The following is a 72,089-nucleotide window of genomic DNA, read 5'->3' as shown; positions in this document are numbered from 1 at the left end:
ATTGACCAACCAATCATAGACCTCCCCACCAGATGAACTCAGCGCCCTCGTCGATTCTTTTAGCTTAAGGTAATTATGAATTTGTTTTTCAAATTGCCAAAATGTTGTATTCTTCTTCCGAGAAGCTTCTGAATCAGGTAATGCATGTCCCTTAACTAAGTAATAGGTCCTCATATTCTTCATTCTCTGCCCTTCAACTCAATCATCAAGTATATATTCAGTTTGTTTGTCAAATTACGATATGATTATTGGTGGTGTTAAATAAATCAGGATAGTACTTCTTTTGAAAACCAACATGACATGTTGTGTGGACCTTTAATTGTTCTGGTAAAATGAGTATATAAGCCACCTTCCCAACTTTTTTTATTACTTCAAATGGACCATTGTACCTTGGAATCAGTCCCCTATGCACGAATTTTATTGAGATTTTCTTCCAAATTCGGGGTGTTAGATTCAACAGTACTTTATCTCCCAAATCAAACTCCCTATCTCTGCAATACATATCAACATACTTCTTCATCCTCCTTACTTCCTTAGAAAAACTATCGCGCGCTTGCTCTGTCATTTCAGTTTTCAACCTTGCATAGCGGTATGCTGTTGGGTAGGAGTCTTGCTTCTTAGTCTTTGGAACTTTATGCGGGGTTGAATGTTGTTGTCTGTATCTAGATCGAAATGACTTATCTATGTGGATGAACGTATATACATATTATAACAAAATTGGATTGTATCCATCAACGCCATCCAATTATTCTGGCTTGCGGACAAATAGTGACGCAAATAGTACTCTTCTAACAATAAATTTATCCTCTCTGTTTGACCATTGCTTTGATGATGATTACTAGTAGAAAACTTTATCCCAGATCCAATCAATCTAAACAAGGTTGTCCAAAACTTTCCGGTAAACCATGAGTCTCGATCATTTACTATGTCTATGAATATACCCCAATACTTTATTACATTTTTGAAGAACGAATCCGCTGCTATATCTGTATTGCAAGAATGTGCACAGGGAACGAACGTTGCATACTTGGAAAAACGATCGACTTATGAATTATAGCCTTGCACCTTAGGAAGTCTATTAATGAAATCCATTGACATACTCGTGCAAGGTCTGCCCGAATTGAAAAGGGTTGTAATATACCATCTATCTTCCTCCTTTCCGTCTTGTATTACTGAAAAACCAAATAAGTTTTTACATACAACTCCACATTTTTTTCCATTTTAGGCCAGAATTATGAATGAGCTATTAGCATTAGTTTGTCCCATGCCTAGATGACTAGACGATAATGCATCATATGACTCTCGCAAAAGCTCCCTTCTTAATCCTCCAGTATTTGGTACATAAATTCCACCTCCTTTGGCATAAATAACTCCATCATCTATATAATATATCGACGAACAATCCCATCACTGTTTTGTTTGGTCAAACGCACACATGCTTGATCCCTATTTGTCTTTTCTTTGATTCGAGGCAAAAATTCTGCCTCAATCATGGTCAGTGTCAGTAACATACTTTGTTATCCATTTTATGCTCACCGCATCAGGTACAAAGTTAAGTCTACCCGTCTTATGCTCATTCTTCATATCAAACTCTTCCCAAAACTCATGACATCTAGATTTTTTTGGCAACTATTTCTTTTGACTGGTGAAATAGGTAATGTCAACATTTCTAGTCCTTACGATAAAGTAAGTATTGATCGTTGTCGTATGCGTCAAAAATAAATTTACTTTCTCACTACTCAGAATATAAAATATAGCAAGGGTAAGAAAGGATCGTTCCCACAGAGAGGACTAGGTTGTCAATATGTTTCAGTTTCTTATGTAAAACAAGGGGGAACTTTTCTGATTTATGTAAACTAAAATAAAATAAAAGCAAACAAAGAAATAAACATGCAAATCAAGGATATAAAGATATTGGTCAAGGATTCGTTTTCATTCACAAAACATGTTCTTGTCTTAATAACTAGAATTGATATTTAATCTCTCATTATCAAAAACCCTAAGATACCTGGTCGAAAGAATATCCCGCAGTTTCCTGATTTCATCACACGTACATGTAAAACGATGCAAATATGAATTCTACCAAAAGAATAACCTAACGCCTTGCGGTAATCAAGTTCAATTCTCATAAAGCATTAAGATTCATGAAATTAGGCTAATCATTGCAATTGAAATACATTGCGCAAACAATTCGAACAAAGGTCACGATTCACATATGATTACAAGGATATATTACTATAACCTACAATCATATTTATGATACTTGTGTTCAAGGATTATCGCTCGACAATTAATCCTAAACTAGCTACAGATATGGATATGAGTTCTACCAATTTGCAACTTGACAAAACAAATACTCAAATCATGTTGCAATACATCAATCATGCAACTATATTTTCAGAGAATCATGAACGATAAATATGAGACAAAACTAATATATTGAATCAAAGAACCATGTTATGTGAAATCCAACTAATCCATAACCAAAAAAAAATTAAGTACTCATGTTCATGGAGTTCATAACAAGAATAAAGAGAAGAGTTTCCATGTCTAAACCCTAGAACAAAAGTAGAAGAAAAGATATTCTCCCTAGAGAATTAAAGAGAGTCCTTTTATAGACTTTTTCTTTCTCCACCCATTCCAGAATCCAGGCCATACCACGCACAAATCATGGCAATCTCACCAAAGACCAAACTTGTCCACCAAAATTTAGGCCCATAGCCCGTTTAGTATTTGGCTTGTCAGTTAGAGACAACTGACAACCTATTTTAGTCAGTCAGTAGCTCCAAGCCAGGGCATTACTAACTCCTCCATCTCCATCTCTGTAATTCGTCTCACAAACATCCACTCCATAATACCCAGCACCTGCAACTTACTCGATTCTTCAATTCCTTTCTCAGGTCATCATTTCTCCATAATTTCTTCTCAGCCAATGCTTCACCTGCAGGTTCTTGCTCCATTTCACACACCATCAACTCGGACTACAACTGTAACATCAGCTTTATTCAGTACCCGCACCAACAAATCGACCAACTTCTCCATTCACCTGCAATATCACTCCCTGCGCTCGAGCTAATACCACTTGCACCGGTAACTGCACATGCCTCTACTCCCTTGTTGTTTCTTCCGTTGATCACCTGAACCGAAATCAAACCATCCATTACTCCGCCTGACTTCCATAACAGCATCGTCAGTTCACATCCATTCTTGCATCTCAGCTCAGTTAACAGTCAGTTCCATATATTCCGTATTTCCAACACCCACACAAGCCTAGAATAATACAGATTCAAGCCTTCATTGTGGTGCCATTGCATCCATCCTGAACAACATCAACAATTCTTTTCTGAATTTTAGCCCAATCACATTATATCACCAGCATACAACTTCATTTTCTGCAGCTTCAATATCAATTCTATTTAGTTCATCATCACCAGCTTGCACCAGAAACTCAACAACATCACAACCACCTCAACCAGCAGTTCCAGCTCAATTATACAACCCATTCAATCATTCATGCCGGCAACTCATCTATAATTCATCTTCTCATTTCGCAGCTTCCGAACCAACCCATAAATCCTTGTCCTGATCTAAAACTTCAAACCCATCATAACACCAACTGCAACTGCCGCTGCATCTTCTTAACCTTCTCTTGTAATATCCAGCTTCACAAGCTAGTATGCAATTCCCAGTTCATCCAGTATAATCACCACCAGCTGCTTTCTCAACCACCACAGGTTCAACAGACCAACTTCTCTGTCTTCTTTTTAATCTCAACACTCAAATCAGCAGCACAAATAACCCATTAACAGTTCTTCCTTCTCGATCTCCACCACTTCATCAAAATACCCATGACAATCAATTCAATCAAAACCCGTAATGGATCTGTGCCCTAATTCTTCATTTGCAAAACAGTGTCAAAATCTTCTAAACTTCTCTACTGAACTTCTCTTGAACTCTGTCCAGCACTCAGCAACAAAATCACTCTATTTCTTCACAATCTGATTTACCTCCATCAGCAACTTTATCTTCTTCTCGGTCAATTTCAGGTTAACCCCTCTCGACCTCCACTTTTGTTGAGCAGCAGAACGAAATTTATGAAAGAAAAACGAATGAGAAAATGATTTCTCAATTTCAGGGTTTGGTGTAATAACTGGGACGGCTATCAACACCCGTGGGTGTTTTTAGCAATTCTTTTTAGACTCCAACTGGTTGTCCCTTATCTTTGACTGGGATCCGAATAGTACTTGCGATGAAATGACGCTTTTGCCTCTTTTTGCTCCAAATGCACGATTTGTTCTTCTTTTGATCCAAATGACTCCATAGTACCTAATAACTCAAAAGTAAATATTAGATACATAATTTACAAGAAAACTCGCAAAGAAAGCATAAACAATAGATAAATATTAAGGTGTTTATCAAACCTATCAAATTCCCCCACACTTAGACTTTGCTAGTCCTCGAGAAAATCAAACAAAACAAATTCTAAAACATACATACAACTCTGTGTCGTCGAGGCTACGGTCACACTTAGCATGTATAACAAGCTTTTAAACCCCTAGGTGTCCCTAGTGGACGAGTTATACTCGTGAAGGTTTACAAGAGGTGTACCTACAAAACCTATACTTCCAAACTCCAGCCACCTGTGAAAATTTAAGAATGACACTAAATATTTTTATTAATTGACATGCTATCAATGATTACAATAGGAAGTACCCACTTTCAAATCCAATTCATAAATTAGTGTTATAGCTTCATTCAGAAAGTTGAACACAACCACAATACTCGGAATCTAATCAACCACAATCACATGAAAAGATTAAGAAGATGGATATAGAAAGTAGATGGTGGCGGACTGTTGACTAAGGTGAACGATGTTTCCCATATCTGTCTGAAGGTCACTGCCAAAACAAACCTAAAAATCCTATTGGATTGAGCTACTGGTCTGAATACTAATATCAACACGACTGGCATATACAAGGGAACCAGCGGTCGACAAACTTAATTCTAGATCAATTCACTGACATATACAAGGGAACCAGTGATCGATTTTATTCAACACAATAATAATAATTTTTATTTTTTTATTTTTTTTCTTCAAATCGACAACATGATTGGATCTTTTGGATCCAAGCGCATGATTCTTGTCAGCAGATTACATGGTAATTCCCATGGATCCTGCATTCCACGCTTGTTTAGGCGACGGAGACAGAAAGAACACACACATATTGATATCCAAGTGTCAATTTATATATATATATGTACACTGTTTGGTCAAATTGGTCTGGTTTATATATATATATATATATATATATATATATATATATATATATAGTAACCCAATCACTCTATTTCATCATAACAGTGATAACAATTCGATGTTGGTGCCCCACCAAATCACTTAGAGAAACAATAGATAAATATGGAAAAATAAAAATAGAACGTGATATGGTGAAGACTCCGAGATATGGTGACAATTATCATGTTATTTGTTTTTATATTTTATTTATTTATTATATGAATAGACTCTACTAATGGGTTCCTCAACTCCTACAACCACGATGTTTCCATCAGTGTAATGCACAAGTTTCTAGACTTGGAGTTTATCATCTTTTTTTTCTCCTTTCTTTTCTTTTTAGTTTTTCTACTTTTTTTTTCTTATAAACACAAGGGGAAACTAACAAGGCTAAAAAAACTCTATGTGAGAACACTCCCCCACACTTAAACTTTACATTGTCCTCAATGTAAAATTTAGTCAATCAAAGTAAAGTTCAAGATGGGAAATTCATAACATGATATATATACAATAAGAAAATAAAATGCATAATAAAAACTGATACTCCAACTCATAGCTATTTCTGAACAATAGAGGATAAACACTAAACAAGCTATTTAGTTGGCATCTAATCTCAACTCAGCCAATATATACCTCATCGTCAAGAAAAAATTCCATCTACTTAGAAAGGCTAGTGTTTATTCTAAATTGTTCAAAAATCTCTAAAAGTTAGAGTTTTGATATGCAAATATCCAAAATAAGAAAATAAAGATAAAAGACTTGAGAAATAAAAAGATAGATATAGATACACAAAACCAATGGGTTGCTTCCCATTTAGCGCTTGGTTTAAAGTCGTCAGCCCGACTTGCAAGACGAATTCTCCATACACCAATAATCGGAAAAGTTGGGATCCACCCATAGCACCTGGTTCGCAGACACTAGCTTCACACAAATATTAGTAATATAAAACATAAATGAAGCTATTAACCGATAAAAGTTTCCCCACACTTATTCTTGTCCACACTTGGAAGTGGGTAAAGAATATAGAATTCAGGAACTTCCACGGTTTCTTGTTCCAAAACCTGCATAGTAAGAGAATCAAGTATCTCTAATGTAGGATATCGCGAAATAAAGTCATTCAACAATACTCTCGAAGCACATACATTCAAACCAATAAGAGGTAAAGGATAAGAATCAATATGCAAAGGGTTAGACAAACCTCGCACAATCTCTTATAACACGAAATCCTCTTCATCCTTGAAAAATTCAAGTGAACTATTCACCTCTTGTATATCATGGTCCTCTATCAACCCTTGCAACCATTCTTCATCCGTTTTTACCTTAACTAAAGTCTCGGCATTAACATCATCATTACAATCCTTTGCAAGCTCAATTGGGTCTTCCAAAATATTGGTTATGACGGTCTCATTCTCAACATACTTCTCTTTGTTGTAAGGCACATACTCCACCGCGGAACCAAATTTTGCTATAAGGAACTTTTTTAGAACACTCAAAAATGTATCATCCTCAAGCTCCACCCTTTGAATAGGCTCTTCATCATTATTAAGATCAATGCTTGAGTAAGCTACACTAATATCATCATATTCCTCTTCGTATTCATCTTGATCCCAAAAAGACTTCATTGTACACCTTTGGGTTATGTTACCATGAGTTACTTCAAGCGATGTATCTTCATAATCATCTTCACTTTCATAATTAACATAAAGTTGGCCGTCAATGAATTTAGTGTTGCTAGTCTCAAACTTATCCTTTTGAATAGGTGAATGATCATTATTAAGATCAAGAGTTGAGTTAGCCACACAATTATCAACAAAACTTCCCAAAGATTGGTCTTTCGCAGAATTTTGCATATCCTCTTTGTATTCTTCAATGCCTTGTCTTAAGTTGGAAACACCTTTTTGAAGCTCTTGGAGTGATCCATCCAAATTCTGAATATAGTGCTCCATTTGTTTGTAAAGTTCGTCCGACAAGGTAAAAGTTGAATCTGAAATACTAGAGGAATTGCAAGCATAACTAGCCTCACATCCTTGTGATTCTTCACACACATACCCGACATAAGGTTGTTGAGGAATACCATAAGGTTCCATGGAATATTGGTCATAACCAATGAATTGGTTTTGATTATATCCCTGGAAATGGTAGTTGTCATATTGTCGAGGTTGTTGAAAACCGTATCCATTCATGTAGTATGCTCCTTCCATGAGAAACAAGTACCTGAAATAAGATTCACAAACCAAGGTTAAAAATCAGAAAATAAGAAATGTAAAAACAAAAGAAAAATAAGAAACCAGAAACAAATAACAACCCGCTGCCTCCCCGGCAGCGGCGCCAAAATTTGATCGCTGTCGTATGCGTCAAAAATAAATTTACTTTCTCACTACTCAGAATATAAAATATAGGAAGGGTAAGAAATGATCGTTCCCACAGAGAGGACTAGGTTGTCAATATGTTTCGGTTTCTTATGTAAAACAAGGGGGACTTTTCTGATTTATGTAAACTAAAATAAAATAAAAGCAAACAAATAAATAAACACGCAAATCAAGGATATAAAGATATTGGTCAAGGATTCGTTTTCATTCACAAAACATGTTCTTGTCTTAATAACTAGAATTGATATTTAATCTCTCATTATCAAAAACCCTAAGATACCTAGTCGAAAGAATATCCCGCAGTTTCCTGATTTCATCACACGTACATGTAAAACGATGCAAATATGAATTCTACCAAAAGAATAACCTAACGTCTTGCGGTAATCAAGTTCAATTCTCATAAAGCATTAAGATTCATGAAATTAGGCTAATCATTGCAATTGAAATACATTGCGCAAACAATTCGAACAAAGGTCACGATTCACATATGATTACAAGGATATATCACTATAACCTACAATCATATTTATGATACTTGTGTTCAAGAATTATCGCTCGACGATTAATCCTAAACTAGCTACAGATATGGATATGAGTTCTACCAATTTGCAACTTGACAAAACAAATACTCAAATCATGTTGCAATACATCAATCATGCAACTATATTTTCAGAGAATCATGAACGATAAATATGAGACAAAACTAATATATTGAATCAAAGAACCATGTTATGTGAAATCCAACTAATCCGTAACCAAAAAAAAATTAAGTACTCATGTTCATGGAGTTCATAACAAGAATAAAGAGAAGAGTTTCCATGTCTAAACCCTAGAACAAAAGTAGAAGAAAAGATATTCTCCCTAGAGAATTAAAGAGAGTCCTTTTATAGACTTTTTCTTTCTCCACCCATTCCAGAATCCAGGCCATACCACGCACAAATCATGGCAATCTCACCAAAGACCAAACGTGTCCACCAAAATTTAGGCCCATAGCCCGTTTAGTAGTTGGCTTGTCAGTTAGAGACAACTGACAACCTATTTTAGTCAGTCAGTAGCTCCAAGCCAGGGCATTACTAACTCCTCCAGCTCCATCTCTGCAATTCATCTCACAATCATCCACTCCATAACACCCAGCACCTGCAGCTCACTCGATTCTTCAATTCCTTGCTCAGGTCATCATTTCTTCTTAATTTCTTCTCAGCCAATGCTTCACCTGCAGGTTCTTGCTCCATTTCACACACCATCAACACTGACTACAACTGTAACATCAGCTTCATTCAGTACCCGCACCAGCAAATCGACCAACTTCTCCATTAACCTGCAATATCACTCCCTACACTCGAGCTAATACCACTTGCACCAGTCACTGCACATGCCTCTACTCCCTTGTTGTTTCTTCCGTTGATCACCTGAACCCAAATCAAACCATCCATTACTCCGCCTGACTTCCATAACAGCATCATCAGTTCATATCCATTCTTGCATCTCAGCTCAGTTAACAATCAGTTCCATATATTCCGTATTTCCAACACCCACACAAGCCTAGACTAATACAGATTCAAGCCTTCATTGTGGTGCCATTGCATCCATCCTGAACAACATCAACAATTCTTTTCTGAATTTTAGCTCAATCCCATTCTATCACCAGCATACAACTTCATTTTCTGCAGCTTCAATATCAATTCTATTTAGTTCATCATCACCAGCTTGCACCAGAAACTCAACAGCATCACAACCACCTCAACCTGTAGTTCCAGCTCAATTATACAACCCATTCAATCATTCATGCCCGCAACTCATCTGTAATTCATCTTCTCATTTTGCAGCTTCCGAACCAACCCATAAATCCTTGTCCTGATCTAAAACTTCAAACCCATCATAACACCAATTGCAACTGCCGCTGCATCTTCTTAAACTTCTCTTGTAATATACAGCTGCACAAGCTTATTCTGCAATTCCCAGTTCATCCAGTATAATCACCACCATCTGCTTTCTCAACCACCACAGGTTCAACAGACCAACTTCTCTGTCTTCTTTGTAATCTCAAGACTCAAATCGGCAGCACAAATAACCCATTAACAGTTCTTCCTTCTCGATCTCCACCACTTCATCAAAATACCCATGACAATCAATTCCATCAAAACCCGTAATGGATCTGTGCCCTAATTCTTCATTTGCAAAACAGTGTCAAAATCTTCTAAACTTCTCTATTGAACTTCTCTTGAACTCTGTCCAGCACTCAGCAACAAAATCACTCTATTTCTTCTCAATCTGATTTACCTCCATCAGCAACTTTATCTTCTTCTCGGTCAATTTCAGGTTTACCCCTCTCGACCTCCACTTTTGTTGAGCAGCAGAACGAAATTTGGGAAAGAAAAACGAATGAGAAAATGATTTCTCAATTTCAGGGTTTGGTGTAATAACTGGGACGGCTATCAACACCCATGGGTGCTTTTAGCAATTCTTTTTAGACTCCAACTGGTTGTCCTTTATCTTCGACTGAGATCCGAATAGTACTTGCGATGAAATGACGCTTTTGCCTTTTTTTGCTCTAAATGCACGATTTGTTTTTTTTTTGATCCAAATGACTCCATAGTACCTAATAACTCGAAAGTAAATATAAGATACATAATTTACAAGAAAACTAGCAAAGAAAGCATAATACAATAGATAAATATCAAGGTGTTTATCACACCTATCAAGTACCTAACAAATAACGACGACATGATTTAAGTCAATGCACCATTTTACATCTCTTTCTCATGCACAACATACTGACTTTCAGTACCACTAATCTTATGGCTTTCATAGGAAACATGATGACTTTCTTGCATTAGTACTCCTTCATCGGTATGCACTTCAAATGGTACTTCGTAGTCAGGAAAGCGGAGAACTGGTGTTGTCGAGACCGCTTCCTTTAGAAATTCGAATGACCACTGACACTCGTCAATTCATGCCCAAGTTTTATCTTTCTTCAATAAATCTGCCAAGGATACCAATTTCTTTGAATAACTAATTGTGAATCGCTAGTAGTAGTTAGATAATCTTAGGATATACCCGATGAATTTCTTATGTCATTGTATACCATACGATGTACATATATATACTCCTAAAAGAACAACCAAATGTAACATGCTATTAAGTTTAATTCTTCAAGAGCATCAAGGTTTGTGATTAGGTCTAATCAATATAATATATGTACTACGGGTAATCTATTTAACCTAGGTAAAGCTTTTACATGCACACGAAGATTTCAGATACAATCAGTAATCATAGTATGTTATTTATGATTAAGGATATAAACGATTCATGTCTCAAACCCTAAACAGGCTATTACCTGAGGTCTTTGATTCTTGATTCTACAGTTATTGGTACTATGAGTGCATACAGTACCATTCGGCTTTGGTTTTGGATAAAGCAGGGATCGGACAGGCCTATAGCCGATTTCCAGTTTTCAAACAGAATCTAAACTGATCTCGTCTTGATTTGGTTTAAAACCAAAATCAGCTCGGTTCAAGTCCGGATTATTTTGGTTTTGTAATTGTGGCAATTTTGTAAATAAGAATTCAGTTTATGTGTCGATTCAACCGACTGAACAAATTTTTTCCTGCAAATCGTTTTTTGCAATTTGATACACATGTATAAATTTCAATTGTGCTTAAGTACTTAAGTTCTTAATTGCTGAAAGTCTTAAACAAGTTAACGACAATACACATCCAACAAAAGTTAAAAATATTGAACAATGTTCAAGTGTTCAAGGTCAAAGAAACAAACAACATTTTTATTCCATAAGTTTGATGTTTGTAACAAGAAATGAACTTGAAGAATCAAGGATCAAAGACCTTAGGTATATCAACATGTTAATTAGAGGATCCAACTTCAGTTCGTGGGGGTGTATTGTAGCTTGACTTGAATTGGATGCATTATACAAGTAGCAAAACACCAAACCGTTTTCATTCAATTCTGAAATGTATGGACTTTTCAGGATTCACATTCAAAAACAAAAATCCACAACCACAATAGAGATACATATTAAGTTATTAACATGGCTTCATTCTCATAACTGAACTTTATAAAATTGTAGAGTACTACAAACAAATTCATCTTAGAACACATATTCTTAACCAAAACTAGTTCAAATGAGAACAATAATTCCGGCCCCAACCAATAACAAATTAAGAATATAATGAATATTTGATGCATTATCGATAAACCATTTAATGGTCACTTTTTTCCTCTATCACAAAGTCAGTAAACACAATATAACACATATTACTTGGTTTAAAACTATCATTGGAATGAGGACACAACACTAGCGGAAACTTTTTTTTGGTAGAAGTATTAGAAATTATATATGAATATGAGATTAAATACAAGGCATCATTAGGAGAGCTTTGATGATTAAGATCGTATGTAAATAAACTGGTACCAGACATGGAATAAAAAGACAATTAAAATTGCATAGTGCTAATCTTTTTTTCTATATGAAAGCATGTTATAAAGCAAGCACAAAGTCCCCAATTCTTATAAACCTAGGTTTTATATATTTTCATTAAAATCCCCAAATTTGACTTTATGCATAACAATTATAATCAAAATTAAAACAAAATTGAAACATCTATACTACAAAACAACATAGGTTTTGAGCCCTAGACAGTAGGATAACATAGGTTTTCTGAAAGACAAACAGATGATCCGACATCCAAGTTTCATCCCAACCATAGATATTCAAATGGTTGTAAGAGTTGTATTCATTATAAATATTTATATTGATTGAATTCCTTCATAATTAGGATCATAAAAGACAAATTAAACGTGAAAAAATTAACGAAGACCGGTAACTATATCTTTCATTTATAAACATGTGTAGTTGATCTTATTATTTTCAACAAATCAACCATCTTTTATCAATCTGGAAATAAAGAACAACATTAGAACTTTTGTCAACATAAAAATAAAATAATTTATTTTTTATTTGGGAACTAGTTAAATGATTTTGAACAATAATGTGCATGTATGTTAATTCAGATATAGTTGAATGTTGAACAATGGTGTAAACTAATTGTAATTTTGAAATATAAGTTATTCAGTCTCATGCAGTACCGCTATGGCATGGTTATTTATAATACGTAACATAATAAGAAGTAAAGAACAATTAGTATACCTTGTTGCTGATAAATCAGTTGAAGAACCAAGTGTTGGTGATGGTGATTCCCCGAGACACAAATTTTATAAATTATACAACTAAAAAAAAAGAAGGAAGGACCCGTTGACAGGCTTGTCTTTTGGCAAGATTTAACATGTTGTTTTGTGTGTTAGATGTCGATACAAAGACGGCTGAGGTTTTTCCAATTTGATCTGGATAACTGGGTTTACCCGTGATCCATAACAAGAGTCTGAATTTTAATTCATCATTTTCAAACTCCATTTCCCGTGTTTATCTCACACCTCTTCTATGTTGGCCAGCACGAACAAGTTCATCTATCCACAAAAGTAACTTTGGATGAACCAAAAAGTGATGCATGACAATTATTCTGTATCTAAGCCAGTTTGCGTTGCCGCCGCCACCACCACCGAACCTTTCTCTTATCAGTTAATTATTATTCTGTTTTGTTTAATCAGTTCTTAAGTAAACCAATGTTTATACTTTTGAACTCAACTTAGATTATAACTGTAACCATTGATTCCAGTGTATCAATCCTGAAACAACCAATAATCCCTTAAATTGGAGGAGCATTTATACTACAACAAGAGGAATTGATCAGAATAATAACTTTTTAAAAGTGCATGATGATGTGGGTTTGTTTAAAGAATTATAGCCTTCTTAATTCTTCTTAATCCATCTGAGAATTGAAGAATCGTAAAACTCACTATGATAAAAAAACTATACATAATTCCATATCGACCTTCATCTAACCTAGATATGATCAAAACATTTTAATTGATATTCAATTTTTTTTGCAGCAATATCGTTCAAACAATTCCTTTAACGGATTGAAAACCTTAATTAAAACTCTTCACTAACATATTATATCGAGTTAAATCATCATTGATTTGTCCATACATCGAACTAATGGGAGAGAGGAAAAACAAACAAAAAAAACGATTAGAACTCAACTTTGATTATGGACCTAGGTTCAACCCGAGTTATCAGGATCGGAAAAAAATAATCTCAGTCGTGCATTTTTTGGCATCCAACAATCACAAGAGCATGTTAGATCTTGTAAAAAACAAGCCTGCCCAATTCGAAACAAAAGATATATCGTACAATTCATACTTGTTTAAAAAAATAATAGCATGTTCTATTAGTTTTGAAGTTCTTGTTAAAAAGGATAAATAAGAAGATGCACTAAAAAATAATAATAATAAAAAAAAACAACTAAATATGGTGGTGATTACAGTGGAGTGACTCGTGTGGATGGTGTTGTTAATATGATAGTGAGTGGTGGTGGTGGCTATGATGAAGAAGAATATGTGGACAAGAAGAAAATAAGAAGTGAAGTGTTAGTCGACTGAGTGAGACTGTGAGAGAGCAAACCTAAAACCTTACTATGGCTTAGATTAGTCGATTTTTCAGTACGGTTCGGTTCGATCGGGAATTATATTAAAAACGATACTTGTACTATTGATCTAACAATTCTAAATTTTCAAATCGTTATTTGATTCATTCATTTTGGTTTCAGTACGGTTTCTCGGTTCCTATTTGGTTCTTGTGCAACCCTAATCGGTACGAGAATAATTAAATATCAACTCTAGTTGATTGATGGGCATATTTGGTGATAGAAGACGACCCCTAACCGATATGTCCAACTTACTGCTATTTTTGTGCTTTAGTTTAATATCACGGGAAATTACGGTTTGGTCCTATTTTAAATGGTTCCAAGTCAGTTTGGTCCACATATATTTAATGAATTTCTATTTGGTCCTTTTATTTTATAACACAAAAATACCTTTGTTTCTCTTGTTTTATCTCAAAGTCATGCTGTGACGAGGTCACCCTCGTGACAACTTCTATAAAGGTGCACCTTTTAGCTCTTAGATATTTTATCTTGGATGTCACGAGGGTGATCTCGACACAACAAGACTCTTTTATCTCACTTCTTCAAGTCGCTATATCCTTATTTATTTTCTCTTTTTATTCTTCCCCCTCTTATATTCTCTCTTCTTAAACTAAACAAAAAAACATACAAATATTATTTCTCAAACTATTACTATTTTTTGTATATTTAGAAAGCACAGGATGAGATCTATGCAACGAGTACCCATTATACTATGTTTTGGAGCTTTAATATTCGTGGGCATTGGTAACGGTAGTTCATATCCAAGAATGAACACCAATTATATGGTTGTTCATTCTAACAGTTCATTTTTTGAATGAACTCGTATGGTAGTTCATTTTGCAAAGTCAACTCATATGGTAGTTCACTAGTTCAATTCTAACAGTTCATTTTGTAGAATGAAATCGTATTGTAGTTTATTTTTAGTAGTTCATTTTGTAGAATGAACTCGTATGGTAATTAAGTCAGGCAGTCATTTGTATAATGAACTTGTATGGTAGTTCATTTTGTATAATGAACTTGTATGCTAGTTCATTTGTATGATGCACTTGTATGCTAGTTCATTCTAGCGGTTCATTTTGTAAAATAAACTCATGTAATAATTCATTTTAGCAGTTAATTTTATAGAATTAACCCGTATGGTAGTTCATTTTTAAAAAATAAACTACCATACTAGTTCATTCTAACAGTTCAGTTTGTAGAATGAACTCGTATAATAGTGTTGATGGTGGATTTTCGACAACGGTCAAAATCGTAAAATCATGATACTGCATTTTCTGACCCGGCTTCAGGAATGTATGTGACGATTCATATTTTACGATCTGTGAACCGTTTCACGATCTCTGAGTGAGCGAACATTCCTCTCATAGCTATGATGAATATGTTTCTCGAAAAGCCTCCCACCTGAGCGTTCGATGCTTCACACATTTCATCATCACCTCTACATAGAATCAAAATGATTGGGCGGTTCTCTAGAAATAATGTTTGTTAGAGAGCTTAACACCTTCAGGACCTCACGCTGCTCGTTGTTCCCTGACTACGTAAAGATACCGTGTATAGAATCTCTTAATGATTGGGCGGTTCCTAGATATATGTTTGTTAGAAAGCTTAACGCCTTCAGGACGTCACGCCGTTCGTTGTTCCCTGACTATACACCCCTCAGAATGAATATGATGCTTCAACTATCTCATATCTCGATTCTGCAAATAGATTAATTCTAGCATGTCATTCTCCAACTGAATTCCTATAAAATAATCTATTATATCTCATTACTCCGTTCCATGGATGATCCACGGCTAGATTCCATGAATTAGTAATAGATAACCATTCTATCTCATTACCCCGTTCCCTGGATTCCCCGACTGGATTCCGTGGATTAGTAATAGATACTCAACTCATTTTATTACTCCGTTTCATGAATCATTCTCAACTGAATTTCATGAATTAGTAATAAATATTCAACAATCGGGCGTCTCGGCCACCACCGAGTAAGCCCCGACAAAATGGTGCAACTGTGCTTGAAAATAGTGCATGGACGAGCACCCGAACGAGCTTTCGAAAATATGGACAAACGAGGAACTTATGAAGAAAATAATATTTAAATAAAATAAACAAGAGGCGTAGGACCGGGCCACCGGCCGGCCGGTCATGCCGTCGTGATCGGTCCCCCTCTCCCATTATTTTATTTTGTTTTGTTTTCCTCATCTCATGGAAACTCCTTCATTTGAGCAAACTACCTCGTTTGAGTGAAACTCTTAGTTTTTCCATACTTTTATCGAACAAAAAATAGGGAAAGGTGTCATGGGAACGGGCTACCTAGCCGGCCGCCCATGCCCTAGCCGTGGCCGGTCCCACACCTTACAATCCATTATTTTCTCATATTATTATTTCCATCATCTCATGGAACTCCATCGTTTGAGCGAAAACCCTAGTTTTTCAATATTTTCTCAAATATTGCTCAAACCATGAAAAAAACAAAAAGCCAAATGGTCACTTGACCGACTAGGCTACTCACGTCAAATATTAAAATATTATTATTTTAATATTCTCAAAATATTGGTCGTGCGAGCAGAGTTCTGCTTGCTCATTCGAGCAAAATCGAGAGTTTCAGTCAAGAGCAAACTCTTCTGAAAATCCAAAATATTGCTCAAACACGCACCAGAAAATACCAAACTCTCAGGACTGAGACACGGACAATGTGGTGACACGGTCATGCTACCTTGACCGACCAAGACCAGCCCTAGGTCTTGCAATGATCCGGTCCCACATATCTTTATAATTTTGACCTAATTTGCTATCAATTGTTCGTATTGGGTCCAAACTCTCTTCAACCAACTTGAGACTCGCTCAATCGACCGTCAACTGGTCCCATGACTACCAAGGGACAGTCCCATGGCCCCTTGGTCGGTCCCTCATCTCTCCATAACTAGGTTTTACTACCTAACGCTCACACGAGCACTGTTTTAATAAATGATCAAACCGGCATTTGATCATCCTTTCACCAACTGGTCAACAAAGGACTTTGGTGCATGATCACTCGAGCACTTGGGTGCTACATGGTCGACCATCATCCCGTGTAGCGGGTCCCTCCTTCACTAGTGACTTATTTTCAGTAAATCATCAATTGACCAGCAATTGATCAAAATTAGGGTTTCGAACAAATGCTCTGCAAATCATAATTCTGAGCGAGTTCAAACACTAATAATTTTATGTTGATCCAGCAATCAACATCCAGATTAATTATATAATATCTAGTCCAGCTACCAATATTTAAGTTAATATTTTATTCGGTCATGCTACCAATAATTCATCGAATGAGCAATACTTGCTCAATTGCTCGAATATTGATTCAACTATCAATATTCAGTAATTTATCGAATAAGCAATACTTTTTCAATTGCTCGAATATTGATTCAACTATTAATATTCAGTAATTTATCGAATAAGCAATATTTTCTCAATTGCTCGAATATTGATCCAACTATCAATATTCAACAATTCATCATACGAGCAATATGTGCTCAGACTATCAATATTCATCATGATGACTCAATTATCAACATCATTTATTTGAGAGCTATACGTTCCAGCAGACATGTTCAATTCATGAATCCTAGAGAATTCAACAATCATGCTCGACTGAACAATACTTAGACTCATCGCCTAATCAAGTCAACGACTAACTAATCAAATACACGTATGCCTAGAAGACTCCACGTTCGTGAGACATCAATCACGTCACATGGGGGATATTAATTAGGGTTTTGGTCTGACGGCCTACGACACGTGTGTTCATCCACGATGAGAAATGTGAGTAAGTCGTGCAAGCATTTGAGGGAGTTAGCAAAGTAGTGGGTGGACAATCAACCAAGTCTCCGTACGACGTGGAACTGGTTAAACCACGATTTCCCACTTTCCCACTCTTTCACTCGAGCAACTGTCACACTTACTGGAGATCAATGTGTCTACTATTCTGGTAATATAAATAAGTCTCCATGATTGAAAAAGGAAGACAACATTCGTTAAAAAACAGAAGAATTCTAATCCGAGAAATCACTCTTAAGAATTCAATCAATCAACCAGAACTTATTTGAATTCAACAGTTCACAGAAAACTTGCAGAAACCACAACTCATTCACAATCTCTGATCATCATTGATCTCGCACACGTCTCCGCTTCCCTCCTACAGATCAACCATCTTCCCTCTTTATGACCTAATTGACTCTGGAACGCCCATTGTCTTGGTTTAGGCCGGAGTCCTACAGATTGACCTATCGAACTCAAAGCACTCCTGTGCAGTGCATTTGTTTGAGGATAGGAAGTTTGCTCAATTGAGGAGCCTCCCTCCACACAGTCATCACTCCATTCTCTAAAAAAGCAGCAAATCATTTTTCCCCATCTACAAATAGTTTATTTTTTATTTGATTTTTAATCAAGAATAACGTGTAAATTAATATTTGGAAACATAGTGAAAGTGGTATTCGTTAGATAGATCACGTCGAGAGCTTTCTGAATATATCAAATTTGTTATTTTTTGACTTGTAGTTCAAAAGACATTTAATCTTTAAGCTTTTTTTCTTTATTTTTATAAAAAGAGAGAAAAAGGTATTTCTAACACTGTTTAACGAATGATGACATCATCCTGAGTGGCTAACATTCGTCGATCCTAGGGATATAAAATAATTTTTGTACCAAACTAAAAACACGTCTAAAAAATAAATAAATTGTCATAGTATTGCTTGGCAGAATTAGCAATTTTTGCTATATCAAGCCCGTTGTCCATGTTAGTTGCACAAAACTATATCTTGATTTCTTATCTACTAAAGTCAAGTCTCGGACTAGAATTGGATATGGTAGTTGAGTATCATACATCACTGAATGACCCTCGAAGATTAAAGACTGTAGATCAAACGAAGACATTTGAAAAACTTCATCGACAGGGAGGCGTGTGAAGACTGAACCATCCTATTTACTCATGGAATTTACCATTCTATCTTATGAGACTATGTTGATTGATTTTAGTAGATTTGGTATTGCAAATAATAAATCTCGAGTCAAGCTTGTCTTGATAAATCTTTCGAAATATGATTCGAGCAATGGATGTTCATAGATCCTTAACAATCTTGGTTAAGAACATTTTATTGTTCATAGGTGTTTGAGGGTGAAAACAGTTTTTGCTGATTTTGGTAATTTTGGGTGTGTGGGTGAGAAACGAATTTAAACCCTAAACAATGTACTGCAAGAGAGTACTTTAGATTCGAGAGATCAATTTGTACAAATCCGGCCTAAACCAAGAAATGGTCGTTCCAGACTTGCTTCGGTCACAAAGTGAAGGAGAAGGGTTGGTTTTGGGGAGGGAAGCGAAGAAAGTGTTGAGACCAAAATAGTTGATTCTGGAAGGGTAGTTGTTTTCTACGACTTGTATTAGAAAGTGGGAAGCTAACAGATGGAAATCTAGCAAATGTTTTCTGAGTGTTGTATGCTCATGACCTGAACTTGTTGTTCGGTGGAAATAGGTAATGCCTATTTATACAAATCGAAGTGAAACGTACTCTGGTCTCATTAAGAAATGGAAAAAAGGTGAGTAAATGGGAGGAGGTGGTAACTGGTAACGCCTAGAATTGATGTCCCATGAAATAAAGCGTTTCACATTACTCCCTGTATTTACTAACCGCCTCTTCCTTAAGATACTTTCTTATAACGGGCATAGTGTACGCCGCACGTTGTAAACCGCCAAACCAATACCCAATGAGCATCCCCCAGTTTGTGACATGCGTTGATGTCTCGAGTGTTTTCATGGAAAATATGTAGCATGTTGTTGTCGTCTGGCAAATCGAGCTTGGGAGACTTGCTGGCTCGGTGACCTTCGACGGTCGAGATTTTGCATCTTGAGAGGAAAGGTAGCCGTTGATTATTGCAACCCTTCATTTGATAGCCAGTGGCATGAAATCATGCTCGGTATGGCTTTTATATGGCCTGGTTTAGGCGTGGCCAAAAGTTAAGGTTTTGGCTTTGTTTAGGCGTGACCAAACTAGGGCCAAAAGTTGCCATGCGTTAGCTGGTAACCTTGGGCGGCTAAGATCTACATCTTAGATGAAAAGGTGGTCGTTGATCGTTGCAGGCCTTCATTTTGGCATGGTATGGCGCGGCAAGGTGGTTGGCATGCCATTGGCACATGTGGCATGGCATGCCTTGGCGCGGTTTGGCGTGGCCAAAACTAGGGTTTTGGGCCGAAGGTTACCATGCGTTGTCTGGCGACCTTGGACGGCTAGGATTTGCATCTAGGATTTGCATCTAGGATTGAAGGGTGGCCGTTGAACGTCACACTCCTTCGTTTTTGTAGCCGCATAGGGAAGGCCGGCATGGTATAGTAAGGTAGAATGGTGCGGACGGCTTGGCATAGTGGGGCCAAGGCAGAATGGTGCGGGCGGCTTGGCATAGTGGGGCCAAGGCAGAATGGTGCGGGCGGCTTGGCATAGTGGGGCCAAGGAAGAATGGTGCGGGCGGCTTGGCATAGTGGGGCCAAGGCAGAATGGTGCGGACGGCTTGGCATAGTGGGGCCAAGGCAGAATGGTGCGGATGGCTTGGTATAGTGGGGCCAAGGGTTTGGACGGCTTGGCATGGTAGAGCCAAGGCAAGGTGTGGTTGGCTTGGCATGATGGGGCCAAGGGTTTGGCATGCCATTGGCGCATGGTGCGGCGAGCATGGATAGGGCCAAGGCAAGGTGCAGTTGGCTTGGCATGTTGGGGCCAATGGTTTGGACGGCTTGGCATGGTAGGGCCAAGGCAAGGTGCGATTGGCTTGGCATGGTGGGGCCAAGGGTCTGCCATGCCATTGGCGCATGGTGCGGCCAGCATGGCTAGGGCCAAGGGTTTGGCATGCTATTGGCGCATGGTGCGGCCAGCATGGCTAGGGCCAAGGGTTTGGCATGCCATTGGCGCATGGTGAGGCCAGCATGGATGGCATGCCTCGGCGCGGTAAACGTGGCTGGCATGGTTTGCCATTGGTACAGTGGTGCAGCTGGCAAGCCTTGGCGCGAAGATGTGGCTGGCATGGTTTGCCATTGGCACAATGGTGCGGCTGGCATGGTTGGCATGCCTTGGCGCGGTGATGTGGCTGACATGGTTTGCCATTGGCACAGTGGTGCGGCTGGTGGTAGACATTTAAAGATGTGAAAATAAGACAATAAATGGATGCCTACAGTGATACCTGCAAGTGCACAGGGTCAGTTGTAGCTTGTGTGCAAGAACAGGGTCATTCCACAAGGACTTGGGAGTGTGCAATGAAGTTACACTATGCTGATAATTGATGCAAAACTAAATGCAAGGTCACAAGGCTGCAGTGACAGTGAAACAGAGATGGTAAAACATCTAACCAAGGCTATGAGCCAAGGGCAGGGAAGGCAGTGCACTGATTTCAGTGCACAACAAGATGTGAAGTGCAAAAGCTAAATAAAACAGCAAGGAAAAATCAACTGAGCAATAAGAATAACAGAATTAGAGTTGCAAGTGACTGTAAAAACAAATTGTGGGCTAAGCTACGGCTTTGAATCCACCCTTGTGACCGAGCCAAATAATGTAGTTCTAGGTTGAATCCCTAATGGAACTAAGTGACAGTTAAGGCCAACTTAAGATCCTAAGCATACAAAAAGGGAATAGCAAGATAATCAGCTTGCTCAACTGATGTGCTCCTAGTATTGACTGTCTTTTGACAGTACAATCAATCACAAGCACTAGTGAGCACTGATTTCTCCCATTGCTCAATCAATTCAGTGAACTAAGGCTTCTAACCTAACATTCCACTACCTAACAGTCCACTAAAGCTTCATCTGAGCCTCAGCTAGTGAGACTTAGCTCATGACTAACATGCTAACACAAACATACATCATACAAGATAATTGAAACATGAATTCAAATATTGAACATAAACAGAGCATTGAACTACAACCCTTGAGACACTGGCTATTCCAGTGCTCTTGGGTGACACACTGGCTAGTCCAGGCATACCCCCTTTCACACACATCACAACTCTATTTATAGTTACACCCAATTCTCAAAAATGCCTAATTTACAAAATTAGGGTTTATCCAAAAAAAATCCCAAAACAGTGAATTTAGGGTTTCGATTTCACCTAATTTGATGGGTCAAATCTTACCCACAACGTCGACCCAATCTTCCTCTGACTTCACTGCTTCATTCCCACACCTCAATTTCTTCTTTAGCTTCACCTAATTCATTAATCTCTAACCTAGGGTTTCAGAGATAGGAAAGGTGCGAGATTGATGAAGTAGGCGGCTAGAAAGATGGGGGAAATGATGGGTTTCGCTTTTAGGGTGGAGTAGAGTGGTTTGGTGGTGTCAGGGAATGATGGTGATGATGGAGAAGGTGGTGACAGTGGAGTAGTTGCAGAGGGAGTGGGAGGAAGAAGATGGGTTCGATGGAAAGAAGGAGGGGAGTGTTTGGCGATGGGTATAGGTGTAGGTTGTTACAGTGTGAAGCGGGTGTAGCCAATTCGATGTCCAGCGAAGCTGAGCCGTGGGATGCGGAAATGATAGATAAATCTAACGACTACAAGTGAAGAGGTTGGTATCGACCGTCGGATGCGTGATACAACGAAACTGACGGCTCAAGATGGAGTTAGGTGCTGTAGTGTTAGACAGGATCTTCAGACTTTGATGTACTGGCGATGCTGCGACCATAGGATGCTGAGATGATCCAATCTGACGGCTAGAAAAGGAAACAGGTATGGATATATGAAATGGATTTGGGTGAGGGTTTTGGGCCTTGGGTATGCCAAGCCCATATCTTCTTTAAGAACAATTCTTCCTCTTCAAGCCCACTTCTAGCCTTTTGGTCTTGTGCACAACATTCTTCGCGGCTTCCTTGTGTAATTCCTCCCGGCTTTTCACTACTTTTCTGCTCTTTTCGCTCCGCTATTCATCCAAACTTTATTTATTACCTAAAAATGCAAAATTAGTTAATAAAAATATTTATTCTTGAAAACAAAGAAAATAAAGAATATGGGATAAAATGTAGAATTAATGCACAAAAGATGAGTTAAATGCCAACAAAAAGATATAGAAATATGCACTTTTTAGCACTCATCAGCTGGTATGGTTGGCATGCCTTGGCGCGAAGATGTGGCTGGCATGGTTTGACATTGGCACAGTGGTGCGGCTGGCATGGTTGGCATGCCTTGGTGCGGTAGCATGAGAATTAAGGTTTGGCATGGATGATGTTAGTCAATGTTAAGGGTTTTGCCGTGGAACATTACCCATGTAAAGAAAAAAGGTACCCGGTAATTCTTACGTAGACATGCTGATTGATTCAATAAATGTGTTAATGGTCATAGTGACGTCATGTCGGATGTACAGTTTTACGATTTTAACCCTAAGCTAAAAACCACCATCAACATTAAGTCCCCTGCTTAGCTCGGAACAGGAGCATTGTTGCGAGGTAAGCATAAGATGGTGACGGGCAAGGACAAAAATCGAAACGACAAGTCGTGCAAAGATGGTCAGGAAGGTCTGACTAACCTTTTTCGAGAGGTAAGGAGAGTCCGTGATCCTCGTGTTTTGCGGGCTTGCGTAGATTCTATTTGTGGTGTAGACCGTGAAGTGGTGAGATGAAGATCGCCGGCTTAGTCTAGATATGCATCACCTTGGATGGGTTAGGGAACATCATGACACTGGCTTGGTTAGTTGCTAGTGTTGGAGCGGCAAGTCATGGCGTGGCACGGTGGTGCAAGGCATGACGTGGTTTGGTGAGGCAAAGCATGCGCGGATGGTGGTGTAAGGCATGACACGGTTTGGTGAGGCAAAGCATGCGCGGACGGTGGTGCAAGGCATGACACGGTTTGGTGAGGCAAAGCATGCGCGGTTTGGCGTGTAGGGCCAAGGCAATGGCGTGGGCGCTCTTGGCATGGTGATTTGTCTTCATGGGCCTTAATTTTCCTTACTTGACTCAAATAGGAAGTCCTTTCCTTATTCAAACTCCCAAGTATCACGCCTATAAAAGGAGGGTCGGCCTCTCCTTTTATTTCACACCTATATTTTTTTTATTCTGGCCGTGTGGTAACAGTAAAGCGGACAAGCGAATTCCAGGTACATCTCCCAACACTTCCTCTTTAACTTGCTTTTTTTTGTGTTAGTGCAAACCCTAGCTGTAGGCGTACCTTTTCATGAACTTGTAGAAATATTGTCCTTCTGTGTTGGTATGAATCCTATCCGTAGGTATGCTTTGCACGAACTTGTAGTAATATTTAGATACCTTAGTGATGTTGGCTGCCTCAATTACCGTGCAAAGTAGGCATGCATGAGCTGGTAATTGTCATTCCCTTCCCGTGAAAACCTAACTTCTAGGGTTTACTCCTTTTTTCCTAGTGTGGTCGTGTGTATAGTTCCCGTGGTGGGGGGCGCCTCCTCGGACGAGCGCGAATTTCCCGCTGCAGGGTACGGCCTTAGCATGAGGTGGTGATGCAGGGTCTGTCAGTCCCCATTTCTTTGCCTATGCGCATTATGACTTTGAAACAAATTGTCTTGCGTCCAGGATTGATCTCCTGTGTCTGATAAAATAATTTCCATGCACTTTCCGTAATAGTTTCTCTTCGTATTGTTCCATTGTAGTTATTTCGAAGGTGGAAGTAGCGTGAGAGAATTTTCTTTAAGATGTCATTTGAGAAAAGTTTTTCCATACCGAAAGATGTTGGCAATTCCTAGCCAAACATAGATGATGAGTTCTTTACAACATCTGCCCCGATTAGGAGAAATCATCCCAAGTATGTGTCGATTCTTCTGACTGGTCCGGAAAGTGAAGGAGAGGTCCGGTCGGTTCGGACAGGAGGTGTAATAAGGTTTTGTCTTCAGAGGAAAGAGTATCATGCTTCTCATATTGACTTTAAAATCTCTGTGAGTCCGTTGCGTCCCTTTGAGAAATGAGTGCGATTCATGATGAGCCAGGAATGTGTAAAAGCCAGTTTGACCGAGGCGCAGATCATTGATGCTTTCGCGGCTTCCGCAGTGCTTCAAATTAGGAAAGATATTCCAAGCTTGGTTGCTTTTATTTCCAGATGGTGTCCAGATACTCACACGACCATATGCTGGTGGGGTGAAATGACTATCTCCTTAGAGAGCGTGTCCGTGTTGCCGAACCTTCCCGTAATAGGAAACCTCGATGTCAAACTGTCTGCAGATGAAGAAGAAATGCGCGCCGCTCTGGTTGCGAAATCAAAAGGATTCGTTCGGAAAGAAAACGAGATGAGGTGCTTCTATGGCTGGTGGGTGTCTCAGTGGTTTCCTGATGAGTTGGAGCCGAATCAGAAGAATAATACGCTTCATGTCGCGACGTTCTTGGCTCTTTGGTTATCTAGAGATGTTTTCGATGACGGTTCGGGTAAGAAGGATATAAGACAGGAACTTATCAAGTTTGCCATAAAATTGGCAAAAGGTGTCGTTCTCCCTATTGGCGGCTTGTTTCTTGGTTCTATGTACACACACTTGGATCAGCTGGTCGCGGATATGTGCGCTTCAAATGGTTACGTGAAAGTGGATTCGTATATTCATGTCGCCTTTCTCCAAGCGTGGTTATGGGAGCACTTCGAAAGGTATGCTCCAAAACCGTTGGTCGTACTTCCCGAGTCTTAGGGTGGCTCTAGAATACTACGCTGGTCGAATAGGCGCCCAAAGATTGGTTCGAACCTGGTTGGATTTCTTGACAACTCGCACACGGTTAATTTTCGTCCATCGGCTCCGGTGCATGCGTCCATAACTGAGATCAGTACCTTTGCTCCTGCTCCGATCATGTCTTTGTCTTCTGATAAAGAGGATATGAGTATTGGAGAGATCGTGTTCATGCGAAGCTGCATGCCCGGTCATGTGCCGTATTTCTTTCGAGGATCTTGCAAAGCAGTCTCTTACAATATCGATAGGGAGGCTCGGCATATGGGTTTTGACCAAGGGGTCCCACTTGTTCGTCAGTCGGTTGTTCCAGAAGTCTCGTTGCCAACTGTTCTCGATGCTATTGTTCTTGTGTCGGGTAAAAATCTCCCTTTCCTGCTTGCGAAACGAAATCCATCAACAACCTCCAAATATAACATATTTTGGCAGGATGAGTTTCTCGTTTTCCATGGATTCGTGAATGATGTGTTAGAAAACCGTCGCGGTAAGCCTTCTCCTGCGGTTTTAGCGGAGCATCCACTGCTGAGGGATCCTTCTTCGCCCAAGCGAAAATCCGTTAGCCCGAATGCGGATAGTCCCGAAGTCAAGGAGCGAAGATCTAAAAGCCGTGCAGATGGTTCCCAGTCAGTTTCGACAGCCCTACCGACTTTCAATTCTTCCAATATGCGGGTACGTATGATTTTCCTCATGACTTTAGTTAGATCGTGTATATCCTTGTTTCTTTTCCGAGTATCTGTCTTTGTATCTTGCCTAGGGTCTCAGCAGCGAGAACGCCTTTACCAAACTTACAAGTAGTCAGAAAACATCGCTTCTCGAGACGGAGGGTGGCGGTGCTGAGCCTATCCATGGCGATGGGGAACCCGAGAAGGATGAAAGTTCAGAGTCTAGTGATGGCGGGAGTAGTTCTTCCGACAGCAGTGCTGAATCTTCCTCTAGTCGGTCTGAAAGAGAATCAGTGAGTCTCCCGCATGTTTTTTCTTCTTTCCTCCCTCCCTTTCTCTTTGGAAAATATCTAATCCGTGATATCATAGGGGGAAGCTGTTTCTGAAGATGGCCCTGAGATGAAGACTGGCGGAGATACATCTTCGTCTCCAACTGTGGCAGCCGCACCGGGTGACCTTGAAATGGATGTTGATCGAGATGAAAACGTCGTTGTGACTCAGACAATGGAGAGTACTCAAGTGGCCGCAAGTGCAATTATCGTTAGGAATCCCTTACATGTCGCTGATGCAGTCGCGGGCGCCACTTTCAATCCTCCATACATGGTTCCTCATCCGTATCATGTGTTGATCGGGGGATTTAGCGTGCCATCCAAACAAGCGACGCTATACAATAAGATATGAGAAATCTACGGACATATCGCCACGACCAAGAAAATTACTAGTCGATTTGCGTTGGTTAAGCGTGTGGAGGAAGCTTTGTCTTCTATTGACGACATGTGCAACGTGATAGGTCATACTGTTTCTGAGGATGTTGTCTCGAGCTGGAGGTTCCATCATGACGTGTGTGTAAACTTCGAGTTCAATGTTCCTTGGTTCGTTGATGGTCTCTCTGAGGTTGAAAAGTTGCTGGCCGAAACAGTCGAAAGTCCTTCTGCGGATATGGTGAAGAAGCAGGAAGCGGAAGTCGAAAAGTTTTCCAGGAAGTTGAAGTTGAAGAGGGCGGCTCTCCAAAGCACGAAGGAGGCTTTCGCCAAGAAGAGCAAGCCATTGTTGAAAAACTTTCCTTGAACACATTTCTGTCTTCTGAACTTCTTATTTTAGGTTTTTTTTTGAAAGGCAAATGAAACGCCTAGTTTATGGTTTTGATTTCCAGAATTTTTGGGTTGGTAGACAAATGTTACCCTGAGGGTTTTGAATTATTATTTAGAATGAATCGTTTTAGAATAATGATGTTTTGGTTATGAACATAAGTGTCATGAGTAACCCAGGAGAGTCATGGAATTGTGAATGTTGTGCGATAGAAGAAAGCATGAAGCACGAGAAAATATGGCTATTGGTTTTTATTTCCCCCTTTGAAGACTTGAGGTAGTAGACCATGTATTTTGTCTAGCAAGACTTACTCGGTTTTTCGGATCTTCTGGTGAAAAAGGAATCTCCCGGATGTAAGACCGAGTTTTGTGGGAAACATCACCGTGACTGTAGAAAGTCCCCAGTCATTCCTTGTCGTGTCGCTTATCCCTGGTCGGATCGTTTGCTTCTAACCCCTCGGGAGTCCCCAGTCGTCCCTTGCCGTGTTACGACTGGTAATCGAGCCGCCTGGTAGCTGAGTCGTCGATTCCTGAGCGGATCGTTTGATTCTACTGTCCTGACGTCTAGGTCGAGGTATGAGATCGAGGATTGAAAACTGACGTCGTGACCGAAAGATCAATTTCCCACTGTGGTCTCCAATCGTTTGAGGGTGAAAACAGTTTCTGCTGATTTTGGTAATTTCGGGTGTGTGGATGAGAAACGAATTTAAACCCTAAACAATGTACTGCAAGGGAGTAATTTAGATTCGAGAGTTCAATCTGTACAAATCCGGCCTAAACCAAGAAATGGCCGTTCCAGACTTGCTTCGGTCACAAAGTGAAGGAGAAGGGTTGGTTTGGGGAGGGAAGCGAAGAAAGTGTTGAGACCAGAATAGTTGATTCTGGAAGAGTAGTTGTTTTCTACGACTTGTATCAGAAAGTGGGAAGCTAACAGATTGAAATCTAGCAAATGTTTTCTGAATGTTGTATGCTCCTGATCTGAACTTGTTGTTCGGTGGAAATAGGTAATGCCTATTTATACAAGTCAAAGTGAAACGTATTCTGGTCTCATTAAGAATTGGAAAAAGGGTGAGTAAATGGGAGGAGGTGGTAACCAGTAACGCCTGGAATTGATGTCCCATAAAAGAAAGCGTTTCACCATTACTCCCTGTATTTAATAATCGCCTCATCCTTATGATACTTTCTTATAACGGGAGTAGTTACACCGCACGCTGTAAACCGCTAAACCAATACCCAATGAGCATCCCCCAGTTTGTGACATGCGTTGATGTCTCGAGTGTTTTCATGGAAAACATGTAGCATGTTGTTGTCGTATGGCAAGTCGAGCTTGGGAGACTTGCCGGCTCGGTGACCTTCGACGGTCGAGATTTTGCATCTTAAGAGGAAAGGTAGCCGTTGATTATTGCAACCCTTCGTTTGGTAGCCAGTGGCACGAAAGCATGCTCGGTATGGCTTTTATATGGTCTGGTTTAGGCGCGGCAAAAATTTAGTTTTTTGGCTTTGTTTAGGCGCGACCAAACTAGGGCCAAAAGTTGCCATGCGTTAGATGGTAACCTTGGACGGCTAAGATCTGCGTCTTAGATAAAAATGTGGTTGTTGATCGTTGTCGGCCTTCGTTTTAAAATCTGCATAGGGAAGGCCGGTATGGCGTGGCGCGGCAAGGTGGTTGGCATGCCATTGGCACATGCGGCATGACATGCCTTGGCACGGTTTGGCGTGGCCAAAACTAGGGTTTTGGGCCAAAGGTTACCATGCGTTGTCTGGCGACCTTGGACGGCTAGGATTTGCATCTAGGATTGAAGGGTGGTCGTTTATCGTCGCACGCCTTCGTTTTGGTAGTCGCATAGGGAAGGCCGGTATGGCGTGGCGCGGCAAGGTGGTTGGCATGCAATTGGCACATGTGGCATGGCATGCCATGGCGCGGTTTGGCGTGGCCAAAACTAGGGTTTTGGGACAAAGGTTACCATGCGTTGTCTGACGACCTTGGACGGGTAGGACTTAAATCTAGGATTGAAGGGTGGTCGTTGATCATCGCACGCCTTCGTTTTGGTAGCCGCATAGGGAAGGCCGACATGGTATGGCGCGACAAGGTGGTTGGCATGCCATTGGCACATGTGGCATGGCATGCCTTGGCGCGGTTTCGCGTGGCCAAAACTAGGGTTTTGGGCCAAAGGTTACCATGCGTTTTCTGGCGACCTTGGACTGCTAGGATTTTCATCTAGGATTGAAGGGTGGCCGTTGATCGTCGCACGCCTTCATTTTGGTAGCCGCATAGGGAAGGTCGACATGGTATAGTAAGGCAGAATGGTGCGAACGGCTTGGCATAGTGGGGCCAAGCCAGAATGGTGCGGGCGGCTTGGCATAGTGGGGCCAAGGCAGAATGGTGCGGACGGTTTGGCATATTGGGGCCAAGGCAGAATGGTGCGGATGGCTTGGCATAGTGGGGCCAAGGCAGAATGGTGCGGGCGGCTTGGCATAGTGGGGCCAAGGCAGAATGGTGCGGATGGCTTGGCATAGTGGGGCCAAGGCAGAATGGTGCGGATGGCTTGGCATAGTGGGTCCAAGGGTTTGGACGGCTTGGCATGGTAGGGCCAAGGCAAGGTGCGGTTGGCTTGGCATGGTGGGGCCAAGGGTTTGGCATGCCATTGGCGCATGGTGCGGCCAACATGGTTAGGGCCAAGGCAAGGTGCGGTTGGCTTGGCATGGTGGGGCCAAGGGTTTGGACGGATTGGCATGGTAGGGCCAAGGCAAGGTGCTGTTGGCTTGGCATGGTGCTGTTGGCTTGGCATGGGCCAAGGGTCTGGCATGCCATTGGCGCATGGTGCGGCCAGCATGGCTAGGGCCAAGGGTCTGGCATGCCATTGGCGCATGGTGCGGCCAGCATGGCTAGGGCCAAGGGTCTGGCATGTCATTGGCGCATGGTGCGGCCAGCATGGCTAGGGCCAAGGGTCTGGCATGCCATTGGCGCATGGTGCGGCCAGCATGGCTGGCATGCCTCGGCGCGGTAAACGTGGCTGACATGGTTTGCCATTGGCACAGTGGTGCGGTTGGCATGCCTTGGCGCGAAGATGTGGCTGGCATGGTTTGCCATTGGAATAGTGGTGCGGCTAGTATGGTTGGCATGCCTTGGCGCGAAGATGTGGCTGGCATGGTTTGTCATTGACACAGTGGTGCGGCTGGCATGGTTGGCATGCCTTGGCGCGAAGATGTGGCTGGCATGGTTTGCCATTGGCACAGTGGTGCGGCTGGCATGCCTTGGCGCGAAGATGTGGCCGGCATGGTTTTCCATTGGCAAAGTGGTGCAACTGGCATGGTTGGCATGCCTTGGCGCGAAGATGTGGCTGGCATGGTTTGTCGTTGGCACAGTGGTGCGGCTGGCATGGTTGGCATGCCTTGGCGCGAAGATGTGTCTGGCATGGTTTTCCATTGGCACAGTGGTGCGGCTGGCATGGTTGGCATGTTGGCGCGAAGATGTGGCTGGCATGGTTTGCCATTGGCACAGTGGTGCGGTTGGCATGGTTGGCATACCTTGGCGCGGTAGCATGAGAATTAGGGTTTGGCGTGGATGATGTTAGTCAATGTTAAGGGTTTTTTCGTGGAACATGATTCATGTAAAAAAAAAGGTACCCAGTAATTTTTACGTAGGCATGCTGATTGATTCAATAAATATGCTAATGGTCATAGTGACGTCATGTCGGATGTACAGTTTTACGATTTTAACCCTAAGCTAAAAACCACCATCAACAATAGGCTATTATGGTTTGAAGTTGATCATTTGAAAATTGCCTAAGCAGTAATATTTATTATCTATAGCAAGAATATTTTCAAATTGTTTAAAGAGGGTTTTTAGAACTTGCTGAAATTCTAGACACAGGTAGGTACTCATACCTAGTACGCGTACATAGTGATCGAAGTTCCAGAATGGGTAAGGATACACATACCTAGTACACATACCATAAGGTTCCGAGTTCGTGAATAGGAAGGAGGTGTGCATGCCCATTATGCGTATCCCAAAGATCTGAATTCGTGAATGGCTAAGGGTACACATACCAGGTACGCATACCCCAACAACCTGAGTTCACATACTGGTCTATAGTTATGCGTTCCCCTACACATACCTACCCAGTATCAAACTAAGCAGATGCTCATAAACTATTTTCACAAATATGTTTGGCATTGATACAACTCTCAAAAACACTTATAAGTAACGTTGTTCACTAAATCACTTTGTGTTGGTGAATCATGGTTTAAGCATTGAGTGTTAATGAACACGATTTATGCTTGTTAGTTCATAAGGCATATTTTCCAAGAATCATCATTTTACACGGTTCCAGTACCCCGAATCATAATGTATATTCTTATATGTGTAATTTCAAGGCGCACTTTTTCACATGATTAAATGACAATTAGATCTAATTGATAATCCTTGAGCAACATGTATACAAAGTTTATATCTCTTTCTCTTCCACAATCATGATGTTTGAGACAAGAAAGTCCGTAAACCTGGTTGCATAAAAGAGTACTTATACGATCTCACAAATCAATATCCAAGATTAATTTAATAGTCGTATCAAAACAAAGAGGATCCGAATTATGCATATTATGAAACTTGTTATCTATTTTTCAAGATACGAATTCTACAAAAACGAGTCTTATAATTGATCACTATTAATACATATGGACCTATGTACTAAGATTGATTATATATTACTTGTGTTATTCATGTTAGAAATATAAAATAATATAATGCGTAAAAGGAAAAACACAAGACACCAAATTTTTTTGTTAACGAGAAAAAATGCACCTGTAGAAAAAACCTTGGAACCTCGTCCAGATTTGAACACCAAACTGTATTATGCTGCCACAGATACTAGCCTACTATCAAACTTAGACTATAATGTATTTGATACCAAATTAACCCTCCAAGCAATTCAGCTGCAGTTGTGCTCCTTACGTCTCTTGAACTTCGCAAGGCTCTACGCAATTGATTCCTTAGTCGACGTCCTTTACAGCTTAAAAGTTGCTTCAACCTCAGTGAATACTTTTGATACCAATTTGTATCTAACAGGTAAGCCTATATATTTCATTTCCTTTTAGATCAAATATGTCAAGGTTTAAAAATCTGTTTTCAATAGACAAAGCTAGAAAACCTCACAAATCCGAGACATTTACACTCAGTTAGCCGAGAAGCCTGGATTATTAAACACATCTCAATAACAATCTTAAACCGATCAATAAAGAAGATTTTTAGATATCTATCTCGAGGAATCACAAAGTCGGAGACGAAGATAACTTTGTGATTTTTATCAATCTCGTTCCTGAAGGAGATTGACGAAAACCTCAACAAACAAAAAGAACAAGATCATGAACCACAAACTATCAAGGTAAAAATATTCGTACCTAGCTTCACAAATCCCCAAGTGAAGTCTTTACGTCGTAAACCAAATTGTGTTTCTTAGAGGAAACTCAGGTTAATATAGGACGACTCTATCATACAACTAGGACATGAAAGTGCCAATGATTGAATTTTCCAGTTGTTTGAGTCTGTCCATTTATAGACTTTCAAGACTAAGGGTTGTTTAGAATTCAAGCTAAGATAATTTGAGAATCAAGCAAACACTTTCTCAGTTTAGAAAAAAATTCTTGTTAGGAATTCATGTAAGCATGTGAGAAGTTTGTTTTGAAATTATGTAGAATAATATACACTCTGGTCCAGGGTACCAGAACCATGTATAATGATAGTTCATGGCAAATATGCCTTATGAACGTATAAGCAATATCATGTTCATTTAACACTTCAGACTTGAATCACGATACATAGATTTAGTGATCAAAGATGTCTTAGAGGTGTTCATGAGAGTCACAGCAGTGCCAAATATATTTGTGAAAGCAGTTCATGAGCATCTTCTTAATTCGTACTGGGTAGGTACGCGTACCTAAGAACCAGTTCGTGAATTCATGGATCTAAGGTACGGGTACTGGGCATGCATACCCTTAAGCTATTCACGAACTCAAGCCCTTGAGTTACACGTATTTGGCATGCATACCTCTCCTATTCACGAATTTATAACTCCATGGTACACATACCTACTTACGTTCCAGAACTTCAAATATCTAGGGTACGCGTACTGAGTATGCAGTACCTATCCCGTGTCCAGATTTTAGTGGTTTTGAAAACTCTTTTTTGATATTTGAAACATTCTCAATCGCCATAGATATAAATATTATTGCTTGTGCAATTTCCATTTTGAACAATACATTGTTTAGAACTAAAATTGCTGAGGATCTATGAACATCCATTTCTTGAATCATATTTCGAGATGTTTAACAAGACAAGCTTGACTCGAAACTTCTTTTTTGCAACATTAAATCTACTAGAAGTCATACGACATAGTTACATATGCGTACAATGATATTGTTGTGAGTAAATAGAATGGTGCATTCTTCACATACCTCTTTTTCAATGAAGTTCTTCAAATGTGCTCATTTAATCTTCAGTCTTCAATCTTCGAGGATTATTCAGTTACATATGATACTCAATTACCATACTCTAACCCTAGTCCGAGACTTGACTTAAGTAGACTAGAAATCAAGATACAATTCTGTGCATTTAACAATGAAAGGAAGCTCGAGATAACAAAACTTGCGAGTTTGACCAATCAGTGCTATAACATCAGCATCAAACCGTTGATTCAAGAGATTGACATTCCATAAATTAGTGTTAGGAATAACTAATTCTGCAACTTATTACCAATGTAATCCAATGTAATTTGGGAATAAAAAATGATCTAAAATTTACGGGGAAAAAATAAACCTGTTGTGGGAAATGTATTTACTGGCAACATATAAACTCCGGGATAACATTTTCTTAACCGCTAAATGGCATTGTTGCTCGGCAAAACATCAATATTTTCAAGTTTACAATAGTGGCAAAACATATACGCCCATCTACCAGGCTTCTCAGTGTTTTCTACTCCCTCCGTCCTAGTTTAGATGCCTAAATTGAGGATTTTTTTTTTTGTCCTAAATTACTTGCAAGAATTCATATTTTTCCATTTTTTATCCTAACCTACCCATATGTTGGAATCTGGCCCTCATATGGAGAATTGCGTAGTTCTGATTTCTAGACACAATTTTAAATATCCCTCTCTATATAGGAGTATTATTTTTTCTCTTGAGTATTATTTTATGTTTTGAATTGTTCAAAGTAAAGAACAAAAAATTAGACATCTAAAAACTAGGTACCTTAAATACTAACCTAGAATAATTGTGAAAAAAAAAATTATTCTCTTTATATTTCTTAATCTTTATGCAAAGTCCAATTTAGGCATAGTACGGAGGGAGTATCTGAAATTCTATGGGAATTGTCTTTGGAGTTGAACCTTCTAAAAATAAAAAAAGAAAACAATTTTGTTTTGTTTGGCCTGCGCCAAAAAAGAATGTTGTGATTTAAGTTGACCGTTAATGTTACCTTCCTCGAGATCTCATCTCATACATACTTTCCTAATCATCTCTCACGTGCCAATCATCTTCTCTTTCGCACAGAATTGTGACAAGTATTTTCCTAGAGAAAATAAAGAAAAAGAAAAATCAAACCATTTTAATCTTTCACTTCCTTCTACTCATCCCTGCCCCTGTTAAAACTATCTAATTCCTCTTTCTAAACTGTCTAATTCCCGTGGATCCATCGGTGCGATCTCTTTCTCTCTTGTAGTGCCTGTTCAAATTATTATATCAAGATCTCTTCTACCACTTTTTGATATAGACAGATCCAATTTCATCGATTTCTTATTCAGAATCGTAAACTTTTATTTCGTCCGATATTTTGTTGAATCTAGGGTTTACATGAGTTGAATTGCTGTGAATTTCATGCGTAACTATGTGTTGACGTTAGTGTTATGTTTCTGCAGTTGATGATTTCAACTGTGTTTTGTTGATTTTCTCGAAATGGGTATTTTTGATGGATTGCCTATTTCCTCTGAGAAAGCTGTAAGTCTACTGAATTTTAGTTTTAGTTAATGAATTTAGCGTTAAACTAACTGATAAGTACACTCTTTACTTCAGTTTATGACCTTCAATATCCTGCTGTTATTAATATTATTCAATGATTGTGCATTGCGCTTTACCAATACCTCCACAATTGTTGCCCAACTTCTGATAGTGTGGTTTCAAATAGAAGTATAATCGATATAATTTTCTACTGCAATTCATGCCATAAGAACTCATTCAATTTGTTAGATAAAAGCTACATTACATTGATTAAATTATTTAGGTTATTGTGGGCTTTCCTATTTTGTCTAAGTCTAATTAAATCTTGCTAATGTAGTTTGGTGTTGGTTCCTCAGCACCTAGTGCTTTTGTATGTATAAGTTGTTATGACACCTTTCTGACTTTTTATTGTTTTCTTATTGATTAACGCAGTATTTGAAAGATGAGATATCTTCAATAGATGAAAGCTGGGCAGCTGCTCGTTTCGATTCATTACCTCACGTGGTACATATTTTGACATCAAAGGATCGTGAAGGAGAAGTACGCTCTTTGAAGGAACAAAGTGATGTCGTTGAGGAAGTTGTCGATGAAGTTGTGCATGCATATCATAGTGGCTTTAACAAAGCAATTCAGAATTATTCCCAAGTTTGTAACTTCTCTTTCTTTAGTTTTTATATTAGTGGATTACTGACTATTTTTTTTTTACATGCACACCCTCTCAAACTAATACACACTCAAGTATCTTTCTTTTGAACTATCGTTTTCTGCTGTATCTTAGTCTAATTAGGAAAGCCAGTTGACACCCTCTTTTCTGTCAATTAATCACTAACGAAGTTTTACTGAACAAAGTTAATATATTTTCTTCTTCCAGATCCTGCGACTGTTCAGTGAATCGGCTGAAGGTATTGCCATTTTAAAGGTTGACTTGGCAGAGGCAAAGAAGCGCCTTGGCACCCGTAATAAGCAATTGCATCAGCTGTGGTCTAGGTCTGTCACATTGCGCCATATAATCTCGTTGCTGGATCAAATTGAAGGCATAGCTAAGGTTTGTGTTGCCGTGGTTCTCTATCTGTAGTCTCTCATTATTCTTTCTTTAGCTTCCTATGAATAGGAAGCAACTACCTGAGCTTTCAGTTATCCAACCTAAAATATGTAATGGACTTCTTGCACTTCTGCAGTTTTACTTCCATTTGATAATGTCTAACACAAATCCTTTAAATATTCTCATACTTGTATCTTGAAAATGATTCGTCATAAACTATTATTGATGTGGTCAGGTTCCATCTCGTATCGAGAAGCTTATTGCTGAAAAGCAGTTCTATGCTGCGGTTCAATTGCATATCCAGTCAACATTGATGCTTGAGAGAGAGGGCCTTCAAGCGGTTAGTTGCTTAAAAGTTTATGATTATTGTCCAAAAGCTTATATACATTCCCAATATCAAAGATTTTTTCTTTCTTTTTCCAAAACTTTGTTAAACTCGTAAAACCATCTCTGTCATTTTTCATTGACTCACAATGAGTTCTCTGTTCAAGATTTCATCCTGGACTACTGCTTGGGTCTTTTAAAAAAAATTCATTGACTCACAATGAGTTCTCTGTTTAAGATTTCGTCCCGGACTACTGCTTGGGTCTTTTAAAAAAAAAATTCATTTTAACACTTGATGCGTTCCACAAAATTTTTGATAAACTCATGAGGTCCGAAACCTTGGTTCCTTTGTCTTCTCCGATTCGTAATCTAGAAACTGTTATTGTGGTTAGGTTGGTGCTTTGCAAGATGTTCGTAATGAATTAACAAAGTTGCGTGGAGCTCTATTTTATAAGGTTTTGGAGGAATTGCATAGCCATTTGTATGATAAGGGTGAATACAGGTACATAGATTCCAAAGTTTTAACTCACATATTAGTTGTAGTGTAGCAAATCACAAAGTTTCTCGGTTTTGATCAGCTTTATCGTTGCTGAGCTAATCATTGTCTGCAGCTCAGTTACAGCGAGCATAGATGAAAGAGATGATGACCTGCCTACTACCACAGCACATGCTTCATCAATGAATAATTCGCAACCTCTGTCTCGAAGAACAAGATTGTTTAAAGGCGACAACCAGTTTGGTGCTTCAGGGCTTGGAGATGGATTTTATAGTCGGGGTTCAGCTGAGGGAGGGTAATGGAAGCTTCTCTTTCTTTCCTTCAAGTCACCGTAGAAAAGACTTTCCGTATCATATGCAGTCTTCCGCATTTGCATATGCCATCTACGTACACTCTTATTTGCACAACCAAATAAAAATTCAAGACTAACTCTGGAAATATATTAGATTCTAGTTTAAAGAATTTAAATCTAGAGTTTGGTAAAGTCGGCTAGTTTGTTTAAAGCGCACTATTTTAATTTAATTTTGGATCTGTTTTAGGTCTTCATTTGATGGCCAAGATGATGATAGTGTCGATATACTTGACGGATCTGATGGTAGGGTTAATGGTGGTGATGGTAAAGTTGCTTCACGTCAAATTCCAACCTGGCTTGCCTATTCCACTCCAAACGAGTTCCTTGTACGATCTCCATATCTTAAACTTGTAAACATATGTTGTGTTACTTTTGTATTTGGTGATAACTATGAATGCCGGGTTCATTTTTGGTTGTAGGAAGCAGTGAAAAAAAGCGATGCTCCTCTTCATGTGAAGTATTTACAGACCATGGTTGAGTGTCTTTGTATGCTTGGAAAGGTTGCTGCTGCTGGAGCTGTTATATGGTATGCTGTTTGGTTTGTATTGGCTAGCAAAAGGGGAAAGTGTCTCCTGTTTCTTCATTTTGATTAGGACTCCTGCTCTCTTTTTTCCTCTGTACAATGATCCTTGTTGATTTTTCTCACTGTTTAATAGCCAAAGATTGCGACCCACTATACATGAGATTATCACATCAAAGATTAAAGCTCATGCAGCTGTTGTTAATTCTTCTAGACCTGGAATTGGTGACTCTGCTAAAACTACAAGTCCAGGTTTACATTGTTTCAAAAAACAAATGGAAAGCTTCCAGTTGCAGAAAGAAAAGCGTCCAAATGGGATAATGCAGAAGGCTGGGACACTGTTAGCAGTTAGTCCAGTCTCACCTACAATGGCCCCACTTGGTGCAGCTCAAGCTGCAGCCAATGAACTTCTTGAGGCGGTATTGGATGATATTGTACGAATACTTGGTAAGATATGATTGTATGTCTTCTACAGCATTTGCTTCCCTTCTTATTACTTTTCTGGAATAGTGGAATTAATCTTGCAATCACCATATTCCAGAGAATCATGTTACCGTTGGGGAACTTCTGGAATCTAAATCAGGACAACACAGTGACTTGAGCACACCAAAGTCAATGAACGGAGACATGAGCTGGAACAATGATTCTGAGTCATCTCAGAACACTGGAGGTTATAGTGTAGGATTTTCCTTGACCGTCTTGCAGGTATTCTTTTTTTTTTTTTCTTTTTTTTTCTTTTTACCTTCTGGTACTTTCTGGTGATTATGTATATGACCTAATGGTTGATTTTACTGCTACTAAATGTTCTATATCTTCACATAATGTCTCCTCTTATATGCTTGTTTCATTTTCTTTACATGCTTGCAAAAGAGTGAATGCCAGCAAGTCATATGTGAGATCCTACGGGCAACTCCAGAAGCTGCATCAGCAGATGCTGCTGTACAAACAGCTCGACTTGCAAATAAGGGCCCTTCAAAGGAAAAGAGGTAAGTACAAGTTTTTGCTTTCAATTTTATGTTTGTTCCAATAATGGAATGTTCTTAAGGTCATATATTCTGTTGATAAAATATAGACACTCTCTCCTGAATCATTAGTTTAAACATGAATTCGAGACACATAAATGGAATCTTGCCTGTCGATTTCTCTATCAAAGCTACACGCCAACACCTATAAAATGCATACAATTCTTATGACTGAAAATTTGCTGCAATGTTGTGATATTGGCTGGAAATTCTTGCTGTACTAGATAGATCTCTACTTGATGAATCGGAGTTAGTTATCAGTAAAATCCTACAGATGCTCAGAAAATAGAATATTATTTTTATCTGGAACTTATTCGAGAACTGGTTCTTATGCATTTACATGTCTAAGAAAAATTAGTTAGTTTAGATTTTCTACTTGATGAATCGGAGATATATCAGTAAAATCCTATACATCCTCAGAAAATAGAATATTATTTCCATCTGATGTTTATTGTTTTTTTTTGTAAGTTAATAATGCATTCCAAAAAACTAACTTAGGGAGTTAGGATCCGTTGCAAAAGAAATAGTAGAGCTATCTAATGTTAGGTTGGTGGAAATGCCCCTAACATTTGATTTATCTACTTCCAGCGCCTGATTAATACAAGAAGGAGGAACAGTCCTCCAATTTAAAAAATTCTTAAAAGATTTTGCTTCTTTGGCTAAAACATCTGCCACATTGTTTGCAGTCCTACGAACTAAACAAAAACCCAAAAAATTCTGGCATTGATTAAATTTTTCCTGGACTTCATTCATAGTCAATCTGTTTTGCCAACTTATTTGAGAATCTTTCCCATTTAAGTAATCAAACAGATTCTTGCAATCTCCTTCAACTGTGAAATTTGACAAACCCTTTTCATCTGATGTTTATTCTAGAACTGGTTCTTAGGCATTTACATGTCTTAGAAAAATTAGTCAAATGAGTTACCGAGTTTAATATGGAGAAGTTAATACTATCCAATTTGGGTGGACATTTATTCTGAGTAGCTGGCGAACACTTTCTTTTGGAGGCCGGAGGCATGCATCGCCTTGTCCACCAATGTATTAAAAATAAATACCATCAACATGTTTAACTATCACATATGTTAGGAATTTTCTCATTTTGAATTTGATGGTTACAGAGATGGCTCGGAAGATGGTCTTACATTTGCTTTTCGCTTTACAGAAACAACGTCCTCCCTCCCAAACCAAGGTGCTGATCTTTAAATATGTTTGATGTTGTTTTTTCTCTGTCTTCTTTTGAAACAACATTTGCAATATTAATTTGTAGTTCTGCATATTTTTGTTTTGAAATCATATGTCAACCACCACCACCTTATATAAGTAAGATGGTTGTAACTTTCTCCTCCTTGGATCCTAAATGTAACTTCAGCTTTTAAGAGTTGCCTCCCCGTGAACCATATGACCCTTAAAAAGATGCCAACCTGCATACATGCCGGGATCTCAATATTATTATTTTTTTATTAACCTTTCATTCTAAGTTATACTTTACATTTGTTTCATCTTCATAATTATATGCTTTTGAATAACGTCTGAGTTTTCATTTGCTTTTATGGCCGCTTGACGCTTCATTCGTTAATGTAGGACCCGATCTTATTCGTCAAGGGTGGAGGAGGGGGTCAAATGTGCAGCAAGAGGGCTATGGTACTACAGGTGTCCTTCCTGAGCAAGGAATCTATCTAGCAGCCGCAATATACCGCCCTGTGCTTCAGGTTTTTCTACTAGCCACACTGTATTATTCATTCATCATACTTCAATATTTTTGTTGCTTCTGTTGATTTGGTGAAGTTTGCAGTTTACAGATAAGGTTGCATCATTGCTGCCCCAAAAGTATTCTCAGCTTGGGTAAGCTCACATTCTCTTTCTCAGACTCACATTAGAAAAAGGCCATCTGTTTTAATAAATTATTAAAGAGATTAATTTGGAAGGCTTGAGTTGGCGGATCAATGAATGTATACATCTCGTGTAGATTCCATGTTAACGTTGTTGCGTGATCTTCCCAAATTTTCAGTAATGATGGGTTACTAGCGTTCGTGGAGAATTTTCTGAAGGATCATTTCTTACCCACCATGTTTGTGGATTATCGCAAAAGCGTCCAGCAAGCTATATCAAGTATGATTCTTACTTATATCGAACTTTATACTGTTTAGTTGATTCTGTAAATTAGGCGCCCTTTCAAGTTTCAACTTAAATTGTGATTTTGTTATGAGGAAGATTAATTCACGACTGGACAGTTATGCTTTTTGTGAAACCAATTTCACTTCCTATAAAGATTCAATAAAGAGCCTCTGTTGTCAAGAACTCAGTACTTGTACATATCAGTGGCAAAACCTCCCTTGACTGAAGTACACAATTTTTTGTTGTGAACCAGCAGTATACAAAGGTTCTTTTGCTGAGAAAATCAATTTATTGTGCAACTAGTAGTCTACTACTTACTATTTTAAATTAATTTATCACTGAAAGACACTGGCATGCTTGAAATACCTACGTTCTTTTCTTTTCTCTTTATTTGGTGATCAGGGACTAACATCCACAACTAAACTTCTGTAGGTCCTGCTGCATTCAGACCACGAGCACATGCTGCTACAACTTATAATCCACTGATTGAGAAGGGACGTCCTGTCTTACAAGGCCTGTTGGCTATTGATTTCTTAGCAAAGGAGGTAACTTAAGAATCTCCTATATATTGAATGTCGACAATGCAGTATGAGCTACAGTGGTGGAATCCATATTATCTCCGGCTTCTGTAATATGCTATAGTACTGAAATACAAGATATATTGTTGACTGTAGGTGCTTGGCTGGGCTCAAGCCATGCCTAAGTATGCTGGCGACCTCGCAAAGTATGTACAAACTTTTCTTGAGCGGACGTATGAAAGATGCCGGACGTCATATATGGAGGCACGTGGTTCTCCATTTCCTAATTTTAAAGTTTTGTCGACTGGTTCGGTTGCATTCTATATGAGTTGTTTATCTGGGGAGAATTTCACGGATCCACATAGAATATTTTATCGTTATCATTTTTACAATTCTCTGCTTTGCTGGTAAAGCTAGTGATGATACTGTTTCTGTCTCATTGCCAGTTGGTACTAGAACATACCAAACGTTTGATTTTTGTAAGTCAATAGATAACATGCACCATAAAGAAATAAACAAAAGTATGTTGCTAATTTGTAGAGTTATATTACAACTCTTGTAGATGGAGCCTTAGTAAGTTGGTACGTAAAAAAAAACTCGCTGCAACAGCTCACCAGAAAGATTTGCTTTGCGAGTTGCCTGCTTGCCTAACCCTGATTATTTGTTATGTGGTTGATTATTTTCCAGGCAGTTCTTGAAAAACAGAGCTATATGCTCATCGGAAGGCATGATGTCGAGGGTCTCATGCGAGTTGATCCAGCAAGTGTCTATTTACTAGATTCAGCCGGTCAGTCGCACCTTGAAAATAGTGGTACAGATGCTGAGACCGTTGAGGTGGAGATAGAGATGAGTGATTTGTTATTAAATTTGAGGCCAATTAAGCAGGTAGCTCTCTTTTCTAAAAGCAGTTCATTGAATAAGTTGGTAGAGACATCTATGTATTTGTAGGTACTAGTAACTGTGACTCTTACTGTATTTTGTCATCTATATTTGAAGTGAGTGAATGAAGTCCCTAAGAAGGTCTGTTGAAATATGTTGCTAAGTAGAGGTTGCATGCTCTGACCATCTTCCTTTCTTCTGTTTCATAATTCTTTTTGCAGGAGAATTTAATTCGCGACGATAACAAACTCATTCTGCTGGCTTCTCTTAGTGATTCATTGGAATATGTGGCCGACTCCATCGAAAGGTAAAAATTCTCATCTTACAAGTATGTACCCTTTTAGTTTACCGTACTATTCATGTTATGTGTAAATACCAAAAGTAAATGAAGTGTCCAGATTGGCAGAAAACTCTATAGTATAATAGAATGCCTTTAAGACTTTTGTTTAAAATCCAAAGGTGATTATTATATTCTTACTCTATGGACTTAAAAAGAAGCAGTTCTGTATTATTATGAAGTAGAGATGAGTATGCTTCTGACCTTCATGCTACCAGTGTTGTTTTGCCGTCTCTTCTCTCAAACTTCTTCTAAACCTCAACATTTTGTTGCATAGTAGGAGTAAAATGCTATCTATGTTTATACCTGCAAGCACAATATATGATATGCCACGTATTACAGGCTTGGACAAGCATCCTCAAGGTCATCAAATCAACTAGAAGAGGAGAACCACAAGAAACAAGCTCATCACCATAAACGAACTAGCAGTGTACCTACGAGGGATTTGGCCTCATATGCTGAAGAGTACAGGAGACTCGCGATTGATTGTCTTAAGGTTTTACGTGTAGAGATGCAGCTAGAGACAATCTTTCATATGCAGGTTTGTGCGCATTTAATTTAATTTTTCACATCAATGTGGATCTGACATTTTCCCATTATGAAGAAGCTAAACATTTTCAATTTCAAACAGGAAATGAGTAGTAGAGAATATGTGGAGGATCAAGATGCGGAAGAGCCGGATGATTTCATTATTTCCCTTACAGCACAGGTTGGGATTTATCTCTGTTAGCTAGCCCTATTAAAAAGCAGAATGTAAACTTCTAGAAGAAGACATCTTAGTCTTACAAAAGAAATCATATAATGGTATTATACTAATTTTCATTCTGTATTACAGATAACACGTAGGGATGAGGAGATGGCACCTTTTGTTGCGGAGAAAAAGCGGACTTACATATTTGGTGGAATATGTGATGTTGCAGCAAATGCGTCTATCAAGGTGCCATGTTGCTAATAGTGATTTGAATATAATATCTTTTCACTATACATGTTGTAATTTTTTCAGCATATGGTCACCTCCTCACTTATTAAGTTCTCATGAAGTTGAATTTCAAATCTCTTATCAGGCTTTGGGGGATATTAAGTCTATCAACCTTTTTGGGGTTCAACAGATATGCCGGAATTCCATCGCATTAGAGCAGGTTTGTTTTTCTTCGGTAACTCATTTTATATCTTTCGTAATACCCTCAGAAAACCAACACCTTCACATCAAACATTAGAACTGTTTATATATTTCCCCCAAAAGCTGCTACTTTTATGTAAGACTGTTATTTGGCTGGTGAAAAGTGAAAAAGTCAACTATTTATGATGTCCGACCATGATCTCTCCGGCATAGGCTTATGATACACCGATTCCCCACAATTAGTTTATAGCTTCGTTCCTTCTCTCTACCAGGCTTCTGGTGCCTTCTATTGGAGGTTATATGTTCTTTATTTGAACATTAAAGAAGATAAATAATAAGTTTGTTTGTGTTGCTTCTGTCACTTCAGAGATCTTGTGCTTAACTATGAAATATAAATGATCAGTATAGGAAAAGGTTCATATTTCCCAACTAATCCATAATATATTAGCATTTATCTTTTGGCTGCTTTTTTTAAACAGTTTACCAATGAAACAACAATTATTTCAAGTTCAGTATTTATTTCTCTTGAAATCTGTTCAATTCTTATTCTGCACACTTCTTGTTGCAGGCCATAGCAGCAATCCGGTCGATCGATAGTGAAGCTGTTCAGCAAAGATTAGACCGTGTTCGGACTTATTATGAACTGCTGAACTTGCCATTTGAAGTAAGCATTTACTGGAAAGATTTTTCTTCTCTCTGAGCTGCTTTCGAAGTTCTCATATTTTGGTTTGTTTTTGCAGGCTTTGCTTGCCTTTATTGCGGAGCATGAGTACTTGTTTACAGCTGCAGAGTAAGTTGCTCTATTTTGTCGCTTGTTGCAATACTGGAGTAAATATCCTTGTTAAAAAGGACACGCGTAGAAATCATGATTGATATGATATTTTGCGCTATATACTAAGATATCCAAAAAATAAAATTGAAATATTCACAAGACATAGTATAGCAAACAATTTTAACAATTTTAAGTGGTTTTGATAGGTATTCAAGTCTTCTTAAGGTCAAGGTACCAGGCAGGGAGATCCCTACTGATGCTGAGGAACGGGCATCTGAGATTCTGTCCCACTAGTCCCTCCTGAAGCATTTCATTGGTCTTACATACAATGGGGCGGCAGACAGTTGTAAAGGATATGAGTCTAAGGTGTTTCATCACCGTCTGTGATGTAGTGATCTACCGTCAATAGGGACAATTATCTGCCAATTTGTTCGTCTATATTTTTTTTTCTTTTTTTCTGATTCATTCATGGTTAGGGTTTTGTATTTGTTGCTTCTTGGCTATGTGAGGGCTTATTTTTTGTAATGTTGATAGCTGTAGGTCCGAGGTACATTCATATACATTCAAATCAGTCTTTCTTTATTAAATTGTTTGTAACATATTATATGTTTGAGTTTTCAACCATGTTGATTTCCTGTATTATGTCAGAATAAATGAGAAGAATTTTTGTTCTTTAATTGTCATTTTGTCCAAAAGCTCATAATTCTATTTTACCTTATTTTGATTTGGCACCTTTTGAAGCTTTAGTTTTTGAATTTGGACAAACACATTATATCGAGGATTACACAACCAATCAACAAAGAATTTTATTTGATATTTTGTACTTTACAGGAGCAATATCATGCAATGAACAACAAACTTTCTTGTAATACAGAAATCTGGCCTGACCTAAGGCACATGATCCCCCTTACTTGCATCATCAATCTCTTCTTCACTCCTAAAAGAAGAAGGGATTCAAGGGGCTATAACAAATTGAACATTATATGAATGAACTGCAGCAATCTCTAACCAGAAACTCTGAAAACTTTTTATGCAACCCTGAAACTCAGATCCACACTGAAGTACTGGAAGAGAGGTTGCCAACCATTGGGTAATCAGAAACTCTGAGAACTTGTTATGCAATCCTGAAACTCATATCTGCGCTGAAGTACTGGAAGAGTGGTTGCCAACCACTGGCTGAATAATTCGACTGGCATTGAAGTATGACGTTGAACTTACATCAGGTGCATCAACCGAGAATGGGTCAGAATATATGCCCAAGCAAGAAATCAGTGGATCAGCTCGAGCCTTATCAATAACAAGTCTCAGTTGTTGTGATTTTACAGTGGGAAAGCGCACCAACCTTCTGTACCCAACAGTTGTGCCCTTCATTACAGTCTGCCAGATCCCTTGACTTAAAATATCAAGATGGAAGGAGACAACACGTTGACCCATGTGAATTGGCTCCTGAATTTGAATCATGTTAAACGATACTGATGTTGCGAAATCTAGATATATTATCCAGTCTGATTGGTCCTCCTCAGGGGCCCAATAATGAAAGATTCCCTCTTCAAGAACATGAGATGGCTCAAATCGGGAATCACCAAAGCTGCTTCCACGTGTGCTGCTTGCAGTAAGAACTGCATTGACTGCCAGGTTATGGGAGAAAATGGCGCGTCGGAGCTCTGTGAATTCTCGGAGCACTTGAACATCTTCATCTGATATAAGGCCTGATGAATTGGGAGGTACGTTAAGCAACAGAAGGCAGTTTCTGCCTGCTGATTTGTAGTATATATCAAGAAGAGTGAGTGCGGACTTGGGGAGTTCTGATGGGTGCCAGAACCAACCAGGTCTTATCGATACATCACACTCGGCAGGAATCCAGTCTTGTCCTTGTGGGTCTCCTCCACCGGAATACCTAGTGCAGAATTTCAGTGATAAAGAAAATTAAGCAACACAATTCCTTTCTGAAATCTACTCCTGTTTTATAAGCTTATCAAGATTGAACTTCTTTGGGCTCCAGTCCACATATAGGAGAGTCTAGCCAGGAGTTTGTTCAATTAAAAGGAAACCTAGCTCCAACTACTGCCATAAAGTAAGCAAAACTCTCAGTTTCTCCAAGCTATTGGCATCTTGATTAAGTTCAGCAACCTCAAATTAATACTCCAAGCAAATTTCGTACAATGCAAAAGGGATGTTAGAAGAAGAGAACTCACTCGGCATCAGTGTGTCCGATTGTGAGGGAGCTCTGGTTGACAAGAGACCAGCAAGTGGAGCCAGCAACACCAGCCTCATCCCCAACCCACCTAGTATCAGGACCGGCATCTGAAAATATTGTTGCTCCAGGCTGGAGCTGATGTATGAGACTAAACCAAGACCTGAAGAAATACTGCATGTCCTTTTCTCCCTCGCCTTTAGCACCATCCAACCATACCTCCTTGATCTCCCCATATCTGCTCCAATGTCAAACGAGTTGCTATTACAACCAATTTCACAAATCTGAAGTCTAATGTAATAAAACATTTCAATTAGTCTATCCTACAACTGAATCAGATGACTCCTTAACACACAAGCGTTGGTCAATCAAGAACACTAATTCTTCAAAGACTATAATGTATCTAAAGTATAAGTAATCAACTCAATCAGGCATATGAAAAAAACACCAATTCTTCAAAAACAATACACCCTATGCAAAACCACAAAACACGGATTCAGTTCTCATAGATTGTATTAACATTATCACAAAAGCAGTAAATCCCATCTTACCCAGTGAGCAATTCAGTCATTTGCCCCATGTAAAATTCATTATAATCCATTGTTTTCCCATAGCAACCTTCATGTCGATCCCATGGTGAAAGATAAACACCCAAACCAATACCTGCTTCCTTTGCAGCAATAGCCAATTCAAACAGCACATCACCAGTACCATTCTTCCAAGGACTGGATTTAACAGAATAATCAGTATAAGCAGAAGGCCATAAACAAAACCCGTCGTGATGTTTAACAGTAAGAATTACACGAGAAAATCCAGCTTTTTTAGCTACACTAATCCATTGACGAGCATCAAGTTCAGTTGGGTTAAAAACTGAAGGACTGATATGACCAGTACCCCATTCTGAATCAGTGAAAGTATTTGTACCAAAATGAAGAAAGAGTGCCATTTCATCAAGTTGCCACGAGATTTGTGCAGATGAAGGGATTGGTAAAATGGGAAGTGGAGGGGGTTTTAAGAGAGTTGTTGCAGATGCAAAGAGGGATAAGGAGATCAGTAGAATCAGCATTGAAATTCGACAAACGGAGTGTTGTTTGATTTTGATGATTTTGGTTGTAGGTCCATGAGAATTCATCTTCTTCATAGTTTTCTGGGGTTGCAGAAAATTTCCAAAGAGAAAGAGAGGATTAACAGTCAGTAGGTAAGATGTCAATTGTCAACGGGTTAGGGGTTAGAGTATCGGGTCAGGGACTCAGGGTGAATATTTGACCGGGCTACATTTTGGGGTGAGCATTTGAGACCGAATCCCCAAATCCGATCCGGCCCGTCCGTTATTTTGCTGGCGGTGTCCGAAGGGATTGGATGTGGATGTATTTTTGGGATCCAACAGGTTTTTGATTAGATGTGGATGTTGTTTAAAAAAAAAACGTGAACACATCTAACCCCTTTACAAATATGAGTGTAGAATATTAGTTACATAATATCCACTTATATTCATCTTATTTTTTCATCATCTGCTTCCATCGAATATTTAGAACTTGAAATTGAGAGGTAGAGAGAAAATAAATAATAACTGCATTTTTTTCTTTGTAATAACAATTTATTGTGATATTATTTTGATCACTAATTGTAATATTTGTAAAATAAAATCTATTGATCCGCGTCCAACCCGCTGACGTATTTATTGGATGGTGGATCGGATGCAGATGCTAAACTTGAAATACGTTATACATTTGATTGGACGCGGATGAGGCTAAAACTCGACCGTATGTGGTTTCCGCCGATATCTTGGTCATCTAACCAAGGAGCGTCATGTGGGCTTTGAAGCAGGCAGAGCCAATCCGGACCAAGCTTACCCCTGACTGCATTAGCAAGTAGCAATAATTTTCCTAACAATCTATGCTCTAGCAAGGACTTCTTGAGAAACCCAAGGCCTGTGCCTTTAATGTTATCAAGGGATCAAAGATGAGTTCAACTATTTAAGAACCATGGTCCCCAAAAAATGGTTTCTATTTAAGTCCCCTCTACTGTATATGTTGGGCTTGGATTCGGTCCTCCAAAGTCTATAAAGTTTAAGTCCCTCTACTGTATGTGTTGGGCTTGGATTCAGTCCTCCAAAGTCTTTAAAGTTTATTGTGGGAATGTTATATATACCCCCAATTTTAGTTGACGTTCCACAAATATCCTTAAGGGGTAAAAAATAACTTCTTTTGGAATTAATTTGAGAAAGTTGCTTCCACTTTTGGAAGCAACTTGTATTAAGTTGCGTCCACTTATGAAAATAACTTGTGCTATTTGCTTCCACTTTTAGAAGGTAGGGGTATTTTTTAAGTTTCATACATGTATATTTTGAGGGGTATTACATAAGTTTTCCAAGATTATTTACTCCAACATGTTACAAATTTCATCCTACTTAATCTGTAATTTGGTGGGTGGATACTCGATCGGCCTATTGGTGGAGTTGATGCAGATGAACTTTTCAAATCCGTCGTTTTGGTGGAATGGACATAGGTGATACCACCAAAATCTGCAAGATACACGCCATCCTGGAGATGTCAAATCAAGCTCATTATATCTTATATCACTATCATTTTTTTTTTGAATAAACTACACTTTATTGATAGCTTGCGGTATTTGAATTTAGTTCTTAGGCTTACCAGGCTACAAATTGTTCTTCATTCGAACTTCGGAGGCCTTAACGCCAGAGTAATGTTTTATTTTTAGCCGTACTTGAAGACGTTCAACGTGGTCAATGGAACTTTTACATGTATTTTTCGTATTAAATTAATTTTTATTAGAGCATCGCTCGGTCGAACTCATAAGTTTTGTTATCTCAAGCTTGTTGTTAATGTTATATGTACAAAACTATATTTTGATTTGTAGTCTACTAAAGTCAAGTTTCAGACTAGGATTAGAGTATGGTAATTGAGTATCAAACATCACTGATAACCCTCAAAGATTGAAGACTGAAGAAATAACGAGGATATTTACGAGAACTTCATCAACAAAGAGGTATGTGAAGACTGACATATTCTATTTAATCACATCGTTTACCATTCTATATTCTGAGACTACGTCGTACGATTTTAGTAGATTTAATGTTAGAAATAATAAATTTCGAGTTCAAGCTTGTCTTTATCAATCTTAGTTAGAGCAATTTATTGTTCACAAATTATTTTTATTTCAAGTTGATCATTTGGAAATATCCCAAGCAATAGAACATACTACTATCTATGGCTATTGGGAATGTTTCAAATTTAATTATGAGAGATATGGAACTGCTTAGGTAAACATGCTTGTATTATAACCTTAGTCAGTTTAAATTGCGCATAGTGTAGAGGTTTGCAAACCCAATTTGCGAACCGTGTAAATCTGAGTTACATAATGGGGGAAGGTTTGCAAACCCCTTGAATCTGACTTCGTGAACTACCAAGTCTCGCAAACCCCTATGACCTGACTTTGCGAACTGCCAGTGGTTTTCAAACCCGGTTTGCAAACCTGTCTGGTTCAGAATTGGCAGAAGCCTACGAATTACTCTATATGAATATGTTCGCTTTTGCTACAACTCTAGTAGAAACTTTTAAGATAACTGTAATCATTTTGTGCTTGTGGATCATTGGTTAAGTATTGAGTGTTATTCAACAATACTAAGTGCATATAAGTTCAAAGGTTAATTATCTGCTATGGACTATCATTGTGCGTGGTTCCAGAACCCTAAACCATAGTGCATATTCTTCTATGTAATTTAAAGGCAGGCATCTCACATGCTTACATGAATTTCTAATAAGAATTTCATCTAAACTGAGAAAGTGTTTGCTTGAATCCAAGCAACCCTATCTTGAATTCAAAGCTATCCGGAGCATTAAAAATATAAATAAAGAGACTCTTGCAACATGATTTCTTAATTTCTGGCACTCTTGTGTTCTAGTTGCTAAGCTAGAGTCGTCTTATATAACCTAGGTTCTTCATAGAACTGTATTCTAGATTACGACTTTGAAGACCTCACTTGGGGATTCGTGAAGCCCAATCAAACTATCTTTTACCTAATAGTTCTTGAATGTGGATCTTGTTCCTACTGATCTTTGAGGTTTTCGTAATCTTGGATCTGTAGACAGAGAGATAGAAGTCACAAAGTTCTATTCGTCTGTGATTCTTCAAGATATGTACCTAAACTATTATTTGATTTGTTTGGATTGTTTTTGAGAGGTGGTTAGTAATCCAGACTTCTCATGCAACCGAGTGTAAGTTACCTGGTGAGGTTTGCTGAACTTTGTCTACAACAAACATATTTCCAAACCTAGAAGGGAAATCAAATAAGCTTGTCTGTTAGAGGAAGACTGGTATCAAAAGTCTTCACTGAGGTTGAACAACTCTTAGGATGTAGAGGATGTCAGTTAAGGGAATAAAGTGCCTAGAATGTTGCGAGGCTCAAGAGACGTAAGGAACACGACTGCAACTGAATTTCTTGGAGGGTTAATGAGGTCCCAACTACATTCCATTCCGAAGTATGATAATAGGCTAGTGTTTATAGTAGTTTGCTACAATATGATGTTCAAAGATGAACGTGGTCCCGAGGTTTTTCTGCAGGTGCAGTTTATCTCGTTAACAAATTTTCTAGTGTCTTGTGTTTTTCTTTTTCCGCATTATATTGTTTTATCTTTATAATTGGAATAATACAAGTAATACGTACGTAATCAATCTAGATAGTTTAAGTCATTACTAATTGAGATAAAAAACAAGACTTGTTTTTGTTGAATTCCCATCTTGAAAGATATATTGAAAGTTTCATACTTGTAAGAATTCAGATACGACTAGATTGATCTTGCTTATTGATTTTTGAGATCGTCCAAGAAATCTTCTACACAACCATGTTCATGAACTTCTATTATAAGCATATTGATTGTGGAACTGAAAGAGAAAACTTTATATACATTCTTATTCAAAGGTCTTTGCTTTGACCTACTTGTGATTGTATTAGGTTTTTTCCATATAGGTTGCAGAACGAAAAAGTTGGTGGTGTGTTTGGTTCATCTCCTTTTCAATTGGTATCAGAGCAGGAAAACACCGTTAGACCTAATAAGTCTGTTTTTATAAGCAATCTAAACTTGTGGCTATATGTGCTGATATGGCCCCCTCCGGCTTTAATTATACCAAGTGTTTGGGAATTACCTCAAATGATAACTACTTAGTTGATTCTTCTGAATCCAGAAGTAAAGAACTTGTAATGTCTTCAGTTGATGAAGATATGTTCTCCAACCTTCCTAAAGATCCTGATTTAAAATCTAAAAGAGAACTTGTAAGAAATTTTGATGATCTATCTAAGGTCCTTGACCATCAAGTCTATGAGATAAATGACCTCAAAGAGAAGTATGCTTAGTGTGATGATGATCTCAACCAATCTCTCAACAAAGAACGTAATAATATTTATGAACCTGTTGAGTTTTTTTGTGACAGTATTAATAAACTTATCCAAGAACTGAATCCTGACTAGGGAATATGTTTGTGTACTTGAGGATACCGTCAGAAAAGGTGCTATACGAGAAAAACAGCTGGTTGGGACTCATTCCCTAGTGACGGATAACTTTTATCTGTTGAATGAATAAATTAAATCAGATCTCACCTTGGCACATGAGTAGTGTATTTCTTTGAAAAAGGAAAATACAAACTTAAAGTGCAAACTCAGCTCAATATCTAATAAATCCTCTGATATTCCTTCAGAGACATTATCTGATAATGATAGAGTCACCCATGATTAAGCTGATAAACAATGGCGAAATATACATAAAAAATCAGCGTCAAAGAGAGCTTCTAATCATGATCACGTGATGAACACCTCTCCTAGTATTTCACAGTTTTGTTCTCATTGTGGTAAAAGGGGTCATCTTGCAATGAATGCTTCCATAGGAAGAAACAAATTAATAATCTTCAAAATTTTCTCTCTACTGCAATCAAGGAGGTAACTAGTCTTTCAGCATCTCCAAATGATCCTGGTTGCACGCTCAACCAAAGAACTTATATTATGTTAAAAATATTCAACATTAGTCACTTCGAATATTTTATAAGTCAAGTAACTCTCATGGTACAATGTTCAAACATAAAAATGACGTTTCCAATATCAAAATTCCTACTGATAGAAACAGTTTACCTACTCAATCTTAATCCTGAATACAGAATTCGAAAGGCTCCTGTCCACGAACATGGATTTCAAAAGATTCAGGGAATTCGTTTTTGAGTAAAACTTCTTCTGAAAGATAATTAATTAACAGTAACATGTTCATAAGGCAGACGAAATTGTCAGAGTCTTCACTTAATGGGAATATGAGGATCATGACTCATTATAAAGAGATTACTAAAAGAAAGGAAGAAAAAGGTAAAAATATAACCACTTATCATAAGAAAAACAAACTCGGAGTGCCCATTGGGATACAAGTGGTGAATCTCAATATCACCCATCATTATTTAGTTGTATTGATGGGTGCATCCTCCACACTGACTTGAGAGTTGTGAGGATTGCAGAGACATCAAGATTGTTTATAACTTTTCTGATTATGAGGTTGCTCAAGTTAATTGTTCTTTCAGGTTAGAATAACTCTTACCACATGCTATTTTATGACTCATGTTACAATTTCCTATCTCCGAAAATAAAGATTGTAAACAGTTCTGCTTTGTTGAGCTCAGCTCCATTGAAATGATCTATTTTTCAATTAATTAGGTTTCATGACCTGTTAATTACACAAAACGACTGTCAAGCTCTCTGATGTCGTCTTTTCTGTCTTAATTACACCATAAATTAAGTCAGGCATGGTCTCACCACTTCGCAATTGTGAGTCCAAAATGTAATGGCTCGATGTGGATTTCAAAACATATTACGCTCCTAAAAGAAGTTCTTCCTTCCTATTTGACTGCTAAGCAAGAGACGAGAACATGACCCATGCGAATTCTATATGACAAGATAATATGCAATTTATGCTCTCATTCCTATCAAATCATAAGTTTTAATACTTAAACATAAAAAATAAGGAGAATATTTGTACATCTTTCCTTCACATAACATCTGGTAAATTATAATAATTAAAAAAAATAAGTTTTTTGTAATGATCATGGGCTTAATATTAGAGGCCCTTGTTGCATATCCACAAGAACATTTCGCGAACCTTGGGTTTGCCAACCTGTTCACGTATGATGTTAGGTAACTCTCTCTTAAACCCTTGCTTGTCTTTAAGGAAGTAATCAGTTTCCCAACCAGCTTCTAACTCTTGGATATGAAAAAGTATATAGTCGATAGCATCTCTTCAACTATTTTCATACCTACAAGAATGAGAAACTCCAAGAGATCTCATGAAACAATTGTTCTTGATGAATACGAGACTGTCAAGGAAGAAAAAGTACAAAGGTCTTCGAGAAAAAAGAATGGCTTTGAGCATGAAAGAACAGAACTCTTGGTATGTAAAAACAGTAAGAAATCTGGCAAATACCTATAATGATTCTAAGGCGAAAATAACAAATCTTCAACTATTGCTAGCTAATACGGTTGATGTTCAAGCCGAAATACTTGAATAATAAAGAGTTAGGATTCAAAACTGAAATAAGCTTATCTCAGAAAGCAAGAAGAACAGGGAATTTGTTTGCATCGCAGACGAAAGGTAAATTCTCTAACTCACGAGCATAACCAACCTACTATCAAGCGAGTTAAAGACACTATGATGGAAATCTTGAAAGGTATGAAGATGTCACTGATATTTGGTTTTCTCTTTAGTTAACTCCTTGTAGGAATTTATTCTTATTGTTTAAGCAGGAACACTAGCTTTTGAAGTAGCCTAGTTACGTGTTCTATGTTAGCTACTTCAAATATTATCATCTTTCAATTATTGAAGTTTAATTAAAATTTAATTAAGTTTAATTTTGAAGATGATTACAATACCGAATCTTTATCAGATATTTTGTGTATTTCTTATATTGTGAGATTTGTTCTTTGCTATCATATTTCTGGTAATTATAATGGATATCTCATATGTTTTCATAGGTTCAAAACTTAGCTCTTTTTGTTCTTAAATGGCTAAATAAGAGTAAAGTATTTTAAGAATTGCAATATTGATCTTCTCGCCATTACACTTTGTGAATATATTGCAAGGATTCCATAACATGGCCTTAGTCGTCGCCTTACTCTCTGAATGCATAACCGCCAGGGAATAAGTTTGAGAACTTTGATCTCTACGTCCGTACATGGCTAGTGAAGATATAATTCTTATGTGAGTCATATCGTTCAAATTATGCTATTCGTTCATAACTGACTTAGAGAAATAATTTTGTGTCGATGTTATCTTTCTAACGAAAGTAATGTTTCTTTGTGCCTCTAACATGAAAATCATTGTTTTTAACTTCTTTGTTCGTAACTGGCGAGAAGAGAGGAAAAAATTTGGGATATAAATTTACTTGTAAGTTTGTTAATGTCCAAGAAATCCTTCTCTTGTTGTTAGATAAAGGTAGCTCATGTTGATCTCTTGAAAATGATATCTAATGGGGGGAGAGTTCAATTTTGAAGTTGTGCTTCAATGTTATATCTTTGTGGGGATTGCGGCTGTGGAATTATAGGATATGATTATACCGTTATCTCTCCTTGATGAAGACGCTAAGTTTACTTAGTAAAAGCGTCTTACAAAGTTGGTATGTTATCTTTAGTCTCAATATCTCTTTTGTGTAGTTCATTAAGATCCATTTTATTTCACTTTTGCCAATTTTATTAACAAAAACGGGGAGAATTATTTTTTTGTATTCTACTATAGCATATGGCTTCTCGGAGCACTATGTAAGTGAGAGTGAATTGCAAGCTATATATTTTACCTATTATGCAAAAGAGACAAGTAAGGATTAAGGGGAAGAACATATCACCGTAATACTGCCTCAAAATTTTGGCACAATTGGAATTTGATGTAGGTAAAAATACTACTCACCGATGTAACAACCATTGAGTGGATTGACTTGTCATTCTAAGAAAGCTCTAAACTAGTATTCTCATAAGTTGTTGTTCACTATGGATCTTCAACAACAAAGATGCTGACATGATATCATATGCAGAACCATGGAATAACTTGAAATACATTCAATAAATCAAGCATGATGAATATTGAGATGAAAGTTTTATTTTATTGAATCCATAAATATTGATAGTTTTATCACTAAAATTGACAAAGTGGGAGATTGTTAGAGCATCGCTCGGTCGAACTCAAAAGTTTTGCTATCTCAAGATTATTGCTAACGTCATATGTACAAAACTATATCTTGATTTCTAGTCTACTTAGTCAAGTCTTGGACTGGGATTGAAGATGGTAGTTGAGTATCAGATATCACTGAATAACCCTCGAAAATTGAAGATTGAAGAAAAAAACGAAGATATTTGCGAGAACTTCATCAACAAAGAGGTATGTGAAGACTGACATATTCTATCTACTAACGGCATTTACCATTCTATCTTATGAGACCATGTCGTATAATTTTAGTAGATTTAATATTGCAAAGAACAAATTTTGAGTTCAAGCTTGTCTTGGTTAAACTCTTGAAATATGATTAACCAATGAATGTTCGTAGATCCTTAGCAATCTTAGTTAGAACAATTCATTGTTCACAAACGATTTCTGTTTTAAGTTGATCATTTTGGAATTACCCAAGAAACAGTGCATACTGTCTATGGCTATTGTGTGTATAACCTAATAAGTCAGTTTGATTTTCGCAGACTGTAGAGGTTTCCGAACCATGTACATCTGAGTCACAAAATGTGGGAAGGTTTGCAAACCCCTTGAATCTGACTTTTCCAACTTCCAAGGTTTGAAACTAAGTTTGCAAACTCTTAGGGCCTGACTTCGTGAACTGCTAGTGCAACGGATACGTTTTCAAACCTGTACAATTTCAGTATTATTAGAAGGCCACAAACCATTTTACATGATTATTCTGTTTGAGTACTGCCCCGTCAAACTCGCAAGTTTTGCTATCTCAAGCTTGTTTTTAATGTTGGTTGCACAAAATTATATCTTGATTTCTAGTCTACCAAAGTTAAGCCTCGGACTAGGATTAGAAGTATGTAGTTGAGTATCATACATTACTGAATTACCCTCAAAGATTGAAGATTGACAATCAAATGAACACATCTGGATAACTTCGTCAACAAAGAGGTATGTGAAGACAACATTCTAGTTATTCACTTGAATTACCATTCTATTTATACGAGACTATATCGTATGACTCCTAGTATATTTATTATTGCAAAGAAGAAATTTCGAGTAAAGTTTGTCTTATTAAACATATCAAAATATGATTCAAGCAATGGATGTTCTATATACTTGATAAACTTATTCAAGAACAATTTATTATTCATGAACCATTTTGATTCAAGTTAATCATTTGGAAATTGCCCAAGCAATGATGTTCATCATCTATGGAAATTGTGAAAGTTCCAAAGGTCTGTGTTTGTGAACTGCTAGGGGTAACGTACCCAGTACGCGTATCCTAGCAGTATGAGTTTACGAACTAACATATACGTACGCATACCCTTTAGCATACCTACCCTGTATGAATTGAAGAAGATGTATTCAGACTATTTTCTTAATATATTTGGCGTCTCTACGACTCCCATATACACTCTAAGGCATCTTTGATTACTTAATCGCTATGTGTTTTTGCATCATGATTCAATTCTTAAGTGTCAAATGAACAAGACTTTGATTATAAGTTCTTAATGCATATTTTCCATGGACTATCATTATACACGCTTCCGGTACCCTGGACCATAATGTATATTTTTCTATGTAATTTCAAGACAAACTTATCACATGCTTACATGAACTCCAAACTAGAGTTTCATATAAACAGATAAAGTGTTTGCTTGACTCTCGAGTTATCTTAGCTTAGATTCTGAGAAACCCTCAGTCTTGAAAGTCTACAAATAGAGAGACTCAAACAACAAGGAATTTTAATACCTGACACTTTTGTGTATCCTAGTTCTATGCTAAAGTCATCCTCTATAACCTAGGTTTCCTCTGAGAAATATAATTAGGTTTACGACTTTTAAGACTTTACTTAGGGGTTCGTGAAACCAGGTCTGACTATCTTTACCTCGATAGTTTATGTATGCTAATCATGTTCTTTCTGTTGTCGAAGTTTTCGTCAATCTCCTTCATGAACGAGAAATATAGAAATCACAAATTTCTCTTCGTCCCAGACCTTGTGATTCCTCAAGATAAATATCTTAAATTCTTCTTAATTGAATGGTTTGAGAATTTTCTTGAGAGGTGGTTAGTAATCCGGGCTTGTCATCTAAGTGTAAGTGTTCCAGATTTGTGAGATTTGCTAGCTTTGTCTATTGCAAATAGATTTCCAAGCCTCAATCGATTCGATATAAAGAGAAATCAAAAAAGTCTTATCTCTTAGAGGCAGACTAGTATCGAAAGTCTTCTCTTAGGCTATAAAGGACGTCAGTTAAGGAAATCAATTACGTAGAGCCTTGTGAGGTTCAAGAGAAGTAAGGAGCATGACCGCAGTTGAATTACTTAGAGGGTTAATTCGGTCTCAACTACATTCCAGTTCGAAGTCTGATAATAGGCTAGTGTCTGTAGCGGCTTAATAAAGTTTGGTGTTCAAATTTGGACTAGGTTCTTAGGTTCTGCAGGTGCAGTTTTCCTCGTTAACAAAACTTCTGGTGTCTTGTGTTTTTCCTTTATCTTATTATATTGTTTTATATTTATAATAGGAATAACACGTAGTACATAATCAAGCTTAGTAGATAAGTCGAAATTAATTGTGGCCAATACGAAACTCGTTGTTGTAAAATTCATACTTGGGAGAATTCAGATTCAATTATTTTGGATACGACTAGATTGATCTTGGATATTGATTTTTAAGATCGTCCAAGTAATCTTCTATATAATCAGTTCATGAACTTTATTGTCTTGACTTTCTAATTGTGAAGAGAAAGAGATATAAACTCTATATACATATTGTTCAAGGATCTTTAAATAGGTCTACTTGCGATTGTATTAGGTTTGTCCATACAGGTTGCCGAACAAAATAGTTGGTGGTGTACTTGCTACCCTCTCGTTTTTACGTTCTCTTTTGCTACAATTCTCATAGACACTTCTAAGACAACTTTATTTACAAAATCACTTTGTGCTTGTGGATCATTGGTTAAGTCTTGAGCGTTATTGACCAAATGTGCTTAAATTTGAGCTTCTCCTGGTTGAAAACATCTTATCAGTTGTCATAATCTTAACATCACGAGCATGACGACTAAAACTCATTATCATGTAATAAAAAAGAAACCATTACAATGAGTTCAAAATTCAAATGCTTGTACAAGTACAATTGCGTTGATTAACTCTCAGAGAAGGTTAGTTTTTGAAACTATCCTATAAATATGCTTGTTTTCTCTACCAAACCACATACACCTTGTTCATATACTCTATAAATTTTATTTCATTATCTGCTCTTTTCAATTCACCTAGTACCTCTACAAGAAATGCAAGCATGACATCATTTGTCTCATCTGAAAATTTGACCATAATCAAAACATGGTATAGTGGAGCCCGTCGGTCAAAGCTGAAAAGGTTGAAGTTGAAACTTATTGAGGGAGGGTGTATATCAAATATGTGCGAGATTATGGAAATACAATGCAAAGATTTCTGCTACAATTTCACGGCAGGTGCCAACTTATCCAAAAAGGGATAGTTGATTATGTATCCATACATGCACGGATTTTTTGCCGTAGCCATTTAGGCTTGTCGATCCAACAATATGTAATTATTTTATCGAGTTTCTCTTACATAAGTGAGGTTGTTTGATCTTTCAACTAAACAACACTAACAAAGTAAGTTTGGTTGTGTTTTTGTTTGGTTTGTGTAGGAGGGAATCGCGAAAATACACTAGTTAATTGGAGGAAAAAAATGAGAAAAATTCATACATGATGCAAGCTGTGAATCCATGAAGTCCAAAATTCCAGCTTATGCCCGAACTATATGTTATTCAATGATTCGGGAAAAGATTTCTCCGATGAAGATTGAGACATACAATAATTTTTAAGTATATTTTGTGGGGAGATCTCTACGTAAACCCTTACCAGACTATAACTCATCCACTAGGGTCGCATAGGGGTTAAAAGGCTTGTTGCACATGCTAAGTGCATCCGTGATGCCTATGAAAGTGAGTTAGATTTTAGAATTTCAATCAATCCACGTTGAGCAAATAAATTAGGTTACATCTTTTGAGTTTCACTTTTGTTGATGGTCATCATGATTCAACAATACACAACTTGCCGACTACTTTAACGTCGTTAGCGTTTGTCTAGTGCAAAATAACGACTCTGACAAAACAAATAATACAAGTACCAAAATCGGTATTATGCAAAATCCTAACATTGATGACACTAGATAAGTCAGAATGTTAAGAATTTAATATCATGAAGACGAGTGAGGCATATATCACACCATTCTTCGAATGAAAAACCTCATATAGTTGCATGGTATAAAATTCAAGAGTATGACGAGGGTTGAATCTAATTTGCCAACATGTTTGTAATAAATAAACCATTACGACATTTGATGTCACTATTAATAGTCGTCATTTTGTTTTAATACCATCTTGCCGACTACACTTAGTCGACATGTTTCGTTTCAGTCGAGCATGGTGACTTTCATGGACTGACTTCTGAAAGTCTGAATTCCTTCTGTTATTTGAAGAATTAAACCAACAAAATTATCTTCAACTCCCTTTTGAAAAATATTTCACCAGAATAATTCATTTTCGTTATAAAATTCTCAAAAATCAAAAAGTCTCCAAAATTCTTTTCCAATAAAATTCAAAAGTTAAATCAAACAAAAACAATGATCCAAATGTTTACTTAACTAATTTAATCTAAATATATATTACTTAACTAATCAAATAGATTACTGCTAATTAATCACGGCAGCTTTTTTGTCATTATGAAATAGATACAGCTAAGGGGTTTCAGATTCTATTTCCTAATAAGCCTATTTTGTTTTGTTACCTAACCTCCAATTAGTTTAGGTATGCCAGGTATACCAGCTAAGGAGTTTTATTTCCGGCTAAGGAGTTTTTAGATAATTTGCTTTATCGTGAATTTCGAGTTTGTTTTAAAGAGTAAAAAGATTGAACACCATAAATCTTTTAGATTTTGAGTACCCTTTTGATCAGCATAGATGTCCGGAGAACACGAGAGCGGGACACATCAAATCAAAGGCAAAGTCTCTAAATAATAGATTAATTACTTCTTACAAACCCCGCAAATCTGTATCCGAAGATCCCATTCTGATCTGTTTGATACGTTTCCGGAAACCATTAGTAATGAAAGATTGTGAATCTCTTGATCTGTTTTATTCTCCAGGTCTATACTTTTCAACGTTGCTCACTTTAAATCTTTAACCAATACGGCAGTTTGACTGATCAAATTACTTCGGCAGGGGCGTAAGTAAGTAACCAAGAAAGCAAGTTTTCATTTTTTTTCCTTTTAAAACAAGTAAAGAAGCGAGTGATCAACAGAACATCAGATACACTCACAAACACGAAAACAATACATCAACATCAAAATCAAACTCAAAGTCAAGCTCTAAAACAATAAATTAAATTAATCGGGGCCCACTAAATCAAAATTGGAAGATCCCATTCTCATTTCTTCGCCACGTTTTTAACAACCATTAAACCCGTGAACAAGGGAGACGACATATTGAATGTTTTAGTACATCGACGCCCATTGTAAAGTTTTGCAAACGCAAGTAATGACTTTACTGGAGCGTGTTTTTTTTTTTAACGCCGCGATTGGATACTAAAACTAATCGGGGATAGAGGAAAATGACAAAAATTGGATTTAAATATCAAATCAGGGTCACCCTTATCTAAGTATTTTACCTAATACATAATCTATCCTTCACTAATCATGTTTAGTGCTTAATTATAATTAGTAAATTCATAAGATTATTTGATAAATGATTAGTGTGTATTTTTATTTGTATTTTGGATGAGTGAGGTGAGAGTAGAAGGAGGGAAAAAGTATTTGAGACAGAATTTTTTTTGGTGAAAATGGAGGATGATTGTGAAGAGAGAATTGCTGCTAAGAGGTTGAAAATTTGATTTTTTTTTCTTTGAATCCACCATTTTCACAGCTGAAAAAGATCGGTGCCGGCATGGACGTGGTATGAATACAATGCCGGAAGCAGCCATACCGGCATGGTATTCATACCACGTCCATGCCTAGACCGAGCTTATCCCCCAATTTGAAATTCAAACTGGCATAGTATTCAACCAAAAAACTATGACGGTACAAAAGTTATTTTTTTTTCTACCGCTATCCGGGGGGTCTGGGGGGGGGGGGGTCCGGGTTAGAATTTTTTTTCCTACTTTTCAGTCCACTGCCGGCATAGCCAGTTAATTCTCGAGCATGCCGGTACTACTACCGACATGGTATGTTGCTTGAATTTCTTTGCCGACACTTGATGTAAAGTATCCAGAAAATTGACTTTTTTCCACTTGACTACCGGCATTGATAGATTTCTATCGAGCATGCCGGTACTTAGTTACGACATTGAATGTTAGTTACCAAGCATGCCGGCACCATTTTACGGCATGGTCTTCATCAATTCCGGCATGATCCATATCACTTGCGGCGATGTAATTTTTTTTATTTCCGACATGGTATTCATCACTACCGGCATGGTCTTCATCACTTCCGACATAGTCTTCATCACTACCGACATGGTCTTCATCTATATCGACATGGTCTTCATCACTTTCGGCATGTCTTCATCACTTCCGGCATGATATTCATCACTTCCGGCATGGTCTTCAACATTTCCGGCATGGTCTTCATCACTACCAGCATGGTCTTCATCACTTCCCAATTTTAAAAAAAAAATCGTTTTCAAAATGAGGAGCCGGCAGAGAAGGAGAAGAGAATTTCAAAGGGAGCGGGGAAAATTTAGAATTTGAAAAGAAGTGGAGAATCTTTAGGTTTCAAAGCCCTAACCCTAAAAGAGATTAATAAGAGGTGAAGATGGAAATGGGGATATGATTTTGTTTTTTGATTTTAAGTTTTTTGATTTTTATTTTGAGGGAAGAGTATTTTAATATTTTTACCCTAAAAATACCCCTTAGCAGATACTATTGGTTGGGGGAAGTAATTTATATCCCCCAATTAATTCAAGTATCCCCAATCGCACTGGAGTGGCACTTTACCGTTTACACCACCCTTTTTTTTGTGAAACAATTTACACCACCCTGGTTACACTCTTTCAATATTAGCTAATAATTTATTTATTTTTTGAAACAGTATTAGCTAATAATGATGATGTCAATTGTCAACCGTGCATCAACAACTGACTAGTGAAGATATAGAAATTAAACATGCAATTGAAGTCCAAGACTACAATGTAATACTAGTGATGGGAATTAATTTTGAGTGCGGATTCGTTCACACTATCTCTCACTTTAAACGCTATTATACTATAAAACGCTATTATACTATAAAAAGAGAAAACTAAATGGTAGCAGATTTTAAGTTTACATTTATAATATGTTCTTTACATATTAAAAATGAATGCATTCTCAAATACCATTCTTAGTATTTAATAATAGTCAATTTTCACTGGCTAATTTTAAAAATAGTAGATATTGGTGGTATACATTTCAGAATACGCTCATTTTTAATAGGTTATAGAATTTTGTAAAAATATATATTCCGAAATTATCAGCTTCAAATCTGCCACTGTTAGGTTTTATCTTAAAAAATAACATCCAAAATATGAGCAGATCCGCCTTCATTATTTTATCTATTTTTATCAATCGATTTCATATGCTACCTACCGCGTTGTTTTACATTATTGATGGAAATAGTTTGGCTTTAGTTAGTGGTTCAATTATTAATAGTGCAAGTGTTTAACAGGATCAAGTTAAAGTAATACATTGCATTTTTAGGGGCGATTCAAAAAGAATTAGGGGCGACTTATTTTAGTCCCATGCAATGAAGGTGGTTATGGGGCGTCTTAAAAATATAAATTGTCTATATCATTCTTCACCTTACTCTAAATCTAAACCTATATCTTTTATTTTCATAATCGTAAGACTCCCCTTGTCCTTTTCTATTCTACCGATCGAATTTTTCCCCATCATTTTCATTTTGATTGAAACCAAAGATCGTCGATCAAACAAATTTTTGGTTAATTGTGTGAAATTAAAACCCAAATTCATTAGCCTTAACGTTGAAAACTTAGAACATCAAAAAAAAAAAGATTGAGTTAAACAAATAAAACTGATAAATGGTAGTAGTTGTGATCCAAACTTAGGATTTAATTGTTTGAAATCAAAAAATTGGTCGAATTCTAGGGTTTACAGTTGCAGAAACATAATCGGTAGGTATAAAGTAGATTTTATCCACCGATTATGGTTGATGTTCTTGAGAAAATTAAGCATAATTTTATCCACCGATTAGGTATAAATGAAGAACATCAATCATAATCGGTATGTAAATTGATTGTTATCTACCGATTAATTTTGTGTCAACAAATTCAAATTTTTTATACTAAAAATTAAGCACAATCGGTAGATAATGAGCATCATCAACTACCCGATTGCGAAACTAGAAAATTCGAAATTTTATTAAGTTTTGAAAATTTGAACTTGGGGCTACTTTCACAATTGGTAGATAATTAACATCACGAAACTACCGATTATTTAATGAACATCATTAACTACCGACTGTGAAAGTAGAAAAATTCAAAATTGTATTAAGTTTTGAAAATTTGAATCTAGGGCTACTTTGACAATACGTAGACAATGAACATCATTAGCTACCGATTGTGAAAGTAGAGAAATTTAAATTTTATTTGTTTTGAAAAATTTCAATTTGGGCTACTATCACAACTGGCAGATAATGAGCATCATGAAACTACCGATTATCAAAAAGTAAAGAAATTCGAAATTTTATTAAATTTTAAAAATTTGAATTTGGGGTTACCTTCACAATCGGTAGATAATGAACATCATAAAACTACCGATTATGAAATCGGTAGATAATGAACATCATTAACTACCGATTGTGAAAGTGGAGAAATTTAAAATTTATTTGTTTTGAAAAATTTCAATTTGGGGTTACTATCACAATCAGAAGATAATGAACTTCACGAAACTAACGATTGTACAAAAGTAGAGAAATTCGAAATTGTATTAAGTTTTGAAAATTTGAATTTGGTGCTACTTTCACAATCGGTAAATAATGAACATCACGAAACTACCGATTGTGAAGAGCAAATTACCCATTACAAAAACTATGTGGATAAGAGGTGGATTCATATTACTTCTTAATGACCCTATTTTGTTTTAATAGTCGCCCCTAATTCTTTTTTGAGTCGCCCTTAAAAACGCGAGGTAATTTCAAATGATGGTTATCATTGTAAGAGAAAAATAATTCAAAAAAGAACCAATTATACGTTATATATATGTTTATGTTTGTAGGTGCCGGACATACATTGTAAATGTCTTCCCTTTTTAATGACAACAACACAACTAAAATACTTAATAAATTTTTATTACGTATGACATTCAACCATTAGATTTTCTAACTTCCAATCTCAGGTCGGATGTATGTATAATTTTGTGTGTGAACAACTAACTACAATCGTTTGGCAAATTAGCCGTTAGATTAGTTGTCCTGTATTTACAAAAATTGTCATTTTTATAATAATCAAGATGAAAACTTAAAAATGTCACATGTTTCAAACTATATATATCAAATTTTGTTAAATTTTATATATTTGGAAAGCGTTTGAGACGAGTACAAACAAGAGTATCGAATTTTTACATTTTAACATACTTATTTTTGATCACTATTTGTATAGCTTTTTTCCCTACAACTTCAAACTTTCTGGGTATAGTGTAAAACTAGCATTTGCATATGTGCAATGCACATATACTTTCCTTGTAAACTTAATAAGATTTATGATTAATTTACTTAAGATCAGATTATATATCTGATTAAGGAATTTTTTCGTGAAGGAAAAATGTTGGTAATTTGATTATTTTTTTCATAAAAGAGGCAAGCCTCGTATATTGATTAATAGGGAGAATTCAAGTTCAGAATTGTCACAGAGTTTCATAAAGTTCAAAATACAATCATCAATGTTAAATTTTCTCCACCAATTCTTGACCAACATTCCTACCATTACAATCATCACAACCAAAATCAGAATTCCAAGAGAATAAACCCATTTCAATAGGCCAAATATGTTATGTAAAACAAATTTGCATCACTGTCTCCCGGCTCAACGTGATCTTTGGAGGATCCAACCAGAGTTTTTCATTTTCTCAATAAATCCAAATAACCAAATCTAAAGTAACCAAGGCTAAAGTAATCTAATCTAAAGTAACACAAGTATTCATAGTAACATAAGTCTTATGGTCTGTTGGAGTTAATCATATCGGTATGAGTTGGTTCGAGTCGACATTAGAGTCTGAGTAACCATTGTAGAATCAATTGATGAAGGTGTAGATGGGGTTGTTGATGTTATATGATGTTGATGTTCTCTTCATCAGTTGAAAAAGATATTCCGGAGAGAAACTAAAACCACACCCTTTGCTATTAACATAAAAACAACACGTAAGAACTGGATATAAATAATAAAACAACAATCAAAACAAAAACAAACACCCAAAAACTAGAGGAACAATATAGATGTAGAACTGAAAGCAGATAAAACAAGTATCTAAGATCAAACAAAACTAAAAAGTAGATTAAAAGAGAAGGTAAGCAGGAAGAGAAGATGTTAAAGAGAATGATCTTCTCAGATTGTCTCTATGGGTTTCTGGTATTTCTTCAAGGAAAGCGAGAGAACGTATTTTTTTTTTGTATATCTATAAGAAGCTTTACGTTAAGGTTTTTGTATAGTTTATACACAACAATGAACTGGGAGGTACATCAGAAGGTCCACTTTATCTAGTTAACTATACTATTCATGGTATAATTTCTTGGGAAAATGTAACTATTGTAATTTTTAACTCTTCTATTTTATTTTATTTTGGATGAAATTCAACTCGCACATAATGTTTTTTTCTTATATGAAAGGTAAGATAAAATAAGTTTATTGTAGAGAGATATCCGAGAGCCCTATAAAAATGAAAATCAATCTATGACGTTTTTCTTTAACCATATGAATAATTAGTAAATTAATTGGGTAGATATTTTTGGGTATTAATTAACTAGGTGATTGGTTATGAGCCTCTCTGCTCAAAAGTTTCAACATATTTGGTCATGACTAAGTGAATTACGGTTTACCGATTACAAAATAATTAATTAAAAGACGTCCCTATTTTAAGATCTTTTTAATTTGTTATTGAGCTCTATCACTTCCCTGAAAAGAAAACATAATTTCATAGCAAAGGAGTCAGTAATCAATTGTTTATTCAAAAATTATAGGTGTACCATGCCCCCAAACAACACTAATACCTTCTCTCTCTTTCTTTTTTTTTTCATAAAAGAGGCGAACCTCAACTGGTACATTCATAATGCCGATTTTTGGTGTCGGAAACCTTACATAAGTTTTTCCAAATCATCATACATTCTTTCAACCTTATATATCTTCCCCAATTCTTGACTAACAATTCGAATCCTACAGACATAAAGTCTATTTCAGAGCACCTTTTCTCTCCCCCTTTCAAAAGAAAGAGACATGACCAAACATCATCAAAGGGCCAAGCTGATTTTGAAAAAAAAAATGTATCACTGCACAAAGCAGTGACTGGATCAGATCCAACATAGTGTTTGCAAGAACGTGTGAATAACATGAACTTAGGTTTTTAAAATAAAATTGCCTAATGCAATTGAAGTAACTGTGTCTCAAGTAACAGTCATAGTATCTCAGGTAACGGTAACAGTAGCAATAGTGTCTCAAGTAGCATCGGTTATCTGACTCGGTTTTTAGTGGTTTGAATCGGGACGAATCTGTCTGAATCGACATGGAAGATTTGTTAACTGTTGCAGAAATATAAGAAATCTTACTTTTATTATTTGCACTAATACCTTCTCTCACATACGTTTGTACCCCTCGTACCTGATGAATTCTTACTTTTATTATTTGCATAGTTTATAAGGAAATAAGGAGGGAGGATAACTTTTAAATATTTATTCTAATTACATTTTTGTTAATAAAAATAACAAAATTTATGAAAACATGTCTTTCAAGTTAGAGCATGGGTATTAGTAAACTTTAAGCATTTTAGTAGACATACATAATGATTATAAACATGACTTGAATACTTATATTCCTTAGACTAAAAACATCATTAAGAGTATCTTCTTTTGGAGACGGAGGGAGCATATGTGTATTAGATAATGTTGGCCTTAAATAGGAACGCACGATTGGGGGATATTGAAAAAGCGGGGGTCTAACAACACCACCCAATATTTCGCTCAGCAATCTGTATGGACTAACTCCAATATACTTTTTATGAGAATCAACTAGACAGTCAGACTCGATCAATAAAAAGATATATCAAAGAGTTTATATCTCAATTTCTCGATTTGATCTTTACTCAAGCAAATAGAAATCTGCGAGTCTTTATCAAAGAGAGATAACTTGGACGGTACCAAAGACCAATATCCAAGGATCAATCAACTACAATCAACTACCAAAAGTTGGATTAGAGAAGTTGATGATCTTAACGCACAACCTGTATTATTTCAATTATATAAAATATAATGCGGAAAAGAAATAACACATACACCAGAAATTTTGTGAACGAGGAAACCGCAAATGCATAAAAACCCTGGGACCTAGTCCAGATTGAGTACACACTGTATTAAGCCCCTACAGACACTAGCCTACTGCAAACTAACTTCGGACTGGACTATAGTTGAACCCCAATCAGTCTCCCACTAATTCAAGGTACAGTTGTACTCCTACGCCTCTGATCCCAGCAGGATACTGCGCACTTGATTCTCTTAGCTGATCTCACCCACAACCAAGAGTTTCCGCAACCCAAAATCGAAGACTTAATAATAAACAGATCTGTCTCACACAGAAAAGTCTATCAAAGGATAAATCTGTCTCCCACGGATAAACCCTAGGTTTTGTTCCGTATTTTAATATAAAATCAAGGTGAACATGAACCAATTGATAATCCGGTCTTAAATTCCCGAAGAACATCCTAGATTAATCAATCACCTCTCTACAATCCTTCCTGACTACACAAGCGGATTGTCGAGGAATCACAAACAGTGAGACGAAGATGTTTGTGACTTCTTTATCTTGCCTATCGGAGAACTCTCACGATCTCAAGACAATCAATCGATTGTACTCGTACGATAGAAGATGCAAGATCAGATCACACAACTACGATAAAGTAGTATCGGTCTGGCTTCACAATCCCAATGACGTCTTTAAGTCGTTAACCTGATTTTAGAGAAGAAAATCAAAGGTTAATGGAGATCGACTCTAGCGGGCGCACTAGTAGCACACAGACGTGTGATGATTAGTTTTACACAATGCTAGATGTCTCCTTTATATAGTCTTCAAATCAGGGGTTTTCCTTAGTTACAAAGCAATCCTTATTCAACGTTAGATGAAAACCTGATTTCGATTCAAGCTAATATTTCTCAACCGTTGGATCGAAAACTTAGCTTGTCACACACACTTGGGTAGACGTTTACTGGGTTTGTGAAAACCATGCCCAAACGTGTACGTGTATATTGGTTCAACATAGTAACCCAAAAGGTTAACCATATGAGCATTTCATATTAACCTTGTTCTTCTTCACCATAACTAGTTCAATTGACTCAAATGAACTAGTTAAAGAGTTGTTCAATTGCTATGAGATCTTATGTAACTACACAAGACACAATTGAAACAAAGATGATTCGATTTAATTGAATCGGATCATGAACATTATAGCCACGGTTTGCATAAAACATTCTTTAGTAATTTAATGTTTCATGTTCAGAGCACATCTTTAGATCATAACCTCTTAAGTTCACAAACAAGTTCGTGGACTTAAGTTAATCGGTTGAGTTTTCCGAACTCAACAGAAATTCTCGGAAAGAGAACTTCCGCCAGTTCTCGGACTGGGTTCGCGGACTGAGTTCGCGGACTTAGCACACAAACGAGTTTTGGAAAATCCAGCAGAAATTCTCGGTCGAGAACTTCCGACAGTTCGCGGACTGAGTCTGCGGACTGGGTTCGCGGACTTGGCAAGCTAATTCCACAATCCTCCTGATTTCTCTTGCTCAACAAAGTTCGAAAACTTCGGTTCAAGGAATACATGGTTACGTAATCTTAACTCTTACTTCAATCATTGAGAAATTCTCAGAGGACACTATGTAGCCGTTATTCACAGACCGATTCACGTCAGAGCAATTCTCAAAGTGATTGAAACTTTTCATGACTTTCGTCACTAGGTGAAGATAAACTTGATCAAAGCGAAACGCTTTACCAACACACGATTTCGAGATAAAAGATAAGCAATGAATGCTCAGCTCGAAATATCAAATGTGTATGATCTAGTCTATATAGCATACGACTTTTGTCTCATAAGAAGTAGGATATAGAAGAGATAGACTTTTGAGTGATAGATAAGTTTAAGTCTCCACATACCTTTTTGTTGATGAAGTTCCACGGTTCCTTGTATAGATCTTCGTCGTTGTATGATGAATCGCCATGAAGTCCTTGATCTCAAGTACACTTTTCTATCCTAGTCCGAGACTTAGATATGTAGGCTAGAAATCAAGACTTATAGTTTTGATCACTAACATTGACAAACATGATTGAGATAGCAACACATGCGAGGTTGACCGAGCTATGCTCTAACAATCTCCCCCTTTGTCAATTTTAGTGACAAAACTATTAATACATATGGAATACAAAAACATAAACTTTAGTGGCTCCTATTCCATAGTCTAATCTTCAACGTTCCTTGAAATCTTCGTCCTTCCAAGTACTCCAATGATCCCAAAGGTTGTAAGTTTAGCACCATCGTTGTTGAAGATCCGTAGCTATAACAATGAGAGAAATCGAGATTCTCGATCATTATTATACAGTGTCATAGTATTATTATATTATATCAAAGTCCAATTGTATCACGACTTTAACAATAATACTACGGTGATATGTATCACTCCCCCTTAGTCAATACTCCATCTCGATCATGGAAACCACTCCCCCTTACACAATGATCCGAAAACCATATGTATTTGTAGTTTGAACTACAATATTTCTCCCCCTTTTTGTTAATAAAATTGGCAAAGGTACAAGAATGGGATCATAATGAAATTTCCACAAGAGACATTTCATGACCAAAAGAAAAATACATACCAACTTAATTTAGATGCAATCTAATAGCCGAAGCTAACAACATTCATCAAGGAGTTTTAAGATACAAGATAACCCCTATAAAATTCCACAGCCGCACTCCCGCAAGATATTACCATTAAGCACAAGTTCAAAAGAACTCTCCCCCATTTGATGTCATTCCCGAAAGAACAACAAGAGCGACCTTAATTTCAAAAGAAAAGAAGGATTTTTTATTGGACACCAAAAACCATAGGAATGATTTTCTATATCCAAAGCTCAACCAAATTAACCACAAGTAAACCCATGATTAATTCAATTGGAATATGCAACTAAATCAAACCACAAAAGTGATCAATTTAATTGAAAGTGCTCAAAATAAGTAAACTCACGGAGCTACGACTAAGTCAATCACACGGAGATGACTAACTTAACCGTTCAAA

At 37.4% G+C, this 72,089-nt stretch overlaps 2 protein-coding genes across 2 annotated transcripts; one reads left to right on the top strand and one right to left on the bottom strand.

Annotated features, from left to right (window-relative positions):
- The first annotated feature begins 35,230 nt into the window (after nt 1-35,230).
- On the top strand, nt 35,231-45,806 carry LOC113309322 (exocyst complex component SEC8-like). Its single transcript, XM_026557749.1, has 27 exons — nt 35,231-35,333; nt 35,554-35,632; nt 36,065-36,277; nt 36,504-36,677; nt 36,910-37,014; nt 37,391-37,500; nt 37,610-37,789; nt 38,034-38,172; nt 38,266-38,372; nt 38,503-38,813; nt 38,908-39,071; nt 39,237-39,352; nt 40,507-40,577; nt 40,970-41,097; nt 41,181-41,230; nt 41,397-41,497; nt 41,936-42,048; nt 42,178-42,285; nt 42,709-42,906; nt 43,122-43,207; nt 43,580-43,778; nt 43,869-43,946; nt 44,073-44,174; nt 44,302-44,376; nt 44,926-45,021; nt 45,098-45,147; nt 45,336-45,806. Exons 2-27 carry the CDS (start codon nt 35,591-35,593, stop codon nt 45,421-45,423), a joined length of 3,204 nt encoding a protein of 1,067 aa, XP_026413534.1. The 5' UTR covers nt 35,231-35,333; nt 35,554-35,590; the 3' UTR covers nt 45,424-45,806.
- A 104-nt stretch (nt 45,807-45,910) lies between these two features.
- LOC113310938 (alpha-L-fucosidase 1-like) lies at nt 45,911-48,524 on the bottom strand. The gene is made up of 3 exons (XM_026559756.1): nt 47,875-48,524; nt 47,325-47,561; nt 45,911-47,026 (listed from the first exon to the last, which is right to left on the bottom strand). The coding sequence occupies exons 1-3, from the start codon at nt 48,462-48,464 to the stop codon at nt 46,261-46,263; spliced, it is 1,593 nt and encodes a 530-aa protein (XP_026415541.1). The 5' UTR covers nt 48,465-48,524; the 3' UTR covers nt 45,911-46,260.
- Nucleotides 48,525-72,089: the final 23,565 nt, after the last annotated feature.

The sequence above is a fragment of the Papaver somniferum genome, chromosome 9 (genome assembly GCF_003573695.1).
Source record: "Papaver somniferum cultivar HN1 chromosome 9, ASM357369v1, whole genome shotgun sequence".
In the NCBI taxonomy this organism is placed as follows: Eukaryota; Viridiplantae; Streptophyta; class Magnoliopsida; order Ranunculales; family Papaveraceae; genus Papaver; species Papaver somniferum.
This window is presented reverse-complemented; position numbering and strand designations above follow the sequence as displayed.

What these genes read in the sequence shown, in the direction of transcription:
- LOC113309322 (XM_026557749.1), top strand. Translation starts at nt 35,591, where the DNA reads ATGGGTATTTTTGATGGATTGCCTATTTCCTCTGAGAAAGCT. An exon ending in AAATTGAAGGCATAGCTAAG is followed by an intron (nt 36,678 to 36,909) that starts GTTTGTGTTGCC and finishes TGATGTGGTCAG; the next exon opens with GTTCCATCTCGTATCGAGAA. An exon ending in GCCGGACGTCATATATGGAG is followed by an intron (nt 42,286 to 42,708) that starts GCACGTGGTTCT and finishes ATTATTTTCCAG; the next exon opens with GCAGTTCTTGAAAAACAGAG.
- LOC113310938 (XM_026559756.1), bottom strand. Translation starts at nt 48,464, where the DNA reads ATGAAGAAGATGAATTCTCATGGACCTACAACCAAAATCATCAAAATC. An exon ending in ATGACTGAATTGCTCACTGG is followed by an intron (nt 47,562 to 47,874) that starts GTAAGATGGGAT and finishes ACATTGGAGCAG; the next exon opens with ATATGGGGAGATCAAGGAGG. An exon ending in ATCGGACACACTGATGCCGA is followed by an intron (nt 47,027 to 47,324) that starts GTGAGTTCTCTT and finishes ATTCTGCACTAG; the next exon opens with GTATTCCGGTGGAGGAGACC.